This window comes from Microcebus murinus, chromosome 8 (genome assembly GCF_040939455.1).
Source record: "Microcebus murinus isolate Inina chromosome 8, M.murinus_Inina_mat1.0, whole genome shotgun sequence".
In the NCBI taxonomy this organism is placed as follows: domain Eukaryota; kingdom Metazoa; phylum Chordata; class Mammalia; order Primates; family Cheirogaleidae; genus Microcebus; species Microcebus murinus.
The window spans coordinates 68,595,669-68,667,757 of NC_134111.1; positions in this window are offsets into that span (position 1 = coordinate 68,595,669).

The window sequence follows — 72,089 nt, forward strand, 5'->3', positions numbered from 1 at the left end:
TGAGTCAAAGCTACAAGCGTGTCCATCCTCCAAACTGTTCTCACTGCACCCATTAGGTGCTCCTCTTCTCCCTCCCAACTGCCCTCTCTTAAGTAAAAAATCATGTCTTAAATAAGATACATTACTTCATCCTCAGTCCTGGAATAAGAAAACTCAGGGAGCACATGGGTATTAGTTGGCCCACAACCACTTAAATATAATGTGTGCAAGAAATGAATATCTGTTGTTATAATCCACTAAAATGTTAGGGTTCATTGTTAAAACAGAAAGGCTAGCTAATACAATTTTATAGACTATTTTTATTTCATTTAAGTTTTAGAACACTCTATTTGTATGTATATTATACAATATATTCTGTATGATTTACCTACTTTTATATATTGATGCATGATCTATGCTTTTCAACTTGACTCCTTTAGGTTAAGGAAAACACACACATCCCTATTATAATTCACCAATTTATTTAATAAATATAGAAAAATTAATTATAAAAAGGCAGGCTCATATAACAGGTCCAGTGGTAGTATATCTTTTGTGATATTTTCCCTTGCCTCTGAATCTCCTATGGAATTTATTGCTGCTGAAGATACTCCAACCACAGGTAAGGGGTTGGCATAGTTAATAAAGAAGTCTTCCTAAGTTATTGCTTTTAATTCTCTAACTTACATCTTCATTCATCAAAGACATACAGGAACAAACAAACATCATTATAAGTAAATGTTTAATATTAGACTTTTACTGTACTTGGGCCAAATTTAGCACCAGCAAAAGCATGTCCTTTTCTAAGGAAAACAGCAGAGTTGTTTTTTCTAAAGTCTTTGACTATTCCTGCCTTTTTCTTTTGAGTTTCTCTGAAAATCTGTATTACCAAAAAGATTATTTCATAAAAAGATTTAAAACAGTATAGTATGTGTTAATTTATCAATTTCTGAATTTATTTACTACTTAAGGAAAAGAACAAAATCTTACTCTTTTCAGAATATCTACTTAGTGTCTAATTTGATACCCTCAAAAGAGTGGGCATTCAGGAAATATGTATTAAATAAATACATGATGCTAGTTTAATATTATGTACTCTGCTAATATATTTTTTAAGTGGGCCACAATAATATTTCCCCTATTGCAAACTAAAGAATACTTTGGGACTAGCGTCCACTGTAGTCGACAGCCACAGATGAACGTGCACAGCGACTGTAGCTGACAGCCGTCATATGAAGACGCACAGCCGAGCGTCAACTTTAGCCGACCAGCTGTGATGTGACTTTTCTAATTTTTCATGTATCAAAATAAAATTGTGAACATATAAAAATAGCATAATGAAAACATATATGTATATGTTACCTATTCTGATTTACATTACAAGTAAAGCTGCCTGTAAAGTAAAACAAGCTTTCAGTGCTTTAGAGCTTTCCTCATCACACAAGAGCAAAACGGATTTGTCATCAATGCACAGCACAAACTATCGTGCAGACTATGAGTGCTGGCTGTGGGCAAGGATTCGTGGCCGGTGAGCGCCGTACTGAAGTGGTTAACAGAACAAAATTCTATACTATGATAAAGATTAGCAAATGCTGTTTGACTAGCCAAAGAGATGGGGTTAATAGTTATATAACTATGGAATGGAGGTTTTTCAAATTATAACCATGAACTTTTGGAAAAAATTCCAATGGACAGTCAATATGGCATAATGGCATGCAACAATTTTGAAGAACCACCTTTGTGGACAAGTCTTTAGCAGAGAAATTACTTTTAAGTAATTATCAAATGCTGTTATCATGAATGTTATCCTTTCTTAATAGGAATATGGGTCATAAATTGGTTTTGTGGCCCATACGTCAACATTCACACATACATTTTCAAGCAAGAAAGTCATGAATGTAGACAACACGCTGAATAAAGGAATAATCCCTTAGAAATTCTTATGTTCTCTATTGTGAAAAAGTGCTAAATTAGAACAAAAGGACTAATGAAATTCTTTTAAGTGATGAGATGATAGAAAAAAAAGAAAATCTTGCTTATTAGAAAGGAAAAAGGATAGACTATATAGATATGAAAGTGATAAAGAGCTGTTCATACTTTTTAAACAAAATGTGAAAAATCAAGGAAGGGAAAGTTAGAACATTATGAGGGTTTGTAATAGATAAATGAAATAGTAATTTCTGTAAATGTGTATGAAAGATACCCTGTTTTTATTTTTATCTTTGCAATCATTCCATTAATGGTATATTATAATCTCAAAAAAGGTGACTTCCAATGCCAAAAGAATTTAATGCATATTTAGATTTCTTTCTACAAGCCAATTATTATTTACATATTTTTATACTTGTTTATTTGCATTCAAGTTTAAGGGTATAAAATAATGTTAATTCCCACAAAGAAGTCTAACACAGTGAATTTGGAGATGAGGGGAAATAAATAACTGCATATATGCTTCCTGGATATTAGCGATACCCAATCTGTACAGTTATACTTTTTAAAACATATATTTATGGGGCATACTTAATATAAAGAAGAAATTATAACATTATAAAGCAGTGAAAGATTCCATAAAAATGACGCTTTTCTCTTTTACAAATTTTTTTTCTATTTTAATCTTTGTTTATTTTGTCAAATGCAATGACCGGGAAATGCAAGAAAATACATAGCACATTCTTATCATCCCTATATATATATTTTTTGATAGGATGTATAATTAGAAAAATTATGCATATTTTGTGTATATTTTCAAAGCAAGTACCTTTATTATATCCATGATAAAATGGCCCAATCACATTTCTGTCTTGCTTTTATATAAGGTAAAAGCTATTATCTCAACACTGCAATTTTATCACCTTCAGCTTGTGTTTAATTTAATATTCTTCCTAATGATCTGCAAGATATTATGTGACACATCTTACTAAAAAATATTTATACAGAAGTACACAGATATTGTACTTTAAAAATTGTTAAAATCATGAGCAGTGATTTCAAATAGAAAAAGAAAACACACAGCAATTCTTTATAATCTTTTTTTTAATACTAGAGAAAATCATTCAGTGATTTCAATTTATCCTGTGAAAGTGAGTAGACTAAATTACTTCTTTATTACTTCCCTCAAGTAGTTAATTAAGGTAGGTTACTCACTGACTCATTATTGCAAACTGATGTTTTATTTAAATATGGATGAGCAGGAATCTTCAAACTACAAAAGCTGAATTCAGGCTAAGGACCTGAGATGTATTTTGTTTCCTACTAAGACACTCTTTAAAAAGTTAGCAAAATAAAACATATTATGAAAATTTAAATCTTAAGAACTTCCAGATCACACCAGAGATGACTAAGAAAGTGTGTCTCAAATGTCCTTTGATACTTCATCTGTAAAAGACAAGAATTTGGTACTGGGGCTTCTTTAACTAAATTGCAGCAATCTTGATTAGTCTCTGGTGGTGACTGTGAATGAGGGTGGCAACATTGGAGGATGTTAAAATCTTGAACCTTAAACACAAAGAAAGCGGCCATCATCAGGGAAAAATTATATTTTTCACTGGCCTCGCTCACCTACATCAGAATCTGGGACAGAGATGTATTAGTTAAAGTAATTACTTTGTCTCTAACAAAAAAATCAAATAATGATAAAGGATAGATAATTTTCACTCATGTCACATGAATATTTAGTGTTCCTTATTGGTGAATGGCTCTCCTCCTCTATTACAATTGGTAATTCTGGGACAAAAGCCACTGGAATCTTGTAGTCTCATTATCTTCAACATATGTCTTCTGAAAATATTTTGTAGGCAATAGCAAGTGGAAGAGGAAAAGACATGAGGGATTGTGAGTAAGTGGATATTTGTTCAAGATGAAGGCTGGAAATGATGTCCTACATTCCTGTCCGTATTTTGTGGCAATAACTCAGTCACATATCTCCTGATTACAAGGATACTAGGAAATGTAGCCATGTGCCGACAATGAACAAGAAATAAGTTTTGGTGTAAAGTTATTCTCTACCTATGGGGCTTATATTTTCTTAGTCTAGAGCTTCAGAAACTACAATAAAAAGAGTAAAAGTCTAATTACAAATTACTCTATATTTTCTATAATTCTTTAAATAAATTTAACAAATCAAAACATTCTGTGGGCCTTATGTAGTACTACCTACCTATATTATTTTCAATATATTCAAATTATACTTACTAATTAACTCCATGTTCACGATGACCTTGCTTCTATTTTTATAAGATGAGAAATACAAGAATAGCCTAATACTTCTATAGAGTTAGCTATGTGCTGGACACTCCTCTAAGTGTGTCATAGGACTTAGCTTATTTACTCTTCATAACAATCCTTTGATGCATAGAATATGATCATCCTGAGATTATAGATGAAGGAATTTAAGTGATATCTATTAAATGGAAAATCTTGGATCTTTCAATCAAGGATGTTTTGCTCCTGGGTCTACACTATTAACAACCTTATTCTTGGTTCAAGAAATTAACAACTTTCTTCTCTCTCTCTTTCTCTCTCTCTCTCTCTCTCTCTCTCTCTCTCTCTCTCTCTCTCTCTCTTTTAATTCTAATGTCTAATTTTAGAAATTATATATAGGCTGCTTAGGAATATCTCTTTCAAATATTAGACTTGTGAATATTTTAGAAAGCATATTAGTTTCAAACACTACTACTTGTTAAATATACTTCAAGTTAAAATGCTTAAAAGTAATTTATAGATTGTTTCCTTATATATTTATGAAATTAAATGTGAACCTTATCTTAAGGTTACCACTTGACTTTATTACATGGCAGCCTTTTGTTATATCTTAGAAGATAACATATTATCATTACATCTGTGTGACCCCAGGAAGTTTTAGGAACATGAGCAGTTTTGAGAGTCTAAGAGTTAGACATGAAAGCCAGAATGGGTCTGCTCCCCAGGAGCCCACACTCAACCACAATCAAAGCCACAGTCCTAATGATCTGTCCTGTTGTGAGGGAAAGACATTTTGGAAAAAATAAAAGATGATTATCAATCATCTTTTCTGGAATTGCAGAGTGATTTCTGTAAGATTGTTTGTCTCATAGGGAAAGAAATACTTTTTTAGCCTGTTTAGATTCAGTCTTTGGTAGGTTTTCTGTGATTTATCTTGACACATACATTCCCTTGCCAATCATTACATGGTATCTATACGTACATGATCTTTTCTTCTTTCTTCAATATGCCAGTGGCAAAACTGATTATCTGTAGAGTTATAAATTTAAGGATTGGTAGTAGATCTAAAGGGTAACTTGCCTAAAATTCCTACTACAGAGATGGTTTAGTTTAAATATTAAATTTCTCAACAAATTCTTTAAAAAGTTGAATTTTTTAAGTAAAATATAGCATCCTGTATAAATCTAGGAAATGGTCCACCTACATCTCCTTTTTTAGTGCTCCCCAATGATCTACCATTGATAAAAACATTAACAGTAATTTAAAAAATCATCATCATCATAATAATAGTTATATTTGTTGAACTTCTAATATGTGTCATGCAGTATGCTAACCAAGTTAAAATATAGATTTTTGTATAGCTTTCTTATGGTGAGAATAATAGGTTTGATGAAAAGTAGACATTTCCCTTGTTTGTTTTTACTTTGGAGCCCAATGTTTCCACAAAATAAAGCTAGGCAAGAGATAAGTTATGGCCGATAAAATAGGATGGACTAAACAGTTCAAACATAAGGAATATTTTTTCTTTAAGCTGAGATATATGTAAAGCCTTATCTTTGAGGTCTTTACAGTGAAAATTACTCTTGGTTTGCAGAATAGTTACTTGAGAATAACAAAATTAATTTTCACTTCATAAAAAGTTAAATAGATTTCTCTGTCATAATTTGTACTTTGATAATTGTTATTTCTTTTTGGATAGCAACCCACCTAAACATTTCTTAAAAATGAAGTTACTGAAAAATATTTCTATGTGTTTTGTACATATAAGAAGATGTGGCCTTATACACATGCTGCCAGTCACGTGATCGCTTTGAGTATAAACAATTCTTGCACCCTCTTTTCCTTCTTATTTCTAATTTGATGTGAGCTAGGAAATAGATGAATATATTTGTTAGAATTATGTGCAAAATAAGAGTACAGAAGGACGTCAGTTTGTTTCTGAAAAACTCATGGATATTTTGTAAGAGCTTTATCAGATAGACTTTTGCTTAATTTCATTGTCTAGAGAATTCAGCATCTTGCAAGTGCAGGCATTTGACATTAGTGTTTGAAGCAATATGTATTAAGACAAAAGATTTATGCAATAATTATAGCAAATGACAATTCCTAATTATATGGCTTTTAAAATCCTTTTTTTGGCAATGGAAAACAACCAAACAACTTACATTAGCAAGTGACATGTGATCAATAATTTGCCACCCAAAGCTAGATATTTTTAATTTCAGTTTGCCACTTATATTACAGTAAATGAAGTTGACATAGACTCCCCTACAGTTGCACAAGCTAGGCCTTGAAGCCAAGCTTACTGCTTTAAATTTTAGATCTACTATTTTCTTGTTATATAACTCTGGGCAGGTTTATTACAGGTTTATTAGGTATTCTCTTAGAATGTTATTGGCTTGATATAGTACATATAAAGCACTTAGTACAACATGTGGAACATAGTAGGTCTCAAGTGAGGAAAGTTATTGTATATGTGCACTATTACTTTTACTAATATTCCCTTTATGGTGGTATATCTTACCTAGGTTTTTACTTTTGAAGTTACAAAGTCTTTGGTTTTGTACAGATGTTTTATACTTCCTATTTATTTATTAATAATGATTATAAAATATTTATATTTGCTCTTGAGAGCATTAGTGGGAACAAGCATATTTTGAAAGAACAAAATTATTATTGTTTCCAAATTGTAGGCATTGTAAATTGATGATTCTTCTATACCAATAGCAAAGTTGTAAAAATATTTTTTTCTTTTTTTTTATTTCAGTATATTATGGGGGTACAAATGTTAAGGTTACATACATTACTCTTGTCTCCCCTCCCCCTCAAGTAATATATATATATACATATATATATATTTACAAAAGCATTAAGAGGGAATAGCAAGATATATTATTAGTGTTTACTGTGTAAATAAGTGTACAACTACTGATGCTCTTACATACTATGTGTATGTGTTCCTATAATTTTGAGTGTCTGGGTTGACAGAAGTTATTGGGCGTAAGGAATTAGTCAAAGGACAAAAAAAAAAGGTACGTGTTTATTTTCATAAAAATCTATTTACATAGAGCTCATCATCTTGCATTTTTGTTAAATCAAAAGTAGAAAGAAAAGATAAGCATTGCTTACAAGTTTGAAAAGAAGCTTATTTTATTTAAAAATATGCAAAAATACTTTACTCAACTCAGTTCATTGTCATTGGAGGTCTAAATAAACTTACACAAATAATGGAAATAATAGTTAATAGTGAAAATCTGAAAATGCCTCCTTATGTGCATGATGAATTCAAATCATTTAATTTCAAACATGAGGGAAAAATATTTATATGAGTTAGCAGAAAGTAAAGTGCTGCAATACTTACTCTAAACAATACTGTCCTCATACATTTTCAGTATTTAGTCATAATGAGGCCATTTCTATGGAAATGAGATTATCACTTAGTGGTATCTTGCAATTGATTCATCTATAATAGTTATTTGAGATCGACGATATATTTTAATGCAACTTCCCAGGAACTTCCTTTGTCATAAGAACCAAAGACACTGAAGAAATAGTTTACTGAGATGTAATTTGCCACATTCACAAACCATATTTATATTTTTAGATCACATTAGTAAGTTGAAAGATGAAAATTTATGTCAGCAGAATAAGCATTAATAATAGCGGATACCTCTTGGAACTTAATATGTTTCCATTAAAATCTTATATATACTGAACTCTACCTGGTAAGGGTTTCATAATAGCAGCAATAAGAATATACATGGATGTCTATCATCAATCTCATACTATAGTTCTTTTAAAAAACTCACTTAGAATGAAATGGAGAGGCTGATTCTTTTAAATTAATATTTTGTTTCTTTGATTTTCTCAGTGTAATTACAACAAATGTTTAAGAAAATGGGTTTTAATCAGGGACAACTGGGCTTGAATTTGGCTTTATCATCTCTTCACAGGAAAATAGTTTATCATTTTACCTTATTAACCTTTTTTCACATGTAAAATAGGGTTGATAATATTTCTTTCATAGTTTTATGTGTGGCAATATGTGCCTGAGAATTAAGTGATATAATGATCCAAAGTACATACCAGGATACTTAGAATATAGCAAATACTTGATAAGTATTAATAATAACTATTAATATTTATCTAGAATGTATTAAGATGATGTGTATATTCCTGTTTTCAATCCAGAAAAAAGTTATAAAAATAAGTTGTCAATTCAAATTGTCTCTTTTGTTCTATAAGACATTTTCATTAAGGAAAAATATCTAATTCTTCTAATATAAAATAAATAATTTCTAAAAACATATTAGAAAAAGGAATTATTTAACAAAATCCTTGGAGGGGTATTTTAACAAGTAGCAATATATTCTCAACATCTTATTACCCATGTTTTCTAGTTATTATATATCCTTGAGACAGAAAAAGTGATTTCATTCCTTATTAAAAATTTATCATTCCTTATTAAAATATATTACCTTGACATAAAGCTGTAAGAATAATTTCTTTTCACATCAACAATTTGGTTACTCTAAGGTACAATTAATATTAAAAAATGCAGGTGAAATGCTATATTTTTACCCTTTATTTAATCATTATTTTCAAATAATTAGATTTACTACCATCATTCAAAAGAGACCAATAGATATTTTCCTATCTTCAATTATCTTTTTAAACTCAAAGATTTAAATATATTTGTGTTTATTTCAATCAATCACAGTTATAATTCTTATTGACATTCATATTTTCTTATCTTTGGCCAGGAAAGCTTATCCAAGTGGGAATCTATATCTGACATGAGCATAGTAATATTTTAAATTTCTACTTTATTTTGATTTCTACTCTAGCTAAATGTTTATATTACTATTACATGTATAGTAGATTCTTACCCTATATGAAGTTGTACAATATTATTTAGGTAGACTCTGTTTATCTAGAGTATTTATAATATACTTTATGATATACTTTATAATATACTTTATAATATCTACAGAGTGTTTATAATACACTTTAAGAAGTATATTATAAACCTTAGGGCAACTATTAAAAGTGTTAAAAGAAAGGATATAAATAGTAAACTAATAGTAGACATAAAAATGTATAATCAAAACTATGTAGAAGAAGGCAGTAACAAGTAAATAAAGAAAAAAGCTTCTGCACAGCCAAAGAAATAGTCATGAAAGTAAACAGACAACCTACAGAATGGGAGAAAATTTTTGCATCCTATGCATCCAATAAGGGACTGATAACTAGAATATACTTAGAACTCACAAAAATTAGGAAGAAAAAATCAAATAACCCCATTAAAAAGTGGGCAAAGGACTTGAACAGAAATTTTTCTAAAGAAGACAGAAGAATGGCCAACAAACATATGAAGAAATGCTCAACATCTCTAATCATCAGGGAAATGCAAATCAAAACCACAATGAGATATCACTTAACCCCAGTGAGAATGGCCTTTATCAAAAAATCTCCAAACAATAAATGCTGGCGTGGTTGCGGAGAGAGAGGAACACTCCTACACTGCTGGTGGGACTGCAAACTAGTTCAACCTCTGTGGAAAGCAATATGGAGATACCTTAAAGCGATACAAGTGAATCTACCATTTGATCCAGCAATCCCATTGCTGGGCATCTACCCAAATGATCCAGTGACACTCTACAAAAAAGACACCTGCACTCGAATGTTTATAGCAGCACAATTCATAATTGCAAGGCTGTGGAAACAGCCCAAGTGCCCATCAATCAAAGAATGGATTAATAAAATGTGGTATATGTATACCATGGAGTACTATTCAGCTCTAAGAAACAATGGTGATATAGCACATCTTATATTTTCCTGGTTAGAGCTGGAACCTATATTACTAAGTGAAGTATCCCAAGAATGGAAAAACAAGCACCAGATATATTCTCCAGCAAACTGATATTAACTGAGTAGCACCTAAGTGGACACATAGGTGCTACAGTAATAGGGTATTGGGGAGGGGGGAGGGGGCGGGTATATACATACATAATGAGTGAGATGTGCACCATCTGGGGGATGGTCATGATGGAGACTCAGACTTTTGGGGGGAGGGGGGGAAATGGGCATTTATTGAAACCTTAAAATCTGTACCCCCATAATATGCCAAAATAAAAAAAAATTAAAAAAAAAGATAACAAAAGAAAACACTAGCAATATGATAGTTTATTCTATCCATATCAAAAGTTATATTATAATTTTCTAAACATATTAACTAAATAAATTTGTTTTAGACTGGATAAAATACCAAAACCCAACTATATACTGTCTATAAGTATTTCACTTTAAATATAAAGATTGCATAGTATAAATATAAAAATAATGAAAAAGACATATGATGCAAATGTTATTCAAAAGAAAGCTGGAGTATGTATAATAACATCAATGTAGACTTCAATACAAGGAATATTATTAGAATTATTGAAGCAAATTACATATGAAAAATGAGCCAAATCTCCCAGAAGAGATAACAATACAAAATATGTGTGCATCAAACAAGAGAGCTTCAAAATACATGAAGTAAAAGCAAATAGAACTGAAAGGAGAAATAGAAAACTCTGCATTTTTTATTGTTTATTGCAATACTCTGCCTAATAATGGACAGAACAAGTAGACAGAAAATCACTAAGAATACAGAAAATTTTAGCAATACTCTATAGAACATTACTATTAATAGAAGCAAAATACAAATTCTTTTCAAATGCACATGAAACAAGACACATAGTATTCTGGGTCATACAGCAAATTTTAATAAATTTTAAAATATTGAAGTTGTATCTATTCTTTTCTTTGACCATAATATAATTAATCTAGACATAAATTACAGAATGACATATGGAAAATCTACAGATACTTAGAAATTAAGCAATATATTTCTAAATATTCCATGAATGTAAAAGTAAATCACAAAAGTAATTGGAAAATATTTGGATTAATGGAATAAAATATAATGTAATAAAAAATATAAATATAAGCTGTACCAATATTTTGAGAAAAATTTAGAACATTAAATGCTGACATTAAAAAAGAAGAAAGGTTCAGAATCAATGACCTAAACTACCTTCTTAAGAAACTGCTAAAATAGGAGGAAATTAAACTCCAAACAGGATTTAAAATGGTGAAGAAGTAATGAAATTGAGAAAAAAAGAGAAAGTTGATGAAATAAAAAACTGATTACATGAAAAATTCATTGAAATGATTTGATTCATCATATCACTAGTCTAAAGAATCAACCCATTTGGTTATCGCAAATGATGCATAAAAAGACTTTGACAAAATTGGATATCTATCCCCAAAAGATCAATCCCTGATCTTGCCAGTAAGAAGCACACTAGTTTGGAGTTGCCTATGAGGTGCTCAAGCAGGTTTCATGTCCCTCCCCTTTGGTGTGTGCTCTGCTGTTATGGAGCCACTGTGCAGGCAGCACCATGGAGGGCCAATGAGCAGGGGGCTTTCAGTCTGAGCAGCGCTCAGTCCACTGCAGGAACCCAAGAGGAAAGGTTTGAGCTTTACTCTCTGTGTAATCCTTAATGTAGCGGCTCAATTATCTTGTCTCTCTTGGCAGCCATGGGTGGGCGAGGGGAAGGGAAGGACAAGAGTCTGGATGGAGGAAAGCCAGCACTCTAGCCATCTTGGTTGCTCCCTCTGCAAGGCAGCCCACTTGGAATGTCCAGGCTCTGGCATCACACTGATCCCCCTGACCTATTGGACCCCTGTGGTGCCTGCAGTCTGGGCCGCAGTTGAGAAATGGATGTATGGGAATGAGCAAGATGAAAACCTCCTTCCCCAAAATCCTTAACTCCAGTCTAATCATGAGGAAATCATGGCTCAATAAGGGTTATTCTGCAAATACCTGATCACTGTAGGTATTTGAGGTCATGGAAAACAAGGAAAGTCTGGGAAACTTTCACAGTTTAGAAAAACCTATGAAGACATGATGACTAAATGTAATGTGGTTTTCTGGATGGGATCCTAGTATAGAAAAGAGAGGTTAGGTAAAAATCTAAATAAAGTGTGGATAAAAAAAATCTAAATAAAGTGTGGATTTTAGTTAATTTGTTGATATGATAATGTGGAGTAGAATGTTAGTAATACCAGTACCTAGGTGTAGATATATGAAAACTTACTGTGCAGTAAATCTACAAGTATTCTAAAATATAAAAGTTATTAAAAACATACCATAGGCTAAACATTACATAAATTTTGTTTCTATTCCTCCTTGCTAGATCTATTTTTTATAAATTTCTATAGGAGGAAACTGAGGTTCACTGACATGCCACATTATACAGTAAGTGCCCCAGAGGATCAAAAACGAATTATTTACAAATTTAATGTCTGGTCTCTTTTCACTGGTGTGCTGCAATTAATGAGCTTGTAATAATAAGGACATAGTTTAAAGAGAGTTTTTGTTAATCTGCAAGCAGCAAACAACATTTGATGTGAGAGGTAGGACACTTATAATGTGAGATCATGTAATAAGGAAAATGATAACATTAGAAAGTTATAAATTAATGAATAAGTTAAATATGTCAGAACTACCTATCTTGTTTTGTATATTATCACCGTTCATGGAAAAGATGGTAAACCTTCTATAGTTATTAGTTTTGAATGTTTCCATAAAAGTATAAAGCAAATAGTCAGTACTCACAATATTATGAGAGTTGAATTAATGTTGCATTTTGCTTAAGATTATAGACTAGATTATTTGATTAATTCAACTTTATAATGTAAATAAAACTCTTTTTACATCATTCAATTGTTGTTTTGTAAACTTTTAAATGCTTATACATTTAGAAGTTTTATATAATCAGCTTATTCTATACTTGCTTACCTTTGCACGAGAAAATGCAATTAAGGAAAGAAATATGGATCATTACAACTTTAATGCACATAATACCATTGCTAAATTTAAATGCATGCCTTTTACTTTGACTTTTTAAAGAAAGTAATCCATTGATTAATGATGGTTGAAATTTCTTTCCTCCTTGTATCACTCTAATTCCTGAAAGTTATAGCAGGTCAGAAAACATCTGAACGGTTTGTTCAGGAGACAATTACTTTTATGAATACATTAAGAAGGAAAAAACTCAATATATCACTAGAACTTAGTGGGAGACTAAAGTGAGGCTTTCTAATGCTTCTTTCCCAAATTGCTCTTATAAAAGCAAAGTAAATACTGTAAATATTTGTATTTATAATGATATGTTCTTTTGAATTTTGAGATATATATTTGAAACTAGTAACTCATAAACAATTTAATGACATATGAGTATGTACTTTAAGCTACACTAGACATCAACAAATTTGAGTTTGTGCCTCATATAAGCTCAAAATTATAAAAATACTTTATATAACTTCTCAACTTTTGCTCTCCACCCAAAAGTAAATACTAGTTAGCCTGCTGAGTTACTAATACTAATTAGTGTTATAGCCAATAAAATAACTAATAATACAAAAACATATAAGGGAAAATAGTTCAAATTTAAGGATTTAAAAATAATTTTGTTTTATAGATTGCTACCAACTGATTTAAGCAAGGAATTCTAACATTTGGAACTTTCTAATGATATTTGTAAGCATAAGGTGCATAACACACACTTATAAATTCTTCAAGTAAAACAGCCAAGAAAGTCATGTCCCTTCCTGAGGCTAATTTATTAGCACGTTACCTATGACAGTCACAGGCATTAACTTTCAAATGAACTTTCCTAACTGCTAAAAATAGTGGGCACAATTTATTCCTGGAATGATTTTGCATGTTGAGTATTCATTTAAATATCCATAAAAACACATTAAAGATACAAACAATTATGAACTTATATAGCCAACTCTTTTTGTATCTAGATATATTCAGAGATACTTCTTAAAGATTCTAAATTGAAAAATCACATAATAAAATCAGATGTATTCTTATATGAATGGTATTTTTAATAAACAATGCTGTAATAAATTACCCATGTGAAATTCCCCTTAAATTTTGAAGAACCAGTATCCACGATTTGTCTTGATTTTTGAGCCATTCATTAATTGTGACCTCCATTTCAACATGATGATATTCACAATGGTATGCACCATTAATTATGTATGAGATTTATTCAACAATTTCCCCTGAAAGTGTTGTGTTTTCTCTCTATACCAATGGTATTTTATCTAATGAATACTCATAGAACTGAATATTTACAAAAAAAATATCTATGAAGAAATTCTATATTTTATTTTTTTAGTATTGTCATTATATCACCTTTCATTTGTAGAATATATAAGGTTTGCCAAACTGTTTTATGTTGTGCAGTACATTTAAAAAATGTGAGCTATGCAGTGGCAGTTATTGCTATTTCCATTTTAACAAATAGAACAGAAATCCTAGGGGAGGTGGTTGGAGAAAGTATCAAAAAGCAGAAAGTTGAACAAGTAGTGTATAAGGCAAGTTCTATTAATAAGGAAATATATGTGAAGCTTTATTAAAATCCTTGAGTAGCTGGATATTCTGTAGGAGAATATGAAATGATGCAGTCTTTCCATCTAAATGAATTCAGTGGATTTAGTTTTTAAAAGCATGAATTTTAGGTCCTAGCTTCTTGAAATTTCCCTTTCCCTTTCCTATCTTGTTTGTGGAGAAGGAAAGAAGCATTTTAACACTCTCAAGTGAGTAATATTTTCTATGTGCCCTCAAAGGGTTCAAAGGAAAGATATGAAAATTGTGGATATAGCAAACTGGAATTCTTTGCCCCCGAGTTACAAATACAGGCAGTAAGCATTTATGATGTTCTTGCTTTGTATAAAATTCTGTAAGGTTAATGTGGTCCTACATCCCATGCTAGTACAGAGGTTATAATTCAAGGCTACTACACTTCAAATTTTGTTATATAGTGAAAGATATTAACATAATCATTAAAACCAACTAAAGAAAAAGCAATGCAATTGTTACTACTTGGCATTAACAAAATTTTTTCTTAAATATTACAGGATCTGAACTATAATGGGTTTATACCTAATATTATTATTGTTTTTACAATCCAAATATCTTAATTTTCTTAATAATTTAATATTATATATTTGTTATTCTGCTATTCTTTGTGATTCCTGAAGCTCATAATTGACTTATAGAGTACTAAAAACTTAATTCAGTCTTATCATTACCAGGTCTTTGCTGGAACTGCTATATCATCAGTCAGAGAGATTGAGGGTTTAAGTAAAACAAAGAAAGTTAAACAGTAATCTACAATGTATTAGCATGACAATTATTGATTTAATATTCTTAATAAAACCTATGACTTTGAGTCATATATGCAAATTCATGTTGTTTCTAACTCAAATCTATGTATTCATTATAGGTAGCTATTTTATAAGTCTGTTCCCAATACTTATACACTTTCCATGGGAAATTTTACATTCTCTCACACATGTAATTTTTATTGATTCTAGTTTACACATTCTAGGCATAACTCCAAAAGATAACTGTCTCTGCCACAGTAATCACATACAATGAAAACAAAAATAAAAAACACAAAAAGACATTTGAAGGAGCATCTAAGATAAATGTTAGTCATTATGACAGTCAAATAAGGAATTCATCTTCTTTATTACTAAAGTATGTGTATTTGTGGTAAGATGTTTATTTTTCCATCATTTCAGTTATTGATTTATTTTAGGAAATGTCACGGTTTTTCCATCTATTCTTTAACAAGAAAAAAACCACATTTTCTCGTGTTTCAAATGATAGGTAAAGGAATTCTTAGAACATAGCGGGGTGACAAGCCTAATTTTGAATCTTTCTGAATTTGAACATGAAAATAAATACACCACCAATGTACAATATTTACAATAAACTTGATTACAAGATATCTCTTCAAAATAGCACACAAAGGACAAATAGAGGTAAACCAGTAAAAGCCAGGAGAGTTGCCTAGTATCAACATCTGTGCACAAAGAAATAAAGGGAATGAATGAGGCAAATGAAGACCCTAAGAATAGGAGAACCTCAAAATAGCCAAAAGATACTTATCAGAGCTGAAACATATCATAGTCCTCATTCTTAGAAGGAAAAGGGCACCTCTGCTATCACAATGTGAGAGTATGAGGAACCCTATTCTTTAGATTCGGTTACCAAGAGGTTCTGTGTTCCTACGTTACTGTTGATAAAAGTCCATTAACAATAAATTATATTATTTAATACATTATGCTTTATTGTTTATTCTCCACAATGCCTCAGTGACCATCCTTCTTGCTAAATCTTTATGTACATCTATTAATTTCTTCTTTAGAGTACGTTTTTGGATCTGTGTTCCTGGATTGAAGACATTCAAAACTTTTGATACAGTCTTTCAGCAAGTTTAAAATAATTTGTACTTCATCCAGCAATGTATCAAAATGCCATGCTTCCTAGATCAATGCAAAGAATACTCAGTATATATATACTTACTAAATAGATAGATGACAGATGAGATATATAGGTAGATAGATAATCAGGAAAAATTAGTTTCAGACCAGGAGCTTTGGGAATCATTTCAGCTATAAAATTATGTAACACTAATAATCTTAGAAATGATGCCAACATAAGTATTCACTTTCCTTCTGTGAAGTATGGTAAGAAGGGAAAAACAAACATCACGTGTACTTACTATTAAATTGGAACTCACTGATGAACACACATGTGCATAGAGGGAAGCAAAACTCAGTGGAAAGCAACCAGGGGGGAGGGGTAAGGAGGAAGGGAATACACCAACCTAATGGGTACTATGAACACACAAAATGATCCATGTAACCTAAAACTTTTGTACCCCCTTAATATTTTGAAGTTTTTTAAAAAACAGAAAAAAAGAAAAAAAAAAAAGACAATGAGGCCAATTGCTGATTCATTTCCCCAAATGTACACACACACACACACACACACACACACACATACACACACACGCACACACACATCATGGAATACTACTCAGCCATGAAGAAAGATGACTTAATCCCTTTTGCAACAATGTGGATGAAACTGGAGACTATTTTCCTAAGTGAAGTATAAAAAGAATAAAGCACAAACACCGCATGTACTCACTATCAAACTGGAACTAACTGATCAGCAGTCACGTGCACAGATGGAAGTAAAGCTCAGCAGAAATCAAGCAGATGGAAGGAAGGCAGAGGTCATGGTTGAAATCATACCGAATGGATACAATTATCACAACCTGGGTGAGGGCACACTTGCGACTTTGACTCAAGCAGTACAAAAGCAATTCACATAACTAAAACATTGGTACCCTCATAATATTCTGAAATTTAAAAAATTACAATTAAAAAAAGAAAACTATACCTATATCAAGTGTTCCATTAAAACACAAATATCCCAGACTGAATTATATAAATTAAAAAAACCATGATTCCACTATTTATCTAAAATAGTTCAGTATTAAATAGATAAAAAAGAATGTTTGGAGAAAAAAGATATAACTTGAAAATATTAACAAAAGAAAGATGATATAGATATATGAATACCAAAGTAAACATCAAGTCAAAAAGCATCATTGGAGATATAGAAAAACATTTTATCATGATAAAAAGTTTAATTCACCAAGAATAAAAGGACAACTCTAAATTATTATACATCTTTTATTAACGTGGCCTTTGAATAAGAAGCAAACATTGAAAGGTCTACTAGAAAATAGATAAATACAAAATTATGCTAGTACATTTTAATAAATATTGCTCAGTAACTTGACAAAAAAATAGGCAAAAAAGATTATGTAATAATATACAAGATTTGGAAAACATGACTAACAAATTTGATTTAATGTCAATATAAAGAATTCTCACCAATTACAAGACACTGATCCTTTCCAAACACATCAAATAATTTTCAAGATATCTTTCATATACTGACCATAAACATGTCTTAATACATTTTAAAGATTAGTATCCCTTTGGATAAGCTAGAAAAAAAGTAAAGGATAAATTGAAAACTCCCTATATTGACATTTGAAATACCTTTCTAAATAATACATAAGTTAAGAAAAAAATACAATGAAATTAGTAAGCAATGGAACTGAAGGATAAAATTACCTTAAGCATCAAAATTTGTGAATGCAAAACCACAACCTGCTTAGGAGGAAAATAAACTATTTCTCAAATGTAGCATTAGAAGAAAATTTTAAATAAAATATTAAGCATAAGTTGACTATTTTAAAGAAGTGCAAGTTTTTAAAAACATTCTTATTAATCAATTTAATTCCCATTATCAATAGAATTTTAAAAACTTTTTATTAATATTGTATCATCATCTCTCTATTATATGAATAAAACATATTCAACTGGCTTTCATAATTCTAAACAAGTTAGTAAACTAGAAATCAGTAGATATGTCCTTAATCTAATAAAAGGTATGCATAAAACATTTTATAGGAAATAATTTTTAGACATTATTTCGAGGTAAAAATGTAAGATTAGGAAAAAACAATTTCTACATTGTCTAGATATATGTCCAAGTAAGAGAGATATTTGTGAAGTTAGTAGTTTTTTATACATGTATTACTACTTCCAAAGCAAATTTGAAAAACTCTGCTTTCAATTATATTTTTTACTGGAAATGAGTTTGAATATATTTCAACACTTTAGCACCCTCCTTTGTGACTCTGCCTGTTTGTGTGCTTTCACATTAATTTGTTTGTTAATCCAAATGATTATAAAAGCACATGAATTATAAAAATTCTATATATAGGGTGAATTACTATTTTTGCCATATAAATTTATATATTGTATGAAATTATATAATTTTCCATTTTAATTTATGTTGTATTTTATCAAATTAAGTAGGAAGTTTAATTGAAAATTTGTCTTTTTTATTTTGTTTGGGTTTTTCTGTTTTTTAAAATTGTGATTGTTTGCTTTTAAATGGGTATATACATACATAATGAGTGAGATGTGCACCATCTGGAGGATGGTCACGCTGGAAATTCAGACTTGTGGGGGGAGGGGGGATAGGGCATTTTTTGAAACCTTAAAATTTGTACCCCCATAATATGCTGAAATAAAATAAAATAAAATAAAATGTCATTTCTAATTCTAAAAGCATATTTAGTAATAATTCTTATAATTTTATATTAATAACGAAGTGTTTTGGTATATCCTGTAGATTTGAGGTCTAAGCATTTTGTTTTTTTCTTATATTCTAATAATTAATTTTTATAGCTCTGCTTATAAAATAGCACATTCCCTCTACCAAGGCACCTTGGCAATATTCAACTTTTTATTATATACTAATATATATTTGTGGGCATTTCATTTTTCCATCTATGTGAAATTTAAGTGGTATTGATGCCCTTAAATATGCTGGGAGATTTGTGCCTCTGATATTTAGGTACTTTTGGGAGACAAATTTTATTATAGTAAAATCTTGTCATTATTAATTCAAATAATATTGCAAATATTGTTCTCTTTCTTATTTTTTCATGCCATTTTAATTAAATGGTAGAATATAAGTTTTATGTGAAAATATGCTTTTTATTTCATGTTAATAAGTTCCAAAAGAGCTTCCATTTTATGAATTAATTTCTAGTTAACACAGGATTAAGCAATCCCTTTGTTGACTATTTGGTGAACTCTGCTTGCAAATTTCCTACATTTTCACAATACACATTTTTTCCTTTTCTTCGAAGTTGCATTATTGCTGAGTTTTTAGCTAGTTGACCCTGATGTGTCAAGTAAAATTAACAGATAAAAGAAAGTTATTTAACACAGTTTACTTCATCACATAATGAGTATTAAATATTTAGAAAAATAAATTATTTCTAGGTTCATATTTGACACGTTTTGCCTGAATATACTGTAAATTTTCTGTAAATCTTCTTTTAGATATTGTTCATTTCTACAATGACTCTAACTTAACTCTACTTTAGAATCAGCTTTATCAGATATTTTTCATGCTTATTCAAAGTGCAAGAATATCTGTAATATTCTTTTGAATGGTAAATTCTTGAGGAAAGACACCTTTCTTCTCCTTTTGCATATCCTACCCCTCTCTCCTTCTTTGGGCCTTACTCTGAGCACAGCTGTAGACTATTAACCTAATCACCAACAACCTTATAGCATTGCTAGCTTTACAGTGTTATCAATGGCTTAGAGTTTGTTGGAGTGATGATGCCATCACTGTAAATTTATAAGAAATAACAGATCTACAAGTTGTGATCTTTATTGGACAATATTAACAAATGTTGAAAAGAATGAGGATCAAAATGAATCAGCATTAAGCACAGAGTTCAAAGACTTCCAGTTCATCTGCAACTGTTTGATCTAAAACTAAGTACTTCACAACTAGAAAGTAGTTATTCTTTCTCTTCTTGATTATCTGCAGTATAAATTTAAATTTCAAGATACCCAATAGATTAGCTGTCCCCAATCACTAACTGAGATAAACCATGTAAAGTTCCACACTTAGTATCTGTTATATTGTTATTTAAAAAAATATTAGTGTCTTTCTTGTATTCTCCTTTGTTTTTCATTATTTGATATTAATTTGGTTGGTACCCTTTGGAAATATATTGAAGAGTTCATAAATTTTTGCATTCTTGATTAGCCACAGTGGCATTTAGGCTTTTTAAGATAATTTATTTTCTTCAAAATCTAGAAATCTATGACTACTCTTTTAATATATTGCATCATGTTTACAAATTAGTGTAAATCTCTGATTAAGAAGTGATGTCACTTACTCTAATTGTAATTAGCATATTTTGGCGTCTGATACTTTAGACCGGTAGCATATGTTTTCTAAATTTTCACTGAGATGTTCCTCGTGATATAGTGCATGGTGTAGAAACATACCATGACAGCTAGTACAGCACAGTACCACCACCTTAATTCTTGTTAAGACATCAGCAATTTTAGCCAACAGTGTTTTTGTCCCATCATAGCAAACATAGTAGACAAGTACATATTTATAATTATGTACTTATATATTAATTATGTACTTATAATTCTGATAAGAATTTTGGCTTCATGGACTCCTGAGAGAGTCTGGATGATTCCACAGATTCTTGGATCATACTTTAAGATCAGCTGGTTTATATTATAAATTATAATAACTGATAAATATGTATCTTTTTCATCCTATAATATTAAAGTTGACTACCTATACACATCTTTAGGCAACTTGGCTACCAAGTGCATTTTTCTTTAATAGAATTTCAATGACAAAATGTAACCTACATCTATATAGGTTAAAGCATATTGAGGGTAATGGTAAAGCACTTTTAATTCTGAGTAAATATACTCTCTCTAATTTGCTATCCTTTTAAAGTGAGTAATTCTTGTATGAAAGATGTTCATGAAACTAGGGATTTAAACTATAGAAAACTATCTATGATAAGGGGAATAGGAAATATTAATGATTGTTACAAAGTTGAATTTTTCTTAAAAATTAAATAAAATATGCAAATACCCCTTACAACATTGGGAAATCAGATAACTGTCCTAAAAATTATAAATTAATATTATTTTAAATGTATTTCTACTTGAAAAATCACTCAAGTTATGGAACTTAAAGGAAAGTTTGCTTATATAGAAGGCATCAAGAATTGCCATATATTTCAAAGAGATATGATAAACTACAATAATTTTTTATTACTTCATATTATAGGAGTATAAATATTATTAGGGTTACATATCTTGCCCCTGCCCCACCCCCACTCCACTATGCTAGAGCTTCTAGCGTGTCCAGCCTCCAGGTGGTATATTAATGATATAAGTCACATTATAAAATAAATGTTTAATATGATACAATCCATGAATAAAATGAAAAAATATCAGGCAAAGATTTTTTCTCTATTCATATTGACAATAAACATATCTGGAAACTATTCCAAAATAGGTAAATGATAAAATTTTGCCTTTATGGAAGATTATTAAAATTATTGCTATCATTTAGAATATGCAATTATATTATATAAACATATATCTTAAAAGATTTCCATAACAGTTTAAATCAGTAGAAAACAACATTTGTGTCAACATAACAGGTTGTCCAAAATACCATGATCCTTTGACATAAAATTAAAATGAAGTAATAAACAAGCAATGCTAATCATTTATAGTCATTAAATGACTAAGAAATGAAAGAAAATTTGTACAAAATAACTTGCTCTTGAGAAATGATTTTGATTAAATGTTAAGTATCATCATTTGCTTTGACAACATACAAAATTCTGCCAACAGTCAAAATACTTTTCAGGAGAAATACCCTATTAAATATAATGACTTTCCTAATGACCAATCCAGAATTTCAGAATGTCATCGTTTGACATGAGTTCTAACTGTAAATGAAAAGTGATTGAAGGTGACAATCATGTAATAAGATTACCTAGAAATTTTCCTAGTGATAATTAATCAATTAGAGATTTTAATCACAGCATTTTGCCATTTTGGTACATATTTTTAGAATTTAGTTGAAATCATGTGGATGATGTGTCTGTGTGGTCAGAATATTTATTCAGAAAACACCAAAAATATTACTAGATACAAGGCACTCTTTTAAGTGTAAATGAGAAAAGTAAAAGGATGGATTGCATTAAGGGAGCTTAAAATCTAGTAGTGAAATCACACGACAAAATACAAGTTATATACAAACTACAACCATTTTAGAGAGATTGATAGGAGTATATAGTTACTTCCTGCTCAGGAAATCATGGAAGATTTGGAGATGGCATACATTTGGGTTATTAAAAATGTGAAGATTTGAACAAAATAAGGAAAGGTAAAATCTAATTAAAAAAATAAAACCAAGAAGATATGAGTATTTTCTATAAAATATATTTGTAGATGGATGCATAATAACAAGAGAAAAGGCAAGAAAGATAATTTACTGTTAAGACTGGTAGATACTGAATGTTGGGATTATCTCTTGAAATGTTGTCTAATAGACAATGTGGGGAAATGAGGGAGAAGTGATGGCTTTATATTTAATTTAAACAATTAATTTTGTTTAATCATCCTCGTATCATTAATCTCTCTGAGAATTATACACAGAAACTAATTATTTAGTGTTTACTCACAGATTGACTTCTGCCTAAAGTTTTTAAAATCGGCCCTAGCCAACAAATGAGTAATGTTTCCAAGCATAATCATTTGCGGGTAATATTGAAACACCTTGTTAGACAATTTACAATGAGCCATGGAGAGTTTCTACCTTCTGTTTTTAAATTTTCATATTAAAAACTGCAGTTTTATATGACTTGAAATAGTATTAGCCTTTACTATAGGTCTTTCAGCCAATGAAGAGATCCAGAAGCAACTTTGGATTACATTTTTATCACTACCTTTTAAAACCTGATTACTTTAACAAGTACTTTTAAATTTTACAATATTTTTCAAAACTACCTCTAGGTTTTTATGTTTCCAATCAACTTTTATTCTTAAATATCTATAATTTACCTTGAGCTTCTGAAGCTTTACATATTTTGTCTATATGATGCTTTAGGAAAAATATTTATTTCCTTTTTCCCTCTAGGTTTATAGGTAACTTGAATTTTAAGGTTGTATGAGGCCTCATAAAATATACTAAAGGATATAATTCTGAGAGGTATTGATTGGAAATATATTCCTGTAACTGCACAAATGAGAGAGTAAGTAGCATTTCATATATTAATTCCTCTGCCTATTTTCTATTCATGTTTACTTTATCAACTCTTTTACTTTCCACTCTCATCTCATGTTTCAAACAAGATAACAGCTTCACAGGAGTCTTTTATTTGTCTATGACACCCTACCTATATTTATTACTTTCTCTTTGTAAGCACTATAAGCATCTCTATTCTTCTCCCTCTACAAAAAAAACACAAAAAAACCCACAAAAAAACAACTTAGCATTATTGCTTTACTCTGTAAAGCTATGAGATATGTCCAGTATAAATGTGAACAAATGGGGTATAAATTTAGCATGAAAAGAAAGAGCAGGAATGATGTCCCATATCTTTTTGGAAATGACTGGCATTAGTAAAATGAATAGAACTAAAATCTAGGAACTAACTTCCCTCTATAATCTAGCTACTCAGTAATTATTGGGAAACACGAAGTCTTTAGATCCAGAGGTCTGTGGTAAATGTCATTCAGATATGAATAGCCCACTTGTTGTGGACTGTTGGTTCTTCATGATTTTTAAATTAGTAGGTAAATAATAATTTCTACTAATATTTTTACAAATTGTTATTTTATTTGTGGAAAAGAAGAGCCTGCCTTGATATAGCTTATATATTTACTAGTTTCTTGCATAAAGTTTTCAGAAGAGGTATTACCTACAATTTTTGTATGACTCTAAACCTGGATGATAGTGATTTACAAAAAAAAAGCCAGTAAGGTTAGAAGTATGAACATCAGTAAGCACATATATATGAAATGATGGGCAAATTTTTACTCATTTTTTGCAATGGAAATTTAGTATTGAACAAAGCAAAGTCCCAGCAATCCTCAAGGAGTTTAGATTATAGTAGAATACACTGAGATCAAGATGGATTAGTAAGGATGCTATTTAATCACATAGTGCTGATCTACTTATTTCTTGAGCTAAAATGATCATACAACTCTATCTAGAAAATGTACTTCCTATTTTTATGGATTTTTCTCATGCACAGCACTTCCAGTGAATATTGTTCTGATAATTGCTTCCATTAAACCAATTTAGAAACCATATATTTTATGTACGAATAAGAAAGGAAGCAAATTAGATTCAAACACATACTGTGCGAAGTTCTGTGGCTACATATGGAAATTAGAGTATTGAGAAATGCTGCTTTCTTTTGGATGCTATTGTCAATTGCATGACTCTGCTAACAAAACAACAGTAGGAACGATCCAGCTTCACATCTTGAGCAACAGCAACACAGTAGTCCTTTATTGAACAAAACTGCAGGGACAATAATGTACTGTAAATATTTTCTGAAACCACAATTCATTTTCTTTCCCTGAAAGATATTTGCAGCTTTTCTTGCAAGTCAATTTATATCATTAGACAGAAAATCAAGTTCAAATTTTGTAGTATGACTGAAGTAGGACAGTTTTATATATATATATATATATATATACACACACACACATATATATATATATATATATATATATATATATATATATATTACACTGGTTAAATTGCTTAAGTCTTTATTTAAAGACTTTGTTTTTAAGTTCAGTAATTTTGTAGGGTTTTTTTCCTCTATTATTTCTTTGCTTAGGCCATAATTGCCCTCCTTTTTGAAAGAGTAGGTAGAAAGCTAGAGAGAATGAAGTTAATGTTAAGGGAAACATAGGGAACAAAGGACAGAGTATCACCATGGTGTTTGAGTCCTCGTGGTCAATTATACCTGATGCCCACAATTATCTTTTCCTTTCCTGTGGTTGACCCCTTCCTTAGATTCCATGGGCTAATACATTCTTTTTCTACTCAAATGAATTTGAATTCATTTTTATCATTTGTGACCAAAAATATTTTTAAAAAGACCAAATTATTTATATTTTATATTTAAAAATATTTGTTGGTAACATATTCAATTCAGGAAAATACTATGATAAACATTTTTGGTTGTTTACTGTGGTAACATCACTTAATGAAATTTTTAAGCATAAAATGTTATCCATAGTTACTATGTTACACATCAGACCTCTGGAACTTAATTCAGCTTGCATAATTAAGATTTCATACATGTTGATTAGCAAATCTTCATTTCTACTTCCCTTCACCCTCTGACAGCCATCATTCTATTCTTTACTTCTATGAGTTTGACTTTTTTAGAAACCTCATATAAATGGAATAATGTAGTATTTGTCCTTTTGTGACTGACTTATTTCAGTTAGTATAATGTCCTCAAGGTCCTTCCGTGTTGTTTCATATTATTCTTAGAAAAGAAAGAAAGTTCTCATGATTAACTTTTAGTTTAAAAAGGAATCTAAATGATACAATTAAATTTAATCAGAACAGTGTGACATGCAAGGTCATAACAGAAACATATCTATATAGGGTAAAAATTAAAGTGACATTTGATCAGTTACCAAAAGATGAGTTAAGAATATGTCCAGTGAAAAGGCTGGGAAGAGCTAAGGTACCAGGTAGTAAGATACGTGTGGCAATGACAGTGAGGCAGAAGCGCAGTGAACAAAAGGACACACTTGAAAAGCCTGGGGATATTCTGAGACAGGAACACATGCAGAAATCTGTCAGTCATGTGTAAGATTCTGAATATAATCCTTAGTCTATTACAAAGCCATTTGCAGGTTTTCAAAACCAAGAATAATGTAGTCCAGTTTGTATTTTTTAAAACTACTCTAGTTACCGTAATAAGGAAGGTAAGAGGAGATGTTGAAAGCGGCATTGTCAGGCTTCCTGAAGTCGAAGGAATAGGAAGTGACAGCAGCTAGGGCTAAAGTGATAGCAGTGACAAAGAAGAAAAGATAATTATTGAAATACAGACTGAGTGAAAGAAAAGAGTAGGACTTGATACATTGGATGTGAACAGAGTATGGGAGAGGTATAATTAATGACACCCAGATTTCTACTCAGAGTCACATGACAAATGCAAATGCCATTTATTGGGATTGGAAGCCTTGGGGGAAGATCACATTTTAGAGGAGAAGATGATAAGTTCAGTTTTGAGTGCATTAAATTTGAGATGTTAATTGGACTTTGTCAATTTTTGTTGCTTATCTATTTTTCCGAAATATACTGTTTCGCACTAACAGTTGTTGGACTTCATTCTTTTTTGGCTTTTATGTATTTATTTAATACCCTAAACTTTGGAAAGATAACTTTATTTTTCCAGTAACTTAATATCTATTCCTTTTAACTACATCAATTTTCTCATAATTTCACAGATTTAAAAATGTGCATTTAAATACAATCTTCACAATTAAGAATACATACTCAACATAGACGAAAGTTCTATGTGATGTTCATGGTGATAACCATTTTAAATTTATGCACATTAATGATATTAATGATGGATCTCAAGATTTTGGATTAATATTGTGAGAACATTAATGAAAAAGAAAGTGTGACATAATGCTTATTTTCTAACCTTATAAAAAAAAGTATAATCACAACAGTTTTACCGCCAGATATTATCTAAAAATGATTTCATGTAACTCCATGTTAAACATAGTTAATTTTTAAAAGGCATTCTCCCAGTTCATATAATTTGTTAGTAATTTCAAATTCATATATAAATCTTAATATATTTAGGATTTACCTTCACAAACAAAGGTAGCTTAGTATTTTTATTTGTCTGATCATTAGTTCAGTTGAAGTTTTTATTTTTTCTTTTTCTTTATGTACTATCAAAATTAATAATCCAAATTTGAACAGAATTTATTTAGAGTTTTTGCTTTATTTCCTGCATCAAGCAAGAAGCTGTTTACTCAGTATAATACTGCAAGTTGCTGTCTGTTGAGTGCATTGGATACTGGCATGTACAAGCCTTAGGGTTTGTTTTGATTTCAACACTTGGTCTCTTGGTTGAAAGTCAAATAAAAATAAAATTAGATTTTTTTTATTGTTGTCTAGCTTTCTTAATCTTCTTTATCCCAGGCCCTATTCTATTTCTTCTATGTGTGAATTTGTATTAGTTGAGTGCCAGAAGCTAAATTTAAAAAGGAAATAAAAATTTAATTGCTTTATTTTGTCTGTCTGTTTCAATTATCTTGAATCTCTACTACATGTTGTTAGTTGAAGGAAAGTGATATCATTTTTTCTGTTCTTTTTCTCACCTCTGTACCTCACAAGAGTATTGAGATTGAAATAAACACCAACTAAGGAGAACAGTTAATATAAGTGCTGAAACTCATGGTGTGCCCTGCCTTATTCAAGAAAATTGCTAATGCGTGACACTGCTTCACTGGATGGTAAAAGTGAAAGTACATCAGGAACACAGAAAACTGGAATACAAAGGGAATACAAAAAAGAAACAATTTTAAAATAAAAACTATCAAAGCAAATGAGTATGGTGCCTGATTGATTTTTTGAACTTAGCATGGTGAAATAAATTAAAGTGATGCCAGTAGAAATTGATAATATGTGGGAAGTCATAGCATTCAGAAAATATTATATCTATATGTCTACATCTGCATAAGCCACAAACTCCTGATATTTTTCATTGCTAAACATAACCCATTGTATGTTACTGATCACATGATTTTCTGGATAAATAAAAATGGGTATAATTTAAGTCCAGAAAAAAATAAAAACGTAGACCTCCACTTTTCTCAATAACTTAATCAGTAAATAAGACTTTGGTTTTATTTTTCCATTAAATAGAATGTCAGGGAATATCGCTCACATTTTTGACTTCATAGAACAAAATAAAATATCATCTTTAAAATTTGACAGAAATTTGACACTTTTTTAAAAAAATAAGGGTGGGAGGGAGATTGAGATACAGTTTGAGAGAGTATCAAGATTGATATTGAGAACACTTTAGAGCTAATGCACTGTGAAGATATTTTTTACTAATAAAATAATCTGTTTACCTTCCACCAACATTCTGTACTCACTTCTCTCCATGTTAGGGGAAATATACTTTTATGATAGTGTGAGGGCATGGCACAACACAGCAAGGTGACTCTCAATGAGTAGTGTCCTTGTATAATTCCCTGTTTTTGAATGTGAGTGATTCTGTAACTTGCTTCTATCAGACAGAATATGACAAAGGTGATTGGTTTTGACTTGGTTATGTACATTACATGGCAAAGATAATGGTGTTAAGTTCATTTACATGTGCAGAACACATTAGATGCTCTTCCACTGGCCTTGAAAACACAAACTGCCATCTTATAAACTGACTAAGGAGAAAGCCACATGGCAAGAAAATTGCTACAGGAGGTATCTAGCACCTCAAGATGGCCTCCAGATAAGAGCTAGTAAAAAGCCAGGCCCTCTGTCATATAACCATGAGGAAATGAAACCTGTCAATGGAATGAACTTGGAAGTAGATTCTTCCCCAGTACAGCTTCCAAAGGAGAACAGTCTGACTGATCCTTTGATTTCAGCCTTGTGAGACCCTGAGCAAAAGATTTACCTAAAAATAGTCAAATTCACAGAAACAAAGAATAGAATGGTGATTGCCAGGGGCTTGAGGATGGGGAGCTGCTAATTGATGGGTATGAAATTTCAGTTAAGTGAGAGGAATAAGTTCTAGAGATCTACTGAGCAGCATAGTGCTTATAGATAACAAAACTATATTTTTCACTTAAAAATCTGTTAAAAGGGTAGATTTTATGGTAAGTGTTCTTACCATAATAATAAAAAAGACTTACATAAACTCCAAAATTCTTATCACAGAAACTATGAGATAATATGCTGGGTTTTTTTTTCTTTTTTCTTTTCAGCATATTATGGGGGTACAAATGTTTAGGTTACGTATATTGCCCTTGCCCCACCTGAGTCAGAGCTTCAAGCATGTCCATCACCCAGATGGTGCGCAACACACTCATTATGTGTGTATATACCCATCCTCTCCTCCCCCCTCCCATCGTTGTTTTAAGCTGCTACATTTTTGGCAATCTGTTATATAACAATAAAAAACTAATTCACAAATTCAGAGGACATAAGAAAACTAACATGGTTTTTGTATCTAATCATATAGTTTAATAACTGTTTATAAACTGGAAGCTTATTAAAAAAAATTTTGTGAATCTTTTACCATATGGAAAGCTACATAGCCTCCTCTTAGTGTAAACTAACATCAATTAATAAAATCTGTTGTTTGTATCTCACAGAAAGATTTCATCAAATCAATTAGTGAGTTCTTTGTGAAGGCCATTTCAGAAGCATTGATTTTCAGTTCTCTTTAAGGTAGGTGAGCTTTATAATTTTTTTTCTTTTGTAAATAATGATGACCTGATTCATTTAGATGTTACTATGATATTTGGCCAACTGACCTAAGAATAATGGAATCCTGCTGTAGAATACATGCATCATTATCCACACAGTTTAAGTGGAAACAAAAATTATCCTTTACTGTTAACTTCAGCTTTGATTACAGAACCCTACACACAGAATCCTGATAAGATGGAGGGTCATTTTAAAATAAAACAACGAATCATATTGCATAACTCTCTTCAGAATACATATTATGATTGTGACTAACCATTTTTCAAAGGTTGGATTTTAAAATTCTTTTGGCTTGTACCTTGCTGAATGGTTTAAACAGAGACACTGCAAGGGTAGGCGTGTGCATGCATGCCTCTTTCACTTTGTCTTCTTTTATGTTTTGCTGATGAGTCGCCACCTGTAATTCTTAAGAGAAGAAAAATGTGTCTCTGCAACTTACTATGGTGCTGTGTATCACAATTTACTATTCACTAGAAAAACATAAGGTTATAAAAAGTTATGCATTCTTATTGAGAAGAAACCTTGAATTGGTATTATTTTCTTTTTTGAAGTTAAACTTTTACCTCATTTGAAAACCACTAAAATAATAGAGGTCTATAAAATAGAAACATATTTTTGATCCCCTTGCCTATTAAGCATTCTACTACCTACACAAAATATAGATAAAGCAAATAGGTATTTGATTATATAGGAAAATTGTTAATTTGATGAAAACTATAAAATCAAATTCCTTTTGAGTTTTGTGTTAAAGTATTAGTAGACATTGCTAGAGAAAAGAGGTAGGGACATGTAAATTGCAAATTAACAACCAAATAAGCATATATGACCAGATGGTCCAGTAAACTAGAAACCAACATGTTGGGAAATGTAAATTGGGGTCAGAGTTTGGCAACATTTAAAGGCTACACATCCTAATATCTGTCAAAGAACATCAACTTAATGGAAGAAACAGATATGATGTTCCTGGAGCCAGTTCAAGCTAACTTGCATTGAATCAAAGGGGATGACTGTATGCATATCTTCCCAACTCCAATTCTGTAAAATATATTGGTAGCTTGAAATTGGTCATGGTAAATTATTTATCCTGTGGAAATTAGCAAGTGCTACAAAACAGGCCTTTTTATTTCCCAGAGGGCTGGTTGTTAAACATTTCTCAGCACGCCACAGCTTATACACACACACGACACAACAATACTTACTATTCATTCACTAAAGAACTCAAGTGTGCACTGTGTGTCTTCTGTGTATAAGGCATTATCAAAAGGATAACATTGGGACAAAAAATGAAAATGTCTCTTCCCTAGTAAAGTAATAAAAATATTTAACTAAAATAATTTTGAGTATTGGTAAATTAAAAGAAAAAAGAATAAAGGAAAGAAAAACACAAAGAGATACTAAGAATGGGTGAACTAGAGCAGTTGGGTTTCGGTGATGGGTTGCCACATTAGACAGGCTGATAAGGGAAGACCTCTTTAATGAAGCCATAGCTTAGCTGAAGCCTAATGTTGAGAAGGTGACAGGATGTTAAAATTTGTGGACAATGTATTTCAAGCAGAGGAAATAGCAAGTGCAAAGACTCTAGCAGGAAACATGATTTTTTTTTCTAGGAGCACATGTAGATAAACTGCGGTGAATAATGGTAAGAACAATAGAAACTGAGGACCGATGCCAGAAAGGTAAGCAGTTATAATGTCAAACCTGGCCTTATAGGCCGAATATCTGTGCAGAAATGATTTCATTAGATGTACAATGATACATACATTCATTAATTTATTTGGCACGTATTAAACACTAGGCACCATGTGAGGTTGATTAAGGTAAGAAGTGATTGATATGCAGTCTGTCATAAAAAATTCATAGTCTTTTTGAGAGGGAATGACAAAGGATCAGGTCACTTGCATGTCCTGGCTTAAAGGTGCCCTTCTTCATATTCCTCTACCCAATCCTCACCATGACCAATTTAGGAAGTTCATTGTGGTTTCTGTAGTTAAATGTTAAAATCTTATAAAAGGTGCTAGCAAAATAAAATTATGTCAATATTTTGACCAGTTACACTGAAATCTTACTTCAGAAAATTTAACCCTAAGAATTCTGAGAGACATTATGTGTTCTGGCCAATGACTAGAAAGTCATACTTAAAAAACACTTTATTAATAAATTAAGTTTTACTCGAGTCCATGTGAGGAATTGCAGCAAGATAGTGTAATTTCTTTGTTTTCCTTTGCAAGTGATGCCCTAGAATCTTTGAAACAAGACAATCTAAGATTTGCTTGTTTTCCCAAGGCAAAGAGAAATTTTGACTTTTATTATTCTGTTATAAAATGCTAAAGGAGAAAACATAGGAGAGAAAGATCCGAAGAGACTATTTTCCACGAGATGTAGAGTCATCTGACCAGGAAGGGCAAAAAAAAAGTGCCCAGTCCCAAATGTGCAGTAGAGAAGAGAGAGAAGAAACCAAAAACATAGGGAAATTCTTCAGCTCCAATCTCTCTTCAGCTTCAATCTCCCCTAAGAGGAGATTTTTTAGATTATGCTCATCTAGGCTTCTAGAAGGAAAATGATCCAATAAGTCATGGACAGGAGAAAAGGTGAATAGTGAAAGAGGGCTATAGCTGTAAGATTCCAACTATCATTATATTTATTTATTTATATATTTTTTAATTTCAGCATATTACAGGGGTACAAATGTTGAGGTTCATATATTGCCTTTGCTCCACCCAAGTCAGAGCTTCAAGTGTGTCCATCCCCCAAACGTTGTGCACCATAACCATTAGGTGTGAATATACCCATCCTCTCCTCCCCCCACCATCTCCCGCCTCCCGACACCCAACTATCATTTTATTGATCACATCTTTATTCTACAGAGCTGAGAAACGTGCTTATAACAGTTCCTTATTTTTTGACAATCTCTTTCAAGCCAGCATTCTATTTGCTACTGCTGAGAACAGCTATCGGGAGGAATTGTAAGCTTAGATCATAAAGCAAATGCAAAAAGTAGCAAAGTTTAGTGTCTTTTCCCACTGGTATATAAACTCTATGTAGGCGGGCATGTTGTTGTTGCTTTTCAATCAGATGTTTTGAAAGAAGGGAGAGAAAGGCATTAAATAATATTTAGTCAGAAAAAGAGACACCTTATAATGTTTTGAAAAATGCTAAGAGACATTGTAAATGATATTAGTGATATGTATGATATTTGACAAATATAAAATATAAAATTTCAAAGGTGAATATGATACCATCAATGATCACCTTATGGATGAAATTGAAGTACACTAAATATAAATTTGTTATTGTTAAAAATGGGAGTATTAGAAGGAAGTTCATAAAGTTCTCACAATTTTTGGAATTGATAGATTAGGTAATTAAGGATAACAATATTATGTAACCTATCCATGGTCATAAATCTAAGTGGAAAATTTAAAAGTAAAATCCATATGTTCTATTCTAAAGCTGAACACTCTTTTATCATTGTACTCAAATGTTTGCATTTTATTCCCAGTTCTGTCACTTACCCTGGGAAATTTTGTTAAATGCATCATGTCTTATTTATCTCATCTTTACACTGTATCATATATATTATTCTGAAGCATGAATGAATAGACTAGATAGAGATATGGATAGACAAATAGTAGATATGTTACACTTATTTCTGTGTACATAACACATTACTCTGAACTCATTTAAGCATATCATATATGTTCAAGAAATGAGAGTTATTAGGCTACCTCATATTAAATTTTATTGACTCGGATGTAAAGTTGTAATAGAATACATAGTAAGCTATAGAAGAATGTACTTAAAATAATTTGTTGAGAATAGAAATGAATTTTTTCATTTATAAATGATTTTCTCAGTTGGACAAGATTTTATCAGCATAATTATCCAAAAAGAATTATAATGTGTACATATCACAGGCTAGAATTTTACCTGAATTATGTTACACAGTCAAGAAAACATGGCAGAACTCAGAAACAACTGTAATTTCAATATAAATTAACCACAAATTATAAGAATCTATAAAGTTGTAATTAAAATGTTATAATGAACAAATGTCATACAATGTCTTTGTTTCTCTTATTTCTTAATTTACATGAAAAAAGTCACTTAATTTTTCTCTAAATTAAGTAGCAAATATAATGTTTTCAGTATCATAAAAATCATTATGCTTTTATTACAGAAAAACAGTTGTGGCAAGTAGGGGGCTTAAAGGTGGGTTACGATATTTTCAAAGAAGAAAATGTTCTCCGTTAAATTTTAATATTTCTTAATAATTTAACATTTCTATATTGCTGCTTTTAAAAACCAGTTTATACTTTATATTAAGAAATCTATAGAACTATCTGTTTAAGAAAAGAACATATTCCTATGACTAGTTCATGTATTAAAAATAATTCCAAACTAATTTGAATTATGACATTTTACATAGATGTATTTTAGAAATGTACATAAAATGATGTGGGTTTTTTTTTTTTAATCCTAGGGCACTTTTTAAAAAATGAAACACTGAGTCACCTTTAGAATTTGGTGATTATTTCATTGGAAAATTCAAGAACACAGATTTACTTTGTATCTAAATGTGTTTATTTATCCTCTGATAATTTCCAGAAAGCCACTGTGAAAATATATAAAATTGTTGAATAAACAAATGGAACTTCAAATTATTACCAAAGTGAATTTCTTAATATATTAAATTACATTCTCTCTGCTTTTAATAAGTCACTTCTATATACATAATACTATACATTTTGCAAATAAACAAATTGAAGGTTAGTTTCTACCTTCAATATACATGTATATACACATATATATAAGTATGTATTTACATATATAACTGTATATAAGTATATTTATATATATGCATGTAGAGATATACATATGTGTATATATAGTATATTTAAATAACAGAAGGATAAAATCATGCATACATCTGGATAGAAGATTTCAATGAGATAAAAACCATTTTTGTTTTATATTTGATTTGTTACATAGATTATGAATGTGTCAGCTCCTAATTTTATTCCATGGAGTGGCATTGTCAAGAAAGGAAAGGAAATCTATTCAAATGATTTTATCTCAATGAGTCATTCTTATTTGACATGCAGTACTGATAGGCAAATATATACCAACCATCTTGCAAGGATATTATAATAAATAAATGGATGAGAGAAAATAATTGCCCTCAATTAGTTCAAAACAAAATGATAAACAAATGTTTGATATATAAAATTCTAAACATCAGCAAATAACATTATGCATAAGGTCCTATAGGCCTGAGAAGGCAGTAACCACAGAGATAATTTATAGCTCAAAAACAGAGTCAAAACTTTAAAACTTAAATAAAATGAACCAAAATTAAAACCTTCTCATAATTCATGACCGAATTTGCAAGAAGTAAGGCAATCTCCTAAAAGCCAAACAAATAACACATAAACAAACAAACATACATCATAATATACCTGCTACCTTGAATGTTCTGAAAGTTCATGTAACCTCAAGCTGCAATTTTACTGTCATCTTTGATAACTGGAGGCAAAGGCTTGGGAATATGCCAGAACAGTGAGAAGAGAGACACCTGCATAAATCCATGTGCCTCAAAGGACTACACAGTCAGTGAACAAGCAATCCATAAAAGTCAACTCAACTATAAAGGACAGTAAGGAAACCCATTTGCTCAGATCTTGGCTCTGAGTAAAGGAGAAAAATGTCTCCACTGAGAAGCTCAACCATCCCTCACATAGACTCCTGGCCTGAATCTAAACTACCTACATGGCACAAGATGCTTCAGGGTCCAATTTTGATTAAGATGGCTCTAGGTTGTTAATATTCCTAGGCAACTTACAAAAATAAATTTGATTCCTCTGTGGCAAAAAATACAGCTCAACCCAAGACTTAAAATATTTTACCAACAAAGTTTCAATACACATGAAAATCACAAAATGCTGTCCTTCAAAATCAGTCCTGTAAAGGATTAAAATATTACTAACAGAGGAATAAATCAAAATATGAGTTTTAAAATACTTATATAAATATATAAACATGCATAAAATATATGAAACATATTTTTAAAATGTGAGTACATATATAAACATGAAGTTGAAAATATTAGTAAAAAGCACACTATTATCAAAGTTGTCAGGCATATTTTTAAAAACGTCAAGTAGATTTCTGACAATTAAAAAAATTGTCAATATTTATAATTGGCAAAAGCTCAACAAGTGAGTTAAGCAGTAAATATAAGATGTCTGAAAAGAATTGATGATCTAGGAAACAGATCTAAACATTTGAAGAATTTTGTTCAATGAATCATATAGAGATTAAGCAATGAAAACGGTGACAGGTAAAATTAGAAAGGCTAACACGTCTAATTATAGCTCCATCATTACAAAAAAGGAATGACAAGAATTTGAAAGGAGAAAATTTGTTGGTTGGATGTCACGGCCGTTTGCAGGACGGAGAATAAACACAGAATATAAAACACAAACGCCCAGAATACAAAGAAAAACATAGACACACATACAAACAGTTGACTCCAGTAGTAATACACCTGGTGAGTTTTATTTTTATACTCTAAAAGATTAAAGTTAGTTCCTTGTACATAACCACCCAGGCGTGGCAGCAATAGCCATAAATTCTGGAAAGCGTAGCCTTAGGGAAGCAGACGTCTCCTGACTCAGAATCTCAAGGTGGTTGCTCTAGGCACTAGGCATAGATAAAGGACCGAGATTAGAAAGGTAGGGCAAGGTGAGCCACAGGGGGCATTTCTCATCCCCAGCTTCTCTTAGGGTGACCCCCTAAGATCTTCAGCTGAACCCTGGTGACTGTACCTGGCTTAGGTCGCCCGTCCCTTGAGGGGTCTTAGCCGTCATTGACTAACCAGCCATCTTATGGGGTGTACGCAGCAATTACAGGAACAATATGTTTATCATGTGGCCTACAGATCCCCAATGCCGTGGGGTGGGGCTGCTCTTGCTAGTTGAGGCTCAGGTCCTTTGTTATGCCTCTAGGCAACACCTTTGTTTATCTCAGGGAGCCTGTCCCAAACAGATTACTTTCAAACGCTCTGGGCCGAACACATACATTACTCACTAACTTTAATTCTTAAACTAGGAAAATATATGTCAGTCCCCTACAGTTGGAGGCTTGAGGCCTGGGAAGAGAAAGTAACTGCTGGGTCTGCTAGGATAATGGGGTAGGAAGAAGAAACATTTTCTAGACCAGGTAATATAGGAAACAGATTCCAGGGCCTGTTACATAAAGCTTGGGAAAAGCAAATTGATTTGTTCTTCATGAGACCTTGCAGAGGATAAATTTTCTTCTGAAAAGTAGAAGGATCTTCCTGATAGGTACTGGTGAAGCCAACAGTTGCTCGTGATGGAAGGAAAATGAGGGACAACATAATGGTGACCAACAGATTCTTGAAAATAGAAATCTTTGGTGTGATCTTACATAAATGTGTGCATGTACATGTGTTATGGGAAATAGTCCTTCCACATTTTCTCCATTAATTTCAGTAGAAATTTAAGAAAGACTCACTTAATACTGTATGTGATTGGATGAAACTAAAACAGAGTCAGTTAATATTAGTGGATTTGGCAAAGTCTAGATTAAACCTTGAGTATTATTTTGAAATTGCTTAAATTGCAAAACTTACCTGTCGCTTGTATTTTAACATTCATTAAAGGAAGTAAAACATTGATGAGGTTTATGAATTTTTATATCTTGTGGTAATTATTACAAAACCCTTTCCTATAAGCCTTTTTCTATAAAAACTTCAGTGCAATCTCCAGTGATCATAAGAATGGTTATACAGCGAGGGCATAATTTCTTGCAATTAAAAAAAAAAGGTTCTGAGCCAGAGAAATAGATGAATTTAAGAAGAAAACCCAGGAGTTCAAAACCAGCCTGTGCAAGAGCGAGACCCCGTCTCTACTATAAATAGAAAGAAATTAATTGGCCAACTGATATATATATATATATATATAAAATTAGCCGGGCATGGTGGCGCATGCCTGTAGTCCCAGCTACTCGGGAGGCTGAGGCAGAAGGATCACTCAAGCCCAGGAGTTTGAGGTTGCTGTGAGCTAGGCTGACGCCACGGCACTCACTCTAGCCTGGACAACAAAGTGAGACTCTGTCTCAAAAAAAAAAAAAGAAGAAAACCTAGGCAAAATGGGGGAACTGCTAGATATATGGGCAGCATTTTAAGATTTATCTGTTTTATTTTAAATGCTGTGCTACATTTTGAATTAAATATTCACCCTAGAGCTAAACTAGAGTACCCACATTATGAGAGAAAAAAAAAAAATCTGTTGTAACCAGGGAGTCAAAATTAAACTGAGATTAATCATAGCATTCCTGGAAATATAACATCAACTTTAGATGTTATGAAATTTGTAAAATAAAAAATAAAATAAAATCTGCATCTTAGACTTTGAGGGGTACAATGTTTTTGGTAGTATTTTTAATATGGCTAGCCAGTAATGTCTCAGCAATTCCTTTGCAAAGTAGCATGCTGAAAAATGTTATTTGCCTGTGCCTAAGGGGCACACAATTTCTTAAGAAGTTAGGCTATTTCCTTTAAGGGGCATGAGAGGTTCCTAACAGATTTCCTTTGGCTTCTACTGTGCTATACTCACTGAGTTAAGATTGCCCTTAGCAATTACTTTAGAATATGGGCTATGGACCAAGCAAATGAGAACTACTCAAGACAGTTTTGAAAATTACATACCCCTGTGCCCTAGTCCTGACTTGGGAATGTAAATTCTTAATAATATTTCTACATGAAAATTTGAAAAATTGGACCGTGCTGCACGTCTGCTCTTTGGCAAGCTTTGGAAAAGCCAATAAATGTTATTTTCATTATAAACTAAAGACATTTATAGAGAGTGCAGTGCTAAAACTGGAGAAGAATTTAAATTGTCATTAGGAAGTGCCTGGAATTTTAAGAAAGGGGGGATGATAACAATTATTTAAAAGTTGCCTCCAGGCAGAATGTCATAAAATGAAGAGCTGCTGGCTCTGACCAAATTTTACTCTTGGGGATGGCATAGAAACCAGAGACAGAGTGATAGATTCCAGAGCCAACTAATAGCTACAAACCACACACACACAGCCAATAACAAAAACTAAACCTTGGAAAACCCTCAGGAAGACAAAATGTGCCAAGATTTTAGTGGCAGGGGGGCTGGTAGTGGTAAATGGCAGGTTAGTGAGGTGGAAGAGCGGGCACCATGAATGTAACACAGGTGGCAGGACAGCCATCTTGGCACATTTTGTCTCTCACTCATAGTGCCCTAAGGGCATTATGACCTGGCCCGCTGCCACCAGTCTAAGAGCTGTATGAGCTTCTGACTCGGAAGACCATTGTGACATTAGGCAGAGAGGGGATGTCACTGGGTTAAGAAGAATTTTAGCAAGTGCAGTTCAGCTTACCAGATCTGATATTTCCCTTGCCACCATGATAAGATAGACTAGATAGACTAGCTCAATAGGCGGAGGTAATTTGTGGAAAAAGGCAGTGCCTACTGGGAAGTTTCCTGAGTCAAGGGAAATGAACCCACATTACAACGTGCAAGTTTATCTGACCCTAAGGGCTTTACCCTACTTAATTCATGTGGTGAGTCAAAAGCCTCAGATTCCAGCATGTTGTCTAATGATTTCATGCAATGTGAGGTAATAGGAAATCTTATAAGACCTCTAAGGAATGCAAGCATTATTAAAAAGAAAACACACAGTAAACTAAACAACTTGCTGTGGTTTAAACGTGTCTCCCAAAGTTCACGTGTTGGGAACTTAATTCCAATCTAACAATGTTGAGAGGTGGACCTTTGAGAGACAGAGCCTTCATGAATAGATTAATGGCATTATCTCCAGAGGGAGTTTGTTACAAAAGTGAGTTCAGTGCTCTTTCTGTTCCTGCCCTCTCTCACCCTCTCACCTTCAACCATAGGATGATGACACAGCAACACTGCCCTCACCTGATGCCAGCACCTTGATATTGGACTCCCCAGCCTCCAGAAGTATGAGAAATAAATGTATTTTCTTTATAAATTACCCAGTCTCAGATATTCTGATATAGGAGCAGAAACTGACTAAGATACAATTTATACAGAGGAATCAGAAGAAATAAATCACAAAGACAAGAACTCAAAACATGAATAATAAATATCCATAGAGAGAGAGAAAAAGAAAAAAAAAAGCAATATCAGAAACTTAAGGAAAGAAAAGCCATTATAAGGAATCAACTGAAAACACTGGGTATAAAAATATAAAAGTCAAAATATGGAACTTTTAAACACTAGAATGGTAAAACACAAATAATTAATTAGAAAATTATAAGATCAGAAATCTTATTTCAAAAGCCACCAAAAATGGATAAAGAGATGGAAAACAAAACAAAAAACTAAGACCTGTGGAGGGTAAAAGTAATGTTCAACACCTCTGCAATATGAATTCCAAGTGGAAGGAAATAAATTAAATGGAAAATGGAAACGTTTAATTAATAATGACTGGATGTCACCTAGAAATAAAGATGAAATTTTTCAGATTGCTGGATCTCAGGGAGCCAAAAAGAAATAAATATGTGAGAAAACAACAAATAGAAGACCACAATTACGTATTATAAACAGAAATCTAAAAACATTAGAAAGAAAGAGAAAATGTGAAATATAGAATAAAAGAACTGATCAAATACAAACAGATTTCAGATTGACGATAGATTTAACACAAATTCCACATCATACCAAACAATGAACACATACTTTCAGAACTTTTCAAATATTTTAAAAATCCTTTAAACTTAGGTAAAATATTATCTGACATATGAAGCTTTTTAAAATTTACCACACAAAAGACTCTCATTAATTATCTTCTTGAACTCTGCCAAAAACATTTTTAAAAAATCTAACAGGAATCAATGAAATATGGAAAGTGAGTAAATAATCTAATAAAATACATTCTCTTTCATGAATGTTGGACTGATTTAATAGAAATTCCTTTTCTATTCTTTACCTTTTCTTTACTCCTTCCTGCAGTAATGTTCTTTTCAATATGACTTCACAGCTTCACCGAATAAGCTTTTCCCCACCCTGCTTTAGCCAATATAATGCTGCACTTCTGCTTACTCTTTTAGAGCCCTGACACCAGCCTGCTAGACCATGACAAACATGAGGCACCACCTTGAATGACCCACTGATTGTCAGTTGACCTAATTTTCATATATATATGTATATAAAACACACACACCCATACACACACACATTCCATTATTTTCACAAATGGATTGGTGGCTCCAATTTCCCTGAAGAGTCTGTGTCATAGGATGTTCTGCCACATTGTATTCTCAACCATTCTTTAGTCTCAAGTTTTATACAGACCATTGTAGACTCTGGGAATTGAAAAGAAACTTGAAGGTCATACTCCTGTCTAAACTTTCAGATGTTTCTCTTGATTAGGCAATCTGTCAGTCTGTCTGGGATAGATCACTATGTTTTTCAGATCAGACCTTGGTTCCTGTTTGTTCTGAACTTTTTCTTTACTTCCACTCAATCTAACCTTTATTTAAAAGCAATGCGCGCGCGCACACACACACACACATACACACATATGGCCTCTATGCACAGAAATGCTTTGGTTTATCTTTTTTTCCCGTAATATTTGATTATTTATATCAAATTCATGGAATGCTTTTCAACAATGTTTGCAGTGAATTAGCCATAGGACAAAATGATGGTCTTTTTAAAGTGCATTAGTGAAATAATAGGAAATTAACTTGAAATGTCTAGTTTTCGCATAATTTAATGTTAGTACAAATGTTTATGTACACAAATGGAATGGCAGTACTAATTTCCTTAGGCAGCAAAAGTAAAAGATAATCGTTGGTTTACAAATTCAAACTCCAAGAAAAATAATGATGGAACTAGCTAGTTACCACTTTTTAAATAACATATTTACTATTTTCTTTCAGTCAATAACTAATTCACTCATTCAGAAACGTCCCTATTAGGGCTATGACTAGGTAAAAACTACCGTAAATCAGCTTCGGTAGGTAGAATTTTGTGATAGACTTGACATGGGTAGAAAGCAAAGTCTATGCTTCCTCAGGGTTCTGCATCAGGGCCTATCACTTTGCAGTAAGCTAATAGGGGTCTGCACTTCAGATACATTTTCCAAAACACATTAAATAACCATAATGCACTCTAGTGGGCCTTTTATTACTGTTTGCAACTGCCAAACAGAATCAGATCCCTGAAAATCATTGTTATTTATATATTTACCAAAAATCTATGCTGCTGTAAGTGGAAGTTAATGGTATAGAAATATGACACGTTAAGGTATGACAGCTGTGAGAATTTCCACAGGAAAAAAATCATTTTAAACTAATACAGATTGAAAATCCTTATACTTTTTGTATTTTTTAAGCCTGTGCACTTCAAGTATTTAAGTCTAAATTGATTTGTTAGTCCCGAGTGCTGCTTGCAAAAAATCCAGTGAAATTTGCCTATATTTTAAGCATGAATTTCACAGGAACAGTTAGTACATTTCCTTACATTACAGACATAAAAAAGGAAGAAAAATTAGGTAAAATGAAATTATTTTGAATAAGAACATTATTAACATTAAAGCAGAGAGCTTTATTTATCAACAGAACCATACTGTGATATAAAAAGTAAAATGATATTTATAGATGCAAGCTCTATATATTAAAAAGGTTTTCTCTTATCTTTTATAATTATTTACCTACCAAATTAGTTTATTTAGATGTGTTTTAAACAATAAGCAGATGAGTAGCATAATAAAAATATAGATATTATGGCTTTAGCCATTTGAATTTCAAGAAGAAAGAATAAAGATGTTTAGACTTCTCTCTACACCATAGTAACTAAATTGTTATGTGGCCTTTCCCCATATAAAACTCATTCCGAAAGAATTCAAGATTTCACCCAAAAAGGCAATCTTAATTATTTAATTATATTATTAACTTTTCAAGGATAAAGTCTTAAATCAATGATTAATTCATTTAAAACAGAAGAAAATTGTAGCATGAAAATTGTAATTGATATGATAAAAAGAGTATGCATGTGTTCATTTTCATGGGATTGAATACATACTATTCTAGGAGAATATCCCTCAAAGGATGGAAGCAGCAAAATGTGCATATGATGAAATTAGAGTAATTTATACATCCAGAGTAACTTATCTTAGATTTACAGATATATGTTTCACACACACACACACACACACACACACACACACACACACACACACACAGAGACATATAGTTTTCTTACTTTTCATCTTTTTAAAATGTCCTTTATGGAAACTAAATATATTTCATTAATATTAGTTAGTAAAACTATCATATCCCAAATCTTTAAAGGAATAAAGTTGCTCTAATTTAGGGAAAAATTTAATTCAATATTTCCTCTTGAAAATAAGACCAAGTCAGAAAATTCTAAGTCAATGAATCCCAAATCCTCTGATTTTCCTCTGTGCTGTATGCATATATGAAGTTATAAACAAAAAAATAAAGAACCTTTTAGGTTTGTTCATAATTATGCCACAGATTTTATAATTGTAAACACCTTATGCTAAGAAAAATAGCATTCTTTAAAGGATAAACAAAAAAAAGCACATCTTTCATAAAGGTAATAATTTCAAAAGCTTGCACATTAGATCACACATTTAAGCCATTGATGTTACATTCGATTGAATTATATCATATCCAAGAGTGCTTATAAACTTTAATAAATGTTTATTATGCATTTGACTCAATAAAGCAGTGTATAAAGTGCTACTAAAAAATAAGAATAAAAAATACTGTTGCCTCTTATGCCATTGACAGTGAAATAAAACATGACTCATTATTAAACAACCTCTACCAGCTAGGGTAAAAGCAAAAGATGCATTTTTTTGGTTCCCATTGAAACCCAATATGGGATTTCATCTCCCATTCCTTTAGGGAGAAATCAACCAAATTTCAGGCAATTTCTCTAATTTGCTAATTGTAATCAATCCATCATTGATAGTAAAAGAACCAAACAAATATCTTTGTTTTTTAAGACTCAGGAAGAGTTTTATTTCATTAATTTAACTCTGTAATGCAGTGTCATAATACAACTGAAATTATATTGAGTTAGGTTCCCATTGCAGTGTAGCGTAGGCCCATGCCACTCAGCTGTTACATTTCTGGGGCCCTTTGTCATTAGGAATTGTGGAAGAGGTGTTTTTCTTAAAGATCAATTCATTACTCTGAGAATGTTTAACATAAATGTGAATAATACAGTGAAATGTATTATGGTAATATACCCAACTTAAATTTTTTATATTATTTATTTTTATTAAATAGAAGCAAATATTAACGCAATCTTGATTCAGTGGTCTCATTTGATTGCTGATCAAGTCCTTGAGAAAAACAACGTCACAACCTAATAAAAATTCTTCTCATGGCTGGTTAATTTTGTTAAATTACCCTTTCTCTAAGAGCAGTTAAACAACTGAAGTTATTTTAAGTAAATTAAAATGTTAAAAATACACAACAAACCAAATATAGTAAGCTTATATCAGTGATTAGAAACTTCATTTGAATTATTTATCTTTTATTATGGCTAAAACTTGTGATATTTTAAAATATGTATGCGGGATATTATAAACATCTTGAGTTTACTCGGTGGATATTTAAATAATTTCTTTATCTTTCTATTAAAAATTTTTAATATAATCATTTATCTCTATGACATTGCCTTCTAAACACATAACTAATAAAAACTTTAGTGTTTTCCTTTGACAAAAATGTTTCATTGCTATAGTTGTGGATGTGGTTTTCATTTCCTTTTTTTACAAAAGAATTATTTTTAATTATTATGAGTACATAATAGTTGCATATATTTTTAAATAAATATATTTAAGGAAAATTTTTATTTTGTTTATATATGTGCATACATATCCCATGGTATACATATATTTCTTGCTATGTAAAGAAATTATACCTCCTTCCTTTTGAGAATATATGTAAAGTTTTCAAAATTTCTTTAAAACGATTTGATGGATTTTTATTTGGGGAACTTAAGCAATAATAGATTCTAAAATATTTCAAACATACTAAGAAGAAGGTGACTATTGTTTTCAATAGGTAGAACTCCCCATGAAGAGACACAAGATTCAATTCAAGTCATGAGGAAACACTGTATCTCTTCTGTGGTGCTCATCCATCTGCATTTATGGGTTACAGCAGCAACTTATTTAGTCTTCCTGCTTCAGTCTTTGCCTGATGGTCTACCTCGACTTAGTATTCAGCATAATTCTTTAAATGCTTACATCAGAGTCATTCTTATTGCCACAGATCTTCTTGTACTTTTTGAGTCTTTATACCTTTAAAATTACTTAGTAAGATCTCTGATTCACATGAGTCTGATTTGGTAACACGATCCTATGTGTTAGAGCAAGCTTTGTTTTCAACTACTGCAACTTCATAAAAGTGTCAAAACTAAGGTTTTGGTTAGTATCATTCTTTCATATTTCTATTAAGAATTGCAAACAAATATTGAATATAATGGAATCTAATTGAGAGATATCACTTAGAAAGTCTAGCATCCTTTTAAGACATAAACTGATGTATAAAATAATTCTCCAAAGGTTTAAATATTTAAAAAATCCAATTGATGATGTATTTTCTTTTATCAGAAAGAAAGCCCCTATACCCATGTTGAAAGATGTATGTATATACATCAAATTTTTTTACAAAGACTATTCTAAAAATCTAATTACTCTGTATATATGTAAAAATATCTGTACAATTTGACAATTATAGCTTGAATTTAGATTGGTAGATTTTTGTTCCTTTTTAGATGCAGTTTTAAATTATGACTTTGTGACAAATAATTCCTAGTATATTTCTGTTCCAAAGGTTTCTTACTTTAAGAAGAAGACTTGGGTAGGACAAAGGCAGTTTATATAACTAACGCGTTTGTACCCCGGTAACATTCTGAAATTTAAAAAAACTAAGTTCACCATTAATCTGACTTTCTGAAAATCATTTACATGATTTAATAAACCTTAAAAACAAACAAACAAAAAATATTATTGTAATTCTCTGATTTTCTACCTGAACCATCTGACAACACTACTTTAAAACTGCCATATTTTAATTCTTTGTTAATGAAGCAAGGATATCAACAGTTCATATCTGTGGCAAACAGTTTGAATATAAAACACAGCTTAGATTTAAACATAAGCTAACGAATTTAGAACTGTCATTTAATCTAAATGTAAAGCCATGCTTCATTCATTAAAGTAACAGCACCTCTGCTAGTGCAAATGTTAAATAGTTATCTTTAGGCACAGTCTTTTTAAAACAACGATAAAAAATTCTGACGTTTGTTCAGTCAATTTGTGTTTCCTGATTTCTGTGTTTCTTTTTTAATGTCACAAAATATATGTCTTCTGATTTCTTATGGTAGTTATGTAACTACGGTTCCCATGGTAGATGTTAAATGTCTACTAAAATTTTGTCTAACATACACAGCAATCACCAACTATCTTAAAGAGAGAAAAATCATTAAACATATTCTATATTTTTAGCTCATTTCTGTTTATTGCAAAATTGAAAGGCAAACATAGATATTTAATAATTGAAGATTTAGAGCATAAAATGAATGCAAAACCAATGTGACAGATTTCAGACAACTTTCTATATGCCACAGGACAGGGATGGTCAGCCTCTATTTCATGCACATAGTTCATATATGCCCAACTTCCCATGTTTCCTACTGGCTCCACCAATTTGGTGGCCTTACAGTTGCCTATAAAACTGTCTGGCATGTCATGTGGTCTAGTAGGCAGAATCATCAAATACATCTCTTACAGGTATCCAAACCCCCCAAAAGTTAGGTCTTTGTAATTGAGCACATCTCATTTTATCATCCAGCCTTATCCATACTCTCTTAGAAGGTATAAAGATGGAAAAGAACTATAAATGGATTTTTAAGAATTTAATCATATTTTGAATTATCGTAAACTGAAAGTTCAAAATTCAGGTCTACCTAACTCATAGTTGTGGATCATAATCTGTTTAAAAAAAAATCCAGGACAAAAGCTAAGCCAGGGCAAATCTTGAACTCGATTGAACACTGAGACAGCAGAAATGAATAAACAATAGTGACAAATGGTCATGAAGGTTATGTTCTCACTTTTCTTTAATACAAGGTAGAATTTGTCAAAGTTAATGAGGGGGAAAACCTAAGAAGATACTATACTTGTGGCCTCATATGCCTGAAATTCCTGGAAAACATTCTTGCCCTCTGACAATGACCACTACTTCTAAGCCTTCCTTAAAGTTAAGCTAGGCCATGTGACTATTATGGCCAAAGGACAGTGAATATTTGTTACTTCTAGCCTGAGGCATTGAAGACGAAGTATGCCTACTTGTTTCCTCTTATCTGCCTCAAACAACTTTCTGAGGTCACAAAATTAAAACCACCTGAACCTCTGAATCAAGACATGGCATAAAGCTAACTTGTACCATTGTCCAACCTGGCATAGAAATTTACTTTGAGTAAAAACCTTTTGTGATAAATTCTGAGATTTGAAGTCTTTTTAAAATTAAGATAGCCTCTTCTAAACTATTACCTCCTGACAAATATGCTTCTTTTGATTTTCTATTCTTTGCTCACTCACATTTTCAGATTGTGGTCAAATATTCCTTTTTCAGGAGGTCTTCCCTGACCACTCTACCAGACTAAACTATTGATCACTAATCATGATTACCTTTTATATGCTTTGTATATTTTCACAATATGTTTCACAACCTTGACTTAGGTTACATAGTTATGTGTGTACTTATTTATTATATGAAGAATCTAATAGAACTTAAGCTCACTGAGGATTATCTATGAGCTTATAATGAATCTTGCGGGACAAGAACAGAACTTCATACTTAATAGCTATTGGAACACAATATGTAATTTCTAAATATATAAAGAAATTCTCATTCTGTGGGTAGTATGGAGGTTAGCCTGGCAGAGCAAGTGTTTGCTGTCTCAAGGACCTTCTCATCTGAAGTTGCAGGTGCCATCAAAATCAGAAAGCAGAAGAATTCAGTGGGACTCTCAGTTGAGGACAATAGAGCCATTGGGTAAATGGGCATATTGTCTGAACATATAACCAAAATTGAAGAGTAAAAACACACAGTCAAGTCTAGGGTGATAGAGGTGGCACCAAAAAGACAAGCAAAGAAACAGAAGAAAGCAGAGTGAGGAAATTTGTCTGAAGGAATTCTGTTTTCTTTGGACGTTTTTGCTCTTGCTGTTACTATTGCTTCTTCTATATTATGGGACAATTTGGGGGAGGGATTTTTACTAAGATTATGACCAGTAGAGATATTAAAATATGAGCTGTCTAATAAGCCAAGATCAGACATTTCTACAGAAAAACCCTAATGAAATTTTAAAACATTGCAAGATTGAACCCTATTATTTTCTGTGTATTTTTTATTTTGCTAAATTTAAGATTTCTTATGAACTAAATTTAGCATTTATTTTAAGCAGTGTGACAGGTTTAAATTTTAGAGGGAAAAAAGACGGAGTTATTTCAAATTACTAATATCAAACAATTGGGTATTAAAGCAATTAAACAAAAAGTCTAAGGGAAGCGGTGGTAGCTCCTTAGGTATTATGAGTAAAACACAAGCCAGATTTTCTTCTACAACCTGAAAAGTAAAGGTACTTTTCTTGGTAAATCCAGCTAGAAGATCATTATTATTTACCACCTTATAAAATATTTAAAAATCTCATGCTAATTATACTTTGGAGTTACATAGACTTCTGCACACACATAAATCTTTTTTCATATTTTACATACAAATCAAAATTTAAATACAATATAAATTTTATGATAAATCAGTTAATTTGTAATTCTTTTCAATTGGTTTACTTAGTAGCAGTATGAGGGAACAAAAATATCATTTCAAGTTCAAAAAGCACGTGCATTTTACTGTTTTGATTTCTCCTTAGCAATTATGCAATAAGTTAAATTGATCATTCTGGCTTTACTTTTTTCAAGATATCCCAAAGAGTATTCTGACAATTCTTATTCATGAAATTTTACAATGTTCTGATATAGTAATAAAAGTTTTTCTTAATTGCATTTTACTGCTGGAAGATATTTGTGCATTTTGTGAGCTTTGTAAAAACAGCATCTGCCTCTTTCTTGATACTGCAAATTGACACATTAATTTTTTTTAGGACATTACAAGTATTTCCCCCCAAATTAGATAATAGACTAGATAACTATTATCTAGCATGCTGAGATGTGTATATGTGATTGTACCAACAACTGTATACACTGAAAGTGTATACACCAAAGTGTATACACTTTCAGCAACAAAGTATGAAATTAAAATGCCACATTAAGTATCCAGTTATAGTTTAGTTTATAGAGACTGAAAGTTATTTGAGTTAACAGATTAAATTTGTTGAAGAAATTCTGTGTGTTTGGCAGAACACAGTAATACAATAACTTGTTTATACATAAGCTAAAATATTATATATGTCTTAAAATTATTTTATTTGCAAAATCAGAATATTTAATTCTATAGAGTGTCCCAAAGTTGCCATACATAGGGAAAATGGGAAATTGCAGCCAAAAGTACCTTTATTTACAAAATATTGATTGCAAAGTTTTAGAAAATTTTTCCTTTGTATGGCAACTTTTTGAACACCCTGTATATACTTTTTAAGTTTTATCTTCTTCCTAATATACATTATGTATTCTTTAAAAATACATTTTAAATCAGAAGTATTATAGTTCAAGTTAAATAATCTTATGAACAATTTCTTAGCAAGACACAATCTTCACATATAATTTCTGTCTTATTCTGAACTTCTTGAGATATTTGTAGCATATGCACTTTGTAATGTAATCATGGTTCCTGGCTCAAAACTCCTTTAGTCCTTATTATAATGTTGGGACACTAGTCTTAAGCAACAGACCAGAAAAACAAATTTCGACACAGTTGTCCACACTTCAATCATGCCTACATAATGAAGACGCCATAAAAACCCAAAAGGAGGCCGGGCGTGGTGGCTCACGCCTGTAATCCTAGCACTCTGGGAGGCCAAGGCGGGTGGATTGCTCGAGGTCAGGAGTTCAAAACCAGCCTGAACAAGAGCGAGACCCCGTCTCTACTATAAATAGAAAGAAAATTAATTGGCCAACTAATACATACAGAAAAAATTAGCCGGGCATGGTGCCGCATGCCTGTAGTCCCAGCTACTCGGGAGGCTGAGGCAGTAGGATCGCTTGAGCCCAGGAGTGTGAGGTTGCTGTGAGATAGGCTGCCGCCATGGCACTCACTCTAGCCTGGGCAACAAAGTGAGACTCTGTCTCAAAAAAAAAAAAAAAAAAACCAAAAGGACAGAGTATGGAGAGTTCCTGGATAGATGAACACGTGGCGGTTTCTGGCAGGTGACACCTCAGGGAGGACATGGAAGCCCCATATCCTTTGCCCTATACGTTGCCCTACACATCTCGTCATCTGTATCCTTAGTAATAACTGTTATACGTTAATAAGTGTTTTCATGAATTCTGTGAGCTGCTTCAGCAAATTAATCAAACTCAAGGAGGGGGTTACAGGAACACCAACTTGAAGTCAATCGGTCAGAAATTCTGGAGGCCTGGACTTGTAATCGTTGTCTAAAGGCAGGTAGTGTCAAATTTGAACTGAAGGATGCCCAGCTAGTGCATGCTGCTTGTTGGGGGGGAACCCCATCTCCATATTTGTCACAGTAGCATTTTCTGTTGATTGTTGTTGTGTTGGTGGGAGAGCAGAGGAAAGAAATGATTAGAGTTTTTTTTTCTCCCAATATTCTTGTTCTTAACTCATTAACTGCCATGTGAATTGTATTTAATTCACACTAGTTTTGAGCTCAGGGCCTTGTGAAGCACATGTAACTCACATATCACTTAACCTTGTTGATGTTCTTATTGTTACAATTAATATTGACAATTTAATTCTAAAAACGTGGATTGTGTTGCATATAATTCATGCACAAAAAACAATACAAAATAACAAAATTTTCATTAAATTAGAAAGGATTGTTTTGTTTTTGAAGTTTTTATTCTATTTTTGTAATAAAACACCATTGTTCCAAGGAAAAAATTATTTTTTTAGTGTGGAAGTCAATGTGTTAAATGTACTTATAAATTATTGTAGCACTATAAGTCTTAAAATATCCCTAAATTTTTATTAAAATAATGAAAAATGCCTACCTAAATATTCCTAGGACAACAAGCACACAAAAATATTGATTTTTTTTGTAGTACCATTTATTCCTCACATATTTCATAAAGCAATTTTGAAACTAGAAAATGGAACAATGAATTTGTCAGCTCAGGCTTAATTTGTGCTTCAATGTAGCCAAAGGAAAGCTATGAAGCTCTTACATATCACTAGGAAAACAACCAATAAAATGTGCCTCTTTTTAATTTGGTTTCATTGTATAGCAAAACTGCAAGCTTTTCCAACTTGTTTTGGTTCTACTTTCATATCAACCATGGTAACCTTAATAGGAAAAAAGACAGCCCTCCCCCCCAAACAATCTGGAAAAGCCTGAAAGTCTGCTTAAGTAGAAGTTATAAACACTTAGGTAATATTTCTAGAACTATTTCACCAGGCTCATCAATATTTATTTTGCTTAATAATAGACATCCAAAAGTGACTGCACTTGTTCAATCTGGATTTCTTGGACAATATGCTAAGTAAAAACAGAGCTTTCTCGTTCTCCAAGTAGGAGTGTGTTGCAATTGAACTCATTTCCCCACGTTCCAGAGGAGCTTTCTCATTCCGGTAAGAGTGTGCTGCAATTTACCAAAGATTCCAGTGTCCCCAGGCATTATAAACACTAAGGAATTTCAATAATACAAATCTAAACCAAACTGCATGGTTCTCAAATAGTTGTACTAGTAACAAGGCACTTTTCACACTCCAATATGCAATGCAAGAAACATGATAATAGTTTTTTTTTTTTTTTTGAAGAACCTCCATAATGTTTTCTATAATGGCTATACTAATTTATATTCCTACCAACAGTGTATATGTAGAAGGATTTCTTTTCCTTCACAACTTCAACAAACTTATATTTTTGTCTTTTGGATAAATAGCAATTCTAACAGGTGTAATGTGATATCTCATTGTGGTTTTAATTTGCATTTCCTGATGGTCAGTAATGTTGAACATTTTTTTATGTACCTGTCGGACATTTGTGTATCTTCTTTTGAGAAATACCTTTTTATATCCTTTGTCTATTTTTTAATCAAGTTATCTTTTTTCTTGCTGTTAAGTTGTTTGAGTTCATTTTGTATTTTAGTTATGCATCCCTTATCAAATGCTTAGTTTTCAAATATTTTCTTCTATCTTGTAGGTTATCTTCATTCCATTGACTACTTCCTTTGCTGTACAGAACCTGATTAGTTTGATAGAACCTCATTTGTCTATTTTGCTTTTGTTGTTATTTGTGTTTTGGGGGTCATAGAAAAAAAATCTTTGCTGAGACTAATTTATGAAAGCTTTTCCCCAATATTTTCCATTATTTGTTTTACAATTTTATATGTTACTTTAAATCTTAATTCATTCTACTTCCAGAGATATATATCCAAAGGAAATGAAATCAGTATGTGGAAGACATATTTGCACTCCCATGTTCATTATGGAAAATGTGCTATGTATACACAGCGGACTACTATTCAGACTGGAAAAAAGAAGAAAATCCTGTTGTTTGTGACAACATGGATGACCTGTAGGACAATATGTTAAGTAAAATAGTTAAGCATAAATAAATAAATACTGCATCATCTCACTTATATGTGAAATCACAAAAAGCCAAACTCATAAAAGCAGAGAATAGAATGGTGGTTACCAGGGGCTAAGGAGTTGAAGGAGGGTTGGGAGGGTGTTGGTGGAAGGATACAATATCTCAGTTAAACATGAAGAATAAGTTTAAGAGATTTAATGTATAACATGGTGACTGTAATTCATAATAATGTATTATGTACCTGAAAATTGCTAAGTGTATAGATTTTAAACGTTTCATCATAAAAAATCAAATAAGTGTGTGCAATAATGGATATATTAATTAGCCTGATTTAGCCATTCCATAATGCTTACACATGTCAAAGCATCATGTTGTGTACCATAAATATATATACATTTTTATTTGTCAATTTAAAAAGAAACATAGGATATAATGGAAGAAACAACAGTACAGTTTCTTCTGTGAAGCACAAGCTTATTTAATGTTTAATAGTGCCTGTCCACAGCATTTCTTGCAAGCTAAAGAATTGGGGGAGCTTCCCTTCTTTTGCTTACCTTTGGCTTGAAAGACTCTAAATAAAGAGTATAAGAATATACTATATTATATATGATATATAATTATATATGAATAAACTATATTATTAATATTGTGTGTTTGGGGCCAAGTCCTATTACGTGCCATTTTGTTAAATGCATGACTATTTAAAAAATACAAAAAAAGGGTTTTTTAAATCCTATAAATTTTTACAAAGATCAATAATTGTGATTTCAAAACAAAGTTTTTTTATGCCAATGGTCTTGTATGCTATTAGAATGGGTAAGAGTAATCTATGAAAATAAAAAGAAATTCTAATTCTAAATATGTTTTACCTTTTATTCTTGTGTAAGAGATAAAAGTTTTATCAGATTTTCTTTGGTTAAAATTAAATAATCTTCAGAATTATGCCATCTATAAACCCAAATTAACTATTAGAGATAAAAATATCTTTTCAATAATATTTTTTCTACTTATTTATTTTCTTTTTTGACATTCTAATTTATATATTATAGCCCCCTTTTGTTTTGTACATGGATTTTTCAATAGTAGATTGGAGGTTTCAACCTTGCCTTTTTTTGTAGAAAAGCTTTGTTTTGAATAAAATCTTCCAGAAAATTGTGATATACAAGGCATTGACAAAGTTTGAAATCTATTTTATAGAAATCATTCCCAGTTTAAGACCATACATTTATTTTGATCTTAAATTTATCACTAGACTTTCTGTAATATCTTTTGGAGATAAATTATGAAACTTCTCTAAATACATTAAGTTGTTGTTGATTTATTCCAGCCCAAACATTTAAATATTTCTCTCTTGTCAAGATCAGGGACACTGTGCTAGAGCCAGGGTAAAAGTGAGTTAGCTCTAAAGCCACATGGTGTGTGTTTGTGTTGCATCTTATCTACATTCTCACGTTCTGATTGGAGGCAAGAGCTTCTCCTAGCCTGTTTTTTCAGTCTGTATTCATGATCATCATGATAGAGAGTTTTTCTTACAATTCTCATTTTTATAGAAAAACAATGTTGCTAAATTGCAAATAGATCACCAACAGTATTGAATTGTGATAACCTCCTTTCATGTTAACATTTAGCATTTAGAGCTGCTGATCAATAAAATGTCTTGTTAGACAAAGGGAACAAAATATTGTGAATGTGGCTAAAAGTATTGCTGGTGAGAATTGCATAACTCTCAGCACATAAGGACTAGGTCCACATCAGCACTGACAGACTTGAAACTCTAGCATGTCTTCTAGCAGCTTAAAGACGCATCACCAGATTAACACGCCCCTCCCCACCCTGCCACCTTAATATGCCTCACAGGATAATTTACTATTTGTTCCAGGCAAAACTTCCTGATAGGCAGATAGGTCCCTAAACCTGCTCTTGGGGCTGTTACTTTAGAAAGCTTGTAATTATAAACACTTTCTCTGCACTTTGAGATGTAACTTTACCACACTAAAGTGTTTTCCCCAGAACCTGAGTGCTATCTCTTTGAAATGCATATATTCAGAGAGATAATGCTCCCTTCTCTTCTCAGTCCTAGCCAGAAGATATAGATCTAAATTCCATGGGTACCTTGCTCTAACTTGCACTGCGGCCTCTCTAATAAAGACTGGTGACATTTGTTCTTCTTGGATAAATGCCAATTAACAAGCTCAGAGGGCTTAGTCACAGGGACCACCCTGCTTAAGACACTTTAGCTCCAGGACTTTTCCTGTAACACACCCCAGCCTTTAAGAAAGTTTCCAGACTTTTGTTTTGGTGCAGATAAGTTCAGTTCATGCTGGACCCTTTTCACTATGTCAATAGTTACCAGGTACATTTATCCTTATGGCTTTAACTCTTGTCCAGCCTTATTTAACACTGGAATATTAAAGAGAACTTTAAAATACTTCAGGCATATTCCCTAATCTTTTACACTCTCTTCAAGAGAAAGTATCATTCCCCATTCCCTTCTACTTATTGTTGTTAAACAGCAGAATGGAAATATCTTGTGATTATAATTAGATCACTTGAGCTTTTTTGCTTAAGTGACCTAATATTTCTGCTCACCATTGTGACATTAAGGGGAAAGGACACAGATTATTTAATTCACAGATTATTTTTAAAATTTCTTAGAAACGTATTGTCACCAAGGTGGGAACAACTGTATTTTTGTGTTACTCCAAACCTGATGTTTTACAAAAGCAGAATCAGAGGCATCTAGGCAGAAGGCAAGTGCAAGCACACTGGAACCTTGTGCACATCCTGGGTCTTCTTGTCCTCAGATCTGTGACCTTCTTTAAACTGTTCTACCAGGGCAGCTGGTCTGTTACTCAGATGCTGTCTGGTTACTTTCAACAAAGACTTTTGATGCATGATTAGAGGAGAAGGGAAAAGCTAGGGTTTTTGTCCTTGCTCCTCTCTGCCTCAGGCAGTGTCTCCCCAGGGTCTGGCTTCCTGGTTCCATCTTCCCCAGGAGACCCAGGCACTGGCCTCTTGGAGCACCACCACTTCCTTTGTTCTTCACTCTAGGAATAGTAGAGGTTTCCTGCACGTGCTAGACTCAGTGTGGTCTCACCATGCCCTGCTTGGCTTGTCAGCTTTTCCGGGACTTGTATAACCAACCCCCCGCATTACATTTTCTCTCTTTTAAAATGTAAAATTATGTCTGTTTTCCTGGTTAAATCCTAATGCACACAAACACCCGGAGGAAAAATGCAGTTAATAATGTGAGCAAGCAGTAGGAGATAGTCAGAGGTATCTTAAACTGTATAAAAAAATCAATTCTTGTAAAATAGTGACTTGTGTCTTATAGTTCCTCTACAATTATATGATAAATATCCCTTTTTGTGTCATTTTAATAAAATAAGCACAGTTAATTTTAGAAGAGAATAATATACAGTGAATCCATGTTTCTGGGATCACAGTTCAGCTTATCATAGGTAGTGTGCCATCTAAAATAGCAATGCTAATAATAACCATTAAAAATATGCAGTTATCAGATCCCCATCTGGGATTTTTAGAAGTTTCAAAAAACAGCAACAGCAATGACAATAATAAAACTATACATAGCCTAAACTGTCATTCTCCTACTTAAATCAGTTTCTAATCAATTGAAGATAGTTGTTTTCAATTTTACCCTCAGTACAAGCACATTTATACAATCATTCGTTCATATTAATAAATATGTATAGTGACCCAAAGTGGTGTGAAAGAGATATTTATCACTAAAAAAGCACTATATTCATGTGTACCTTATAAATTACCAGATGTAAAATATATTATCTTATAAGAAATTATTTTCTTTATTTGTATTATTTATTAATACTAATTAGCCAGTCTCCTACAATGGTTTCTCAAAAACAAAACCAAAGCAATTAAGAAAATTACGTATTTTTTCTTTCTAAAGTATCATTGCCTATAACATATCGATGAGTTTTCTTGAAGTGTGGCCTCAGAAAGATGATATGAAACAGAATCACTTGAAGTGTTTGATCAAATGACAGATTCCTGATCATGACCCTACTTCAGATAAGAGTATCTGAAAGGGGGCTTTAGAATGCGTGTTTTGAGTTCCTCCAAAGATTTTACATTAATATATGTTCAAATATGTTCAAGTGTGAGAACCACTGATTTAGAGAAATGAAATAAATTTATCCAGTTTAAGTTGTATCTAACTTCATAAAGTAGGCTATAAAATGTTCAGAAAATAATAATATGCCTATGTCAATAAAGAAGTTTAATTTAATAATAGTAGTGAAGCACTTGTAGCTATAACAAATATTTTGCACAGAAATGTAAAATGTCCATCAATGTGCCTCCCTGCCTATAAAATCAGATCAGAAATGTAAATGATGAAAAATAAAGTGCAATTCCATGATACAAGACTGGCACAGAAACTTCCATCCTCAGAAGAAAACACAGTTTGTGGATGTACATTTAGTAAGCTAAAATGAGCAATAATCAGAGAGAAGATTCTAACCTACATGATTACATTAGCAGAGGCAGTTGGGAAATTTAGTGCTGTTTTTATTTAGTGCTACATAAGAACTCTGCAAAATGAATTTCAACAGAAATAGCTCCTGCTTTATGTCAGCTTTCAGTTTTAGAATATTTCTGGTAGTTGACCTATCCAACTGGTATGGAAAGTTTAGTTCTACCATTTGGCCATAAATGTACCTTAAGGAATCAGTAAAGCAAAGCAAAGCAAAGCAAAGCAAAGCAAAGGCAAAGCAAAATTTAAATATATTGTAAATTAGGCATACTGCAATCTGCAACTCAAACTAATGTTCAGCCTATTTGCTGATGGTTGTACAAATGAATATTTCCTTCACAACCCTCTTATGTAAGCTTTATGTTTGTCTGCCACAACCACCCTTCTATTGACATACCATTAACATGGAACTAATTGAAATTCCTGAAAAAGGACTACTTTTTCAAGAGTCAATTCATTTCCACAGCCATTATTTTTTAAGGTGAAATTACTTTCTACCCTGCACCTCGGAGTCTTCATGAAATGTTACTTCCTCTAGGATGGCTTTTCTTAGACACAGACCATAAATAAAATAATTATATTTTATCATTTTCCTTGGAGTACTCAAAATATATTTGAAAAGAAATATTTTACATGTCATTTAGCACACAATAGTGTAACTTTATATTTAATTGATTTGTTTAAACAATAGGCTTTTTATTTTTTTCTTCTAATAAAGGATAGTGACGAAGAATTCCAATTTGATATGTTGCCCAAAGTAATACTTCATAGTGAGATAGGGAACTGGCAGACATTGCTTAACTGAGCCAGGATGTCTCAAAACAGGCTTGAACCACTTTGATCAAAATAAAATGGGGGTTAGGACAAGTTCCAACCAATTAGAACCAAGATGGCAGAGAACTCAACCGCTTCTTGACTATACAGCTTCATTTTACCCTCATCACCATAAAAGTGTCTAAGGAAACCTTCCACTGCCATCATGCACCTGAAGCCATGATACTTATGACTTAACCGTATTTAATCAAAAGGAGCGTGCCACCCTAATTCTAGGAAAACACAGCTCCTTTCCAAGAAAAATCATGAGTATCCATCCCTCCCCTCGTTTAGACTGTAATTAAGCTGTTGCTTAAATAAAGGGACTAAAGGAACCATGGGCATGGTTCATCTCCACAGGGAGAACTAGAATCTACTCTGTGGAGTACATTTTCTATACTTCCTGAATAACACTCTTTCACTTTACACTGTTGGCTCACTGCTGAATTCTTTCCTGAGCAAAGTCAAGGACCTACTTGGACTTCAAGTGATTCCCAGCATTAGAAGTTACTTTCCTGTGTCAAAAACATGGTAGCAACTGCTACTGGGCCCCAAAGATGTCACAGGAAAGGAATTGGAAAGTCTTATTATATTTGCAAGATTTCCTGGTAAAAGTGAAATTAAACTAGTGTTTTCATTTATGTAAATGAGGTAAATTTGTGAAACATGACAAGTTTATAATTATACATCAGTTCAAAGAAATGATACATTAAATATCTGAACTAAGTAGATTTGGTTAAACTCATATAGATAATAAAGCTAATTTTTATTATGAAAGCATAGAAAAAAACATAAAGCATAGCAAAAAACATAAAGCTGTTGACTTTTTTGAAAGAGAGGCAAATAAGTTGTATATAAGTATTTTTAAAATTTATAAGAAATGATAGATTGAATTGAGCCATCCAGTGAAGCACCATTATTTTTCATTTTTCTGGAGAACTGTGCTAGTTCAACAAATATGTGAAAGTAGACAGAGAATTTTAGCATTTAGGCAAATAATTTAACAATCCATGAGACTTCATAGTATATTAATTACATTCAGAAGTTTTTGGTTCAATTCCAGTCATAAAATTTAATTCATTTTCTTCTTAATACTCTCAAGCACTATTTAGAGGATAATATTGAAATTAAACAATTTTTTAAGAATAAGAATTTACCATTAAGTATAATTTGCAACAAAATGATTTGTCAATATTTAGTATATTAAATAAGATATATATATATATGTATATATATATATATATATAGTGTGTGTGTATTTGGAGAGATATATAGAAGTATAGATGTATCCTTGTCATTAATCTTAGAAATTATTAAATAAGAATGCACAAAAAAGTTATGATCATTAACTTCACAAACACCTGCCATATTCCAATGAACTATACTTCCAGTCGAATGTTCCCTCATAATAGATATTTTTCATTTGCAAGGACAGGACATTCTCAGAGAGTAAATGATTTTTCACCCCATTTGTACTGATTTTTAAGTGCCTAATGTCACTCAGAAATAGTGAACTAAACTAAAGAATGTCAAAACATGTTGGGATCATATGAATCCTTCTGTCCATGTAGCACTTTAAATCAGTTGTTTTTTTTTTTCTTTTTCTTATAGAAAATCTGTCAGATATATATTCTAAGAAGAATCAAGAAACTTAAAGTATATTAAAAAGTACCAAATTCAAGTTTTATCAATGTGAATTTAAATACTTAAATTGTCCTTTAGTAAATGTGAAGTGAAGCAATTTTATATTCAGTTAGACAGTTTATATTACTATTTTCTATAACTCTTTTCTTATAAAAGTCAAATACTTTTAATTTTTAGGTAATTCAAGCAATTTTAGTAAAAAATGAATAAGAAATCTCACATTTTTAAAATGAGTGAAAAAAATCCTTAAATTCTTACCCAAACCCATTAAATTAGTGTTTTAGTTTTTACATGTTACATGTAGATAAAAATTTAATTTTTTGTTTTTTTTTGTATACTGAATTTAATAAAAGCCTGACATATAAATATTTTCATATTCCTACAATGTCTAATCTATTTTAACTAATGAATGATAAGATGTTTGCAAGCTTAATGGATTTGTTGTTTAGTTTTATATTTTAAGCTTGGAGATCCCAATAAATAAATGGGAAAGGATGCTGTAAGACTATGTATATAAAAGCATAATTTTTATAGCTTCTATAATGCCTATTACTGACAGGTAGCAACCTGGAAATGCTTTGAATTTTTATTCATTGTATGGCTTTTTCTTTTTTGTCATGTCTTCCTACCATGAACCCTGCTGACATTTCCTATAAATGTTTTAAACACCTTGTGATATGAACAGTTCCATTTAATTCCTGCAACTACATATGAAGATCAAATTCAAAATATTAATCTGTAATTCATTTCAATGAGCTCACCTCCACCAGCAGTTTAAACCTTTGAAGAATTCAGAATACCAGCAGTGGTACAGTGAGTTGAGGCCTGTTCTTTCATTCACATTGCTCCAACCAACTTTTTTACTTACTATGGGCTCTGGTATTATTTCATCTTACCCTTCCCATCTTATTCCCTTACTTAAACTGGATGGGAGAAAAAGGACCTAAGGCCCTTTTACTAATTTTTTGTTTCACCTTAGTCTTTGAATACAGGCTTTTATGCTACAATGAGTTATTCTTGAGGGTTCTTTAGTGTACTTCTCTAGGCACTTCAAAAAATTTTCTCAACATTCTGCATTCAAATGTTTATTGCAGCACAATTCACAGTTGCAAAAGTGTGGAATCAACCCAAGTGCCCATCCATTCATGAGTGGATTTACATAATGTGGTATATGTATACCATGAAATACTACTCAGCCATGAGGAAGGATGACAATGCATTTCATGATAATCTGGATGGAACTGGAGCTCATTATTCTCAGTGAAATATCTAAAGAATGGAAAAACAAACACCACTTGTACTCACTATTAAATTGGAACTAACTGAAGAGCACACATGTGCACAGAAGGAAGGAAATCCCAATGGGAATCATGCTGGGGATTGGGGGGAGGAGGGATAGGCGAAAACCTACTTAACAGGTACAGTTAACATTATCTGAGTGATGGACACACTTTTAATCCTGACTCGAGTAGTACAAAAGTGATCCATGTAGCCAAAAACATTTGTACCCCCATAATACTTTGAAATAAAAAAAAAGATTTCCTCAAATACTATTCTAACAAGCCTGATATGGAAGAAAACAGTTATGCTGGCAAAAATTTTAATATAACCCTCATTAATAAAAAATGTCATCAGCCACTGTATGGTTGCTAGTTTACCACTGGGGCTAGTGAGTTTTGCTTTTATTATAGGATATTACTCAATTTCATCTTTGAAGTTGCACTGATGTTCTACTGTATCTTAGAGAAGTAAACATTGTTTGACTTATCCAAACAATGTCTATAATTTGTCTTTCATTTAATCTTTAACTACTGCTGACATTTGTTCATACTATGATATACTCATTAATTACAGAAGTGGAATTGAGATTAAAAAGTCTGTTCCCTTTATAGCTAAATCTCAGTAGCACAGCACAAGATATGAACAGAAGAGATAATGTTATGATGGTTTGTTGCCTTCTAAGCATCTATAATTTGAGAGGGCTCAATCTAGACATGTGTTTGGACATAAAACAGATATTAAGACGTTATTGACAATAGACAAGACCATATCAAACTTATAGATTGGTAGGAATGCTGGATGTATGGAAAAATGTCTATGTCCACTTTACACGTTGGTCAAGAAGACAGAGATGGGTCCTTTCAGTGGGCCAAGTTATTCACAGGGTGTCTGACTTATCTGGCCTTACATTCAGAACTCCTTTATCAAGCATTCTCAAAATCCAATCCCAATTATAATATGCATTTCCAAGGACATCATAGCAAATAAAAATCCAATTAAAAGAGACCAAAAATACTAGCTGATTCCAGTTACAAGTTTTAATTTGTACTATAACCAGTAATGCTAACTGCAGTAACATACAACCTACCAAATCTTAGAGGGTTATCACAATAAGAATAGATGTAGCACCATAGAATAACACAACAGGAATTAGAAAAAAAGTTATTTCACTCTAGATGTGATGGTGAGATATAAGGGTTTGATGAGTGGCATTTCATACTGTGGTTCAGGGTCTTTTGTTTCTCTTATTTTGCAGCTCTGTACATGAAAGGGCCTTGCAATTCTCTGCTTCTAGTCAGGTCAAATTAAAGATAGGATGAAAAAGGTACATCTTAATGCTATGGTTCTGAATGGACACATGTTTTCTTTCTTTCCGTTAGTAATCATTCATCACATCGTTCCTCCTAAATCCTAAAAGTTCTGGAAAAGGTATTCCTTGGATAGGCATCTGCTTCCTAGTAACAACTGTACACTGTGGAAGGAAGCATGACTCCTTGCATATTGTTAGATAGCTCTCTGCTACAGTCCCTAATAAATGTGTGCTTGGCATAGCATGAAACATATAAATAAAAATATGAGTACAAAGAAAAACAAACTCAAATATATTTGAATTCTTCAACAATAGATGAGATTAATAGTTACATAAAGGATTTGAATAATATTTTACATATAAATAAATATAAATGTTTTGTCTAGAAAACCTTGTCAGATGAAATATTTCTTTTAATATATTTCTGAAGGCAATAATTTCAGGTTATGTTCTTAGATAATTAAATTAAAAAAGAATAATATCTCACATTTATAACATTATTTTATGTGCTTTATATATGATGTGTTATAAAAATTTCAGAACAAATATGTGAGGTTCTCGTAATATATCCATTTCCCTAAAATGAAAAGTGAAGCCAAAGTGGATGAGTTTCTTTTAAATGATAAATCTGGATTTGAACTCAACCTGTCTGGCTCTATGGTCTTCATTTTTCTCTACAATGCTGTTGCCTAACTTATGTATATTGATATGTTAAAATGAACATTTTAAAATCATAGGTTGAAATTTAAGAAGATATTTTGAGCAGAACAATTATAGTCAACATATGGCATATTAATATTGTACATGTATTTTCTGTTTTTTGGCTTGCATTTTACAATAAATGGCTGAGTACAAAGTAAGAAAATTATAAGAATAGTCAAGTCTTGACAAGAGTCATAGCTGTTATTATTCGGTGTTCTTATCAAACTTTACTAATAATTTAATCAAGAGGCAGGGGGAAGTCAAGGATTCTCAGGTTGGTTCCTAGATATTTTCCATTAAGATCAGATGAGTTAGGACTAGGCTGAGGTTTGTAGGAACAATATAGTCACCTCATTCACATGAAGGAGCCATTTAGGTCAAGGAACATCTCCATGTTATAGATATCTGCATAATTTTGTTGTCACTTTTCAGGGAGCCATTCTGCATAAACCATAGATTTCAAGTAAGTTTATCGTGAGTAGTCCTATCTGTCATAGTAGTCCATAGTTTAGCATTATTCTGCTGGACTTTTTTTACCTTATCAGATGATCAGCCATTATAATGTTTATAAGTTTATAGAGAGACTAGATTGAATCTCCAGGATTCTTTCCTTCCTAGAAGCACTATTCCTGCTTCTCCAGGTAAAGGGAGTAAGTGGGTTGTATAGCTGCAGCTTTAACCATTTATGTACCACAAATTATACTGCTTGCCATTCAAATTTTAGTTCTGAATACATGGTATTTAATAAATATGCGTTGACTTATCCTTAAAGACAAGTCACATTGAAATTACATGAAAATAATCCTAACATCATTTTGCAAAGATGGAAACTTGTATTTAAAAATTGTTACATACACTACATTTTAGAAGCCAACATTAATTCACAAGGTCCCTCCTCCTTTTTTCTTGCTTATGTATCACAATCTCATTATATTTAAACTACTTTCTTTGCAGTTGAAGAATTCAATACAGTCAGTTTATGGTAGGTGATTTTTAAAAAATCTATAGGCATAATTACTATGACTATTTCAACAAAGAACAATATAGCAAGTACTATTAATAGTATTTAGTAGCTCTTCTAAAGTGTAAAATAATTATGCATGCAGGCTAACATGACAAGTGGGTGAAATAATCATTTGCAACATTCAGTTTATTTTCCACAATATTCTCAGTTGTTTTTATTTCTTAGGGACAGTAATTTAAATTATTTTGCAATACAAGACACCTACATTATTGCAATTGTTAATATACTACAATATACATAATATTTAAGCATGTACTGCATTGATATTATTTGTGTCATTTTAAATTAATTGATCCTTTTATTTTTTAAGTGTTCTGCTTGATGCATTTTTAATATTTTTTCCTTTACAAAAAACTAATGGTGATAAAGCCTCAGTTTATTAAATGATCCTATTGCCAAATGACTTTTATTTATTTAGGGTGTATATACTGAATAGTGTACCATTTTTTGTGAATTGCAACCATTTCTACTACTTTTAAAGTCTATTGGTGTATCATAAATAATTAATAATTTGCTATATTTATCTATGACAATAATTAAATGTCCCAAATTATTCCCAAATGACTTCTCACGTTCACAATGCCATTGCAAAGTGCATAAAGGATCTTAAGGTAAAAAAAGGGTGATAAATAGCATCAATAGCGAAAATACAATTATATTTTGAAGATTAAACTTTCCTTATATACTTATAATGAAAGGCAGGTGCAACATTTTCTGAACTAAGTCTATTTTGAAAGTGAGCAAACTTTCCAATCACTTAGTCTTTTGTTCTCTAATTTGGTAAGATCTCTTATTTCTTATTACATTACTAAATTCAGTTAAATGTTTTTCTATTTTTGCATATTTAAAAATGTCTAAAATGTAAACTCTTACAATGCTTCACATAAATAATACATTTTTCCTTTGTACTGTATGTACAAATTGATGCATGAGATGATATGCATCATGCAAATACTCTCATGAAAGGAAGTCAAATGATAGCTTTCTATACACTGAAGCTTATTATTAACCAGATGTGAAGCTACAGGACTTCACTGGGGTTTATAGACACCATACTGAAGGACCTTATGACCTTGAATTATTCCTTGGCTCATATAAAAGATGTATGTATAGCAACACATACATATAAACATGCACACACATATACATATGTAAACACATATATATACACACATAATACTTTATTTAATAATTTTATATCATTTTAACATAAAAAAATCTTCACTCCAATTTTTCTACTATATAATTCAGCCATTGTATTGCTGGGAGAATGATCCTCTTTGAAACATAAATTCTGCTCTCCAACAACCCTATCGATTTCAACTTCAAAATACACTACTGCGTCTAGTGAACCTAATGAGATCTAAGCCTCATGGGACCAATAGGTTGGTTCTCTCCTGTATGGTGCCATCTGTCAGAAAAGTGGAGGCTATCTTAGCTCCAGAGACCTACTGGTTTCTGGCATTGCTACCTGTCTCTCTATTTGAAGCTATAAATAGCAATTTCCTGTCCTCCATGCCCTGTGGTGCAGCCATATGTTGCTACACTCAGAGAAGTCCAAAACAGCTATAGCCCGGCTATTGTTTTTCCACACCCAACTGGCAGAGATGAAATCAAACCCGTAGTTACTGTGCAACAACACAATAGATTTTCAAGACACTCCATTTGTCTATGCAGCTTTTTGCTACAGATGCCATTTATTTTTGTAAACTAGTTTTGGGGATTGAGTAATACAGCAGCACTGTTAGCTGTCTATTCAACACCCACTCCCCCCCTTTCTTTCTTATTAATTAAACCACAAAATTTTAGAGGTAACCAGCTTTGAGTGACTCTATTTCCAGCTCAGAGGTAAATTCTCATTAGTTGAAGTCCATCCTGGCAATCTCATCTGCCTTGCCAGTGATTGCTTTAGCAATTGTTAAGTGACACAATTCCAATCAATTAGATGAAAGAGAAAGCCTGCTGGGTGTCTCTGGAAAAGGTTTCCAGACTCATCAAAAGGGACACATGCAGGAACATATAGTCTATTTTCCTACAATGAATGCTATGGTGTCAGCAAATGATGCCCAAAGCTGTAGCAGGAATTTTAGTTTTATAAGAGGAGCTGGCCTGAAATCAAGGCTGAGAATGGCAGGATGCAAAGATCCTGGATTCATGATAAAATATTTCAGCCATCAATTTAATCATCCTATCTCAGGAATTTTTCTTTGATTTTTTAATGTTATTGGTTTAGCTTCCTCTGTTTTTTGTGATTGCCTAATTGGAAGATGAAACTATTGATCTTGATACTCAGATATCCTGATGTACGAAAGCCTTATTTTATAAGGGTTAAATATTTGAATCTCCATTCACAGGGTCTAACACCACAATCGCTTGACTGTACCATAGATCGGGTTTGTTATATATGCCCAAATTTCTTAAGTGAAAGTTGAGTGGAAAGGAACATTAATACCAGTTCTGAAAATATCTCAGGAGGGCACATCCTGATAAAAATGATTAAGGATCTTAATTTCTTTCCTGTCTGTGAACAGTTAGAATTCTGACAGTAATCAGAGACATGGATCAATACATTTCCACTCATACTTCACCCATCTAGCAGGAGTGAAAGCTATGCTGTTGCCATTGATTATTGATCTGCCTTGATCCCTTAATAGAATAGACAACTCACTTTGGAAGTCTCAGATTCAGTGAAAGTCAAAGTTCATCTTAATTTGCAATTGTAAATGAGTATAATTGGGTGAATCCTTTTCCATAAGTCTCACTATTCATTCCCTTGATCACTTTCTTACCAAAAAGGAAACCTCTGTAGATATTGCTCTATTCATTTGGTTATAAATTTCTTTGTATTAACAATCTTTGGGGTATGTTGGTTGAGGGTGGAGATATGTAAGCTTTAGGACATTTTTTACCTCTTTATTTGATATAGCATTATTTTTTAAACTTATTTATCTCCTTTAGCTCATTTATATCTGAAACTCAATATTGAAAATTTAGGTCTTCAAGATATTTTTATTCTACTATTATTAGCATTTTAAATTATCACCCTTGCTCCATTCTATCATCTGTATGTTGCCTTTTATCTATTGATAGAATCTCCTGCATATATTCTTCACTTATACAAGCTTAACTTCCAGACTCTCCCCCATTTTTTTAGAGTCCCAGGCAAATGTGTTCTCCTGTAGTTGTTCAGTTTTCTGTACTAATCAGTCTACTGTTTACTGCTTCAATCAAGGACTTGCACTTACCAATCATGTTTTTCATTTACATGTAATTACTCTTTATCTTAAACTGATTTTTTTCCATAGCTGCTTTCTCTATTTTTATGGATACAGCATCTTCTTATATCTTTTAGGATATGTAAAAGAGAAATTTTCTGTAATTGCCGTATGTCTATTTGAAAAAGAAAGAAGGTGAAAGAGAGCAAAAGAACAAGAGATTGAGTTCTCTGAAATTTAAATGTTTACCTAAAATCTGCAATATATTTCATATCTCTAATAGGTCTTGTGCTTTTTTTGCTGTTTACTCATTTGCAAAGTGGTTCATTTTTTTTTTTAATTAGTATTGGTGGAAGCTAAAAAGTGCTGGCTTTTACTTAACAATCTATTGAACAAATACTAATGTAATACATGTGAAGAGTTCTAAAGCCTAGAACTTTTCTAGGCTTTAGACATACAACAGTGAAAAAATCAGCAAAGATCATAACTCTTGAAGTTTACATGGCAGAACAGCATTATCCATTAGAACTAGCCCCTAGCAGCATTTAGTTATTGAGGCAGAGAAGTCTTAAATGTCTATAATATGTTTAATGTGACCAAGAAAATGTATTGTTTAGTTGTATTTTAGTTGATTTAAATTTAAACAGCCACATGTAGCTACTGTCTATATACAGGACCACTCTTGTACAGAGGTTGAGAGATAGATGGTAAGTAAAGAAAAAAGGAAAAAGATATTTATAGATAAGGAGGAATTCCAAGAGCAAAATAAGGTAGTAGAAGGGACAATGATTGGGGTGTAAGAGGCTGTCTTTAGATCATATAATAAGAAAATCCTCCTTGAGGAGATAAGAAGTAACTTAACACCTGAATGATATGAAGGAGTCACCTGTGCAAAGATTTACTGTAGAAATTTTCAAGCAGAGAAGAAACAAGAGCAAACACCCTGAGGTAGGAGTAAGCTTGGAGTGATCAAATAACTAAATGGACAGTATGGCTGCAGCATAGTGAGAAAGAAGGAGAATAAAGTCTGAGGCAGCAGCCAGCACATAGAGACCTAGTGGCCACTCACTTATGGATTATGGACCATAATCCATACAGATAGATTTGGTGAGTCTGTAAGAGGAAACAAACCTCTCAGCATGGGAAATATGGAAAAAGCATCAGAGACATAAGAAACAGCATTTTCATCAAGTCCATAATGATTCACTCGAGAGAGTGTTTTGAACTTCATGACTCAAATAATTAGGTGTTAGTATGAACTCTCAGAGATGAACATAGGATAAGAAAATCTAATAATCTAATGAATTTATTCAGAGAATCAGTGAATCAATAGCCAATTTCTCATCATATTATTATAGAAGATTATCTTGGATTTTTTTGCATTATCTTCTCTTATTATCTCCTTTTTACACATATTAATGCAAAGTTATTACATAAAAGAACTTGGAAATACAATGTATATTTATGAATACATTTTAATCATGAAATTTCAAAGAAGAGAGAGACAGAGAATTCATTTTATCTAAGATCTGTATACATGAAGAAAAAGTTTAATGGTTGGTAATTTATAGAAAATTTTAATACTAAGTTCCAAAGTTGGACATGAATCTGGCTCCCTGTTCACTTTTTTTCTAAAACAATGATGCACAAATACATTCTCTCTGTAATCACTCAACCTTAAAAGAAATTTTTTATAAACAATCATAAATACCCTGGATTTTAATACAAAAAATACCAATTTGATTAAAAATAGAATTTTCTGATATTAAGAGTAAGGTTGAAACATGGTAGAATATTTTCCTGATATTTCATTATAGTATAACACTTACAATCTTCAGAGTTAATCATATGTTTATGATTACCATATTAAGCTTTCATATGATAGCATTAAATAGTTATATGTCTATATCATTTGTGTATATGTATATGAGTGTATATACATACATGTGTGACTATGTATATGTGTGGGTATATGTATACATATGTGTAAATAATAGTTTTCTTTCAGAATGTTGTAATCCATGGCTGTAGGTAAAATAGCCTAACACAGCTTTCATTGTAATAATGTTCAAAGGTGTGCTTGTCATAAATGAATTCTTCTGTGCAGCCATGGGGTCTCATTTTGAATAAGTTTGTTGCGTAATCGCACAAATATTTAATGAAGTTCACCTGTCTTTCTTTGCCCAAGACAATCAATAAAGCCTCAAGACACTTACATGGAACTACAACTCTCTCTTGTCATCTATGGAAAAGAACACAACACCCTTGGGTGTAACTTGTGCCAAGCGAAGTCTTTATACCTAAAGATTCATCAACTTCATAGTTATTGAGCTGTTTACCTTTTCTAGTCATCACAGTCATTTTCCCTAATGTCTTGAAAGGTGATTTGGTCACTTCTTTGATTTTTGAAGTTTCATCATTTGTTTCAGCATATTTTTATTCCTTAGAATATCGAAGACAATATTTTTCAAAGTTCATCAATCTGCTTTATTCTAGTAAACATAAGCATGGAATTCCATGCTGGTAGCTTGGGAAGGGGCGGCATAAGTTTTGTATTGAATGCCAGACTCATCTGAGTTTAGTTAAAAGCTTATACAATTTTTCTCAGTATCTGGTAACAAGTGCAGTAAAATGCATGACAAAAGTGATAGTTTTGTGGTTAGAGAAAAGGTGGGCATGTCAGTGAAGAACAAGAGGCAAGAACAATTTCCTTGATAGATGCTATTATGGTGTTGACTCCCTCTGAACATGGATGGTGTATAAAGCTAACACTTTCTCACATGGGGTGCTTTCATAATTTTTCTGTACATTTCCCACTGGAAATGGGAGCTCTGTGGCTCTGTTTTTCTTCTGGCTGCCTAATTCAGACCATTTCCATCTGAGATTCTATGTACACTAGTAACTTCCAGCTTCTTTTTGCTGTTGTAAACACTCTCATTTGCGTGGGATTCTTTTTAAAGCAATCCAGCCTGGTCCCTAACTGCAGGGCCCTCCTCTAGTCTGCAGAGAGAAGCAGCTCACTCAGCTCAGCTCTTTATCCCACTACTGAGGCCACATCAGTCATGTTCTTTGCTGAACATGTTTTAGACATAAATTGAATAAGGCACCTGCCACTCAGATTCCATGGGAACTGTATCAAGTTCTCTCTGAGGTTCTTGTAAAGCCAAATGCTGCAATACTCAACCTCTTTTCTATATAGGCTCTTTGCATCTTCAGCATTGGCTGTCTTTTTTCCATCATTAAGGTGCAAGGTGGTATTCTAAAAACCTCAAAAAGTTATTCATTCATTGGTAAAGTTCTTTGATAGTGTTATGCCAGCCTCCTAGATCCTTATTGATTTTCTCTCTACCTGTTGTATCAATTATTAATTTAGGGTGTTGAAATCTTTGAATATAATTATGGATTTGTCTATTTCTCCTGTCATTTCTAACAAGTTTTGCTCCAGGCATTGTGAAACACTATCTAAGTGCAAAAGAACACTGAGGATTGTTATGTCCTCTCAATGAAATGTCTCCTTTATAAATAAGAAATGAGCTTTTTATCCCAGGTAATAGTCTTTGACCTAATAACCTGTGTCTCATAATAATATACCTTAATAAATAATAATATACCTATAATAAATATATTCCTTTCTTTAAATAAACTTTTTTATTTTGGAATAATTTTAGATTTACAGAAAAGTTGCAAACCCAGTACAGAGCATCTCTCTGCACTCTCAATGCAGGTTGCCCTAATATTAAAATCTTATATCGCCTTGGTACATTTGTCCAAATTAAGGGATCAATTTTGGGTATTTACCATTAACTAAACACCAAATACTTCTGGATTTCACCAGTTTTTCAACAATAATGCCATTATCTATTACAGAATGTAGTCCAGGATACCACATCGCATTTTTAATTTTTTTTATTTCAACATAATATGGAGATACAAATGTTTAGGTTACATATACTGCCCTTGCCCCACCCGAAGCAGAGCTTCAAGCATCTTCATCCCTCAGACAGTGTGCACCGCCCCCATTAGGTGTGTATATACCCCACGCCTACCCCCCTTCCATCTGCCCGACACCTGATGAATGCTAATACTATATATGCGCTTGAGTGTTGATCAGTTAATACCAATTTGATGGTGAGTGCTTGTTTTTCCATTCTTGGGATATTTCTCTTAGTAGAATGGATTCCAGCTCTATCCAGGATAATACAAGAGGTGTTGTATCACCACTGTTTTTTGAGGCTGAGTAGAACACCATGGTATACATGTACCACATTTTATTAATTCACTCATGTATTGATGGGCACTTGGGTTGTTTCCACAGCTTTGCAATTGTGCATTGTGGTGTTATAAACATTCTAGTGCAGATGTCTTTTTTACAGAATGTCCTTTGTTCTTTTGGGTAGATGCCCAATGATGGGATTTCTGGATGAAATGGTAGTTCTACTTTTATCTCTTTGAGATACCTCCATATTGCTTTCCACAGAGGTTGTAGTAGTTTGCGGTCCCACTAGCAGTGTATGAGTGTTTCTCTCTCTCTACATCCATGCCAACATTTATTGTTTGGGGACTTTTTGATAAAAGCCATTCTCAGTGGAGATAAGTGATACCTCATTGTGGTTTTGATTTGCATTTCCCTGATGATTAGAGATGTTGAGCATTTTTTCATGTCTGTTAGCCATTAGTCTATCTTCTTTTGAAAAGTTTCTGTTCATGTCCTTTGCCCACTTTTTGATATGGTTG